The sequence below is a fragment of the Nesoenas mayeri genome (assembly GCF_963082525.1).
Source record: "Nesoenas mayeri genome assembly, chromosome: 14".
NCBI classification, from domain to species: Eukaryota; Metazoa; Chordata; class Aves; order Columbiformes; family Columbidae; genus Nesoenas; species Nesoenas mayeri.
In genome coordinates this window covers 2,759,723-2,830,330 of record NC_137556.1, presented here as the reverse complement: position 1 = coordinate 2,830,330, position 70,608 = coordinate 2,759,723, and the positions used below count along the sequence as shown (strand labels likewise).

At 45.3% G+C, this 70,608-nt stretch overlaps 4 protein-coding genes across 7 annotated transcripts; all 4 read right to left on the bottom strand.

Annotated features, from left to right (window-relative positions):
• Positions 1–19,261: 19,261 nt before the first annotated feature.
• BNIP1 (BCL2 interacting protein 1) lies at positions 19,262–24,772 on the bottom strand. Its single transcript, XM_080353499.1, has 6 exons — positions 24,679–24,772; positions 24,502–24,594; positions 24,263–24,354; positions 23,384–23,485; positions 22,545–22,663; positions 19,262–20,483 (listed from the first exon to the last, which is right to left on the bottom strand). The coding sequence occupies exons 1-6, from the start codon at positions 24,757–24,759 to the stop codon at positions 20,287–20,289; spliced, it is 684 nt and encodes a 227-aa protein (XP_080209625.1). The 5' UTR covers positions 24,760–24,772; the 3' UTR covers positions 19,262–20,286.
• A 1,321-nt stretch (positions 24,773–26,093) lies between these two features.
• On the bottom strand, positions 26,094–51,275 carry CREBRF (CREB3 regulatory factor). Of its 3 annotated transcripts, none has more exons than XM_080352945.1 (10): positions 51,182–51,275; positions 42,510–42,687; positions 41,503–41,628; positions 39,595–40,678; positions 38,987–39,088; positions 35,211–35,405; positions 33,206–33,395; positions 32,694–32,767; positions 32,167–32,289; positions 26,094–31,940 (listed from the first exon to the last, which is right to left on the bottom strand). In XM_080352945.1, the coding sequence occupies exons 2-10, from the start codon at positions 42,516–42,518 to the stop codon at positions 31,825–31,827; spliced, it is 2,019 nt and encodes a 672-aa protein (XP_080209071.1). In that variant the 5' UTR covers positions 42,519–42,687; positions 51,182–51,275; the 3' UTR covers positions 26,094–31,824. The 3 variants fall into 3 exon arrangements, with proteins under 3 accessions (XP_080209071.1, XP_080209072.1, XP_080209073.1); XM_080352946.1 differs by having other exon boundaries at positions 38,987–39,085; XM_080352947.1 differs by lacking the exon at positions 38,987–39,088.
• Positions 51,276–52,536: 1,261 nt separating this feature from the next.
• ATP6V0E1 (ATPase H+ transporting V0 subunit e1) lies at positions 52,537–62,791 on the bottom strand. 2 transcript variants are annotated; one of them, XR_013922840.1, is made up of 5 exons: positions 62,609–62,791; positions 60,577–60,624; positions 55,432–55,560; positions 54,338–54,622; positions 52,537–53,026 (listed from the first exon to the last, which is right to left on the bottom strand). XR_013922840.1 is itself a non-coding variant. In XM_080353570.1 (4 exons), exons 1-3 carry the CDS (start codon positions 62,710–62,712, stop codon positions 55,467–55,469), a joined length of 246 nt encoding a protein of 81 aa, XP_080209696.1. In that variant the 5' UTR covers positions 62,713–62,791; the 3' UTR covers positions 52,537–53,026; positions 55,432–55,466. The 2 variants fall into 2 exon arrangements, 1 of the variants encoding a protein (XP_080209696.1); XM_080353570.1 differs by lacking the exon at positions 54,338–54,622.
• A 1,287-nt stretch (positions 62,792–64,078) lies between these two features.
• RPL26L1 (ribosomal protein L26 like 1) lies at positions 64,079–68,632 on the bottom strand. The gene is made up of 4 exons (XM_080353440.1): positions 68,543–68,632; positions 66,926–67,098; positions 66,100–66,240; positions 64,079–64,250 (listed from the first exon to the last, which is right to left on the bottom strand). Exons 2-4 carry the CDS (start codon positions 67,091–67,093, stop codon positions 64,122–64,124), a joined length of 438 nt encoding a protein of 145 aa, XP_080209566.1. The 5' UTR covers positions 67,094–67,098; positions 68,543–68,632; the 3' UTR covers positions 64,079–64,121.
• Positions 68,633–70,608: the final 1,976 nt, after the last annotated feature.

The window sequence follows — 70,608 nt, the reverse complement described above, 5'->3', positions numbered from 1 at the left end:
AGCAGGGACACAGGACTGCCTGCCCACAAGTGCACAGGAGCTGGGACCAGCCCCACAGCTGTGCAGCCCAGAAAGAAGCAGAGGCTACTTCTCCTCTTCATTGAAACCTCTTCAATCCTAGGATCCTCTTCCCTTACAGGCTTTGGATTGGAAAGACTCGCAGACTCCAACAGGTGGTAGAGAGGCATCAAGTTAGCCAGAAAATACTTTGGTCTAAGAGGGCCAACGATGTAAGATTTAGCTAAAACATGAACAACTACTTTTGAAAGCTCCTCCTGAGTAGGGTCCTTTATTAAGCGGTCTACCAAGATGGACTGCACTGAGATTCTAACAAAAGCCATGGGAGAAACTTGCCTTGGCACATCAGCACAGCACTCCGCTCACTTCCACATATGTTGAACATCCTTTCCATTCCTCAGATCCCTTAATTTCTTCAAATCTGTTTATTTTCCTCCTATAATATCTCAGAGCTGCAGCTATCAAGGAATCCGACTGTCTGGTGGGATTTGGCCTGCTGTTGTTCTGTAGAGGCTGTTCCGGGCACTGGCTTTGGGTCCAATTTCCAGGACTGCACTGTGCCTAATTCTCAAAAGGGATGGATGTACTACAGCCCCTGCCCACACTGCTGCTTGCATGCTCCCCTCCTCCCTGCTTTTCCCCACTCCTGTGGGAATTGCATCACGAGCAGATGCACGGCAGGATAAGACAGGGGCTTGGAACAGCAGCTGGAGCCTTGGAGCCGGTTCAGAAAGCGATTCAGGCAGAGGACACAACCGCAGCTGGCTGAGGCCAAGCACAGCGTGGCCGCCCAGCTCTGGCAGCAGCACCAGCAGCCCAGCGAGGCACAGGGTAAAGATCTTTCATTAGATGGATTATGGGGAAGTGTAAGAGAGATATACAGTAGTAATTAACCCCCAGTACACCGATTTTGGCCGAGGGGGGCTCTCTGCTTTCACATGCACAGACACCCCATTGGCACCAGTCCTGCTCTTCCAGGTCTGCCTCACCTGCAGCTCCGCAGCTGGAACAGCCTCTGCGGCCAGTGCAGCCAACAGGGTCAGGGGATGGTAAAAGGTCTCCCCGGGACTTCCGAAGGCACCGAGGCTGCCGGCACACACCGCATTACATCTATGGGCTTTCCCAAGTCCTGTCCTCTCACAGGCTTTGAAAAACTGAATGCATCCAACTTGACGTTTCTCTGCCTGAGCCTGAAGTGTTTTGTATCTACAGAGCAATGTGAAAAGCTTGTGCTTAGAAAACATGATTGTAGAGGAAACTGCAAGATACTGGCATTTCCCCAGGGAACCCAAAATCAGAGATCCTGTCCATGTTTGGGGCAGGCTAAGGGGTGTAGGAGAGAGGTTTTAATAAGATTTGTGTTTTGATTTGATCTCACTGTCCTTTCTTCAGGTTGGGTTTTGTTTTGGGTCTGTTGGGACTTTTTGTGGGTTTGTTTTGCTGTTTATTTTTTTTAATCACACAGCCTGACACTGACATTCATTTCCCCATTTTGGACCATTTTTTAGAATGATCCAGCACCCCAGCTCTTCCTGAAGGTAACAACAGGGCAAGTGCAGCTCAGCACTTGTCTTCTTGAGACAAACTGCATCTGGTAGGTTTATACAAACTATTTGGAATCCACATTTGTACAGGAACAAGTTGTCAGCTGCAAGGGACTGATACCAAATCCCTCACCTTCAGTGGTTTTCTAGGAACTGAAGTAATTGTTTTTCCCAAGTAACTCCCCTGCAGTTCCTGAAGTGCATCTGTGGCCAGAATTTTATTCCTTAACTTCAAGGAGTTTTCACATATAAAACTATCAGAAACCAAGGAGATACGGTCCTGGCAGGAACTGGCCAAATGTTTCAATGTTCCCAAGAAGCCCAGCAGGAAAACAACAGATCAACAGCCCCCTCTCCCTACTCCCTGCTCCTAATTCATCTCACTGACAACAGTTTAGATCACTATCAGCAGTAAGTGATTTCTTGTTAATGGGGATTATTAAGAAGAATCAACACCTTTAAGGTGCCACTGTGCAGTTGTCTCCAAAGCAAAAAAACCGGATAGGCTTTCAGGCTGGAGTCTGATTTTTAATTCTTGGGTGCTTAGTTAATGACTACAACAAGAACTCGATGCTACATTCTGATGCAGAAATACAGGGAAGTGGAGATTTCTCTTAACAGAAGATCAAGCACAGGCGGTACATCTCTGAGGGTTAATCAATAAACGTTTAGCAACGTGACATGGAATAAGTGACTCGAAATTCACTACCTGTCTCCTGCGGTCATTTTAAACCCTGCCACTCCAGAGCATCAGTCAGTACGAAAACCCCATTTAGCGACAAGATGATCCTCGGAACAGCCCTTTCCGAACCTCTCCTCAGTTCTCTTCGACACTGAAGGGGATTCCAGTGGGTTTTTTTCCAGCAGATTTTCCTCAAAACAGCTTGCTTTATTATTTTAGTGCAGACTCCAATCCAGCCTCAACAGACACCTCACCCTTTCTGCTTCCTGCACCTCACTGATCCACACAGATTTTATTCCTTCTAGGTACCAACAAGGGATCGTTAAGGATCTCAAAGCCTCCTCACTTCCCACTGCAGCCCTCAGCAAACACAGAGTGAAAGCACCAGATTATTTCTGCTGCCTCCAGCCACAGTGAAGGTTGTGCTGTTGTGCCTTAGCTCATCGACCAGTTTTAAAGCATCTCTACCATTTCCATCATGGTACTGCATGGACTTGCCCCAGACTGATGCTTGAAACAGCTACTGGGCCCTTTTCCCAGCTCTGTTAGAGAGGCGCATCGTGTTTGCAATTGGGTCAGCACAGACAGACCCTCAATCCCATACAAGTGTGAGCAGGGGCTGTGCAAGTGCAGGGGTTCACCAATACCATTGGCACAAGTCACTTAATATTTGCTTAGTTTGATGTGCTGGAAAAAAAGCTACCTAAAGAAAAAGCTTGCAAAAGGGGAGAATATCTTAGCTGCCAAAATGATCTTATTTCTCTGGGTAAATTAATTGGTCTTGGGGAGACATCCTGGAGCTAAATTACTATTTGTGGAAATGGGTAAACTGAAGGAGAAATAAGCATGAATGACTCTGCTGTACAGTGGGCAAGGTCAAGAGTTAACAGGCTCAAATAGGAAAAGAAAGGCAAGTTTGTCAAGTATTTCAAATTCTGTGAACTGTCCTAACTACTACTTAGTAAGAAACATAATAAACATGATTTAGAAAGGCATTTTAGAGTTTTAGTCCTAGAACCAACAAATCTGGTGGTTGAACAAATTATGAACTCCCGTAGTTAAAAACACCTACTCTCAGAAGCATTTTTCAAGGAGTTCTGTGTATTTGGAATAGGATTTGGTGCAGCCTGTTGCCACAAGAATACACCAGAGTTAATTTTAGCACAGCAGACATTTCTTAAATAGATTGAATTGTCCTCCAGCATAAGCTTTGAATAAGTGACAGTATCAGCTCCTAGAAATTGCCCCCAAATCCCATCTTCCCGGCCAGGATTCTTTTTATTGTCATTATCTATGAGAAATAAAAGCTGCTTTCAGAGCGGTGGCCACAGCCAGTGGAGATGCAGCCTGCAGACACACACAGAGCTGTCAGCGGGAGGAGCTGTCAAAGAACATGCCACAAAGAAAACCCAAAACCATTTAAGTCAAAGAAGTATATATTTTTAAGTACCAAAAAATTAGAATGAAGTTCTACTGCCTAGTTTTTGCAAGTCACTTCTAATGATATCAAGGAGATCATTTATGCTATTTCAGGGAAGGAAGAGAGAAATCTTGGCTGAGTTGAGGTTCTGTGTGTTGCTTTATGCACCATGCAGGGTCAGCTGCGTTTCCCTCCCCGCTGGGCACCCACAGAGACGGGTCCAGATCCACCCTGCACTTCCACACACTTCACTTTACGGACATGGTTAATCCCACTGAAGATTCTCATTCCAACATGGGCAGCGGATGAGGGCTCAGAGGGGAAGCAGATGGACACGCTGACACCTGGCCACATTTCTGGCATCCTCCCATGCCGAGTCTTTGGTATCCTTATGCTATTTATTTCTGCTTATGAGGGTTAGAAAAGCTTTTGTATTTGTTCTGGGTTATGTGGTATATCTGAGTTTTCCTTTCTAATTACATGCCCAGAGAGCAATCCATACCTCATACATCCACAGGTATTGCAAGAGTCCCCATCCTATAGGCACTAAACATCCAGATGCCACGCATACAGCCCTGCTCAGAATGCGGGTTTCTCACTGCCGTGTTTCTAGACAGCCCTTTTCAAGCAAGGCCAAAAAAACTGCTTTACTTAACCTCAGTTCTGAAGACAGGAAAGTGGAATTGCTGCTATAAAAAGAGTCGTTCTGCCATATCTCTGATCCAACACTCGCAGGCATCCCGTGTGCCCGGCTGGGACCTCGGGCTGATTTCTCCTTTTAGGTGAAAAAGGAAAACATCAGTGAGAGCTGCTGGTCATTGGCATCTCTGGGAGCCAGGCCTGAGGTGACTACCTTTGGCTGGTTAGACACCAATTTAGAGCCCATAGTATTTCACCTTGAAAATATAAACTTACGTGATTTCTTAAGCAATGAGGTATTAGAATTGGAAAGCGAATTTCCCTTTTCAGTCCTTGGTGCTAACGCTACCTGTAGCATTTCGTTTTTATACAAGCAAATATTATTTCCCATGTAACAAAATGAAACTAAAAACTTGATGATTTTTTTTTGGGGGGGAAGAGTAAGAACAGCTGAGAGAAGCAGCCCTAGTGCAGCACAATGGAACGACAGGGACAGTTGTAGGTTCATTTCCAAATGTCCTCTTTGCTTTTCTTTCTTTTCTAACCACATTTCCAGTCCTGATGGTTTCAATATTCGGGTTGTGAAAACACCGTGCTCTGCCCCTTTGATCAGCTCATGAAAAGCCCTCTCATGTCTCGCTGTCTTCATTAACTCAGGTTTTAATTGCTGGCCTTGCGTGGGCCAGACAGGTGGCCCGAGGTCACACCAGGAGATGACAGATGGCTTTGGGCAGGGTGTCCAGTACACCCAGTAAAACCAACCTGTGCGGCGGCAGCACCGCGTCCTGCATTGGAGACCAATGGGGCACGCTCAGCCACAGTCGCTAAATACATGGTTTATATCCTATCGAAAATAACAACTAACTACACTTCTTCATTGATGAAACGGCACATCCAGAGACAGGGATTTAACTCAAGTTACTTAGATCAGGGAGCGTTAGAGGGGAAACCCCAAAGTTTCACATCAAAGCTCCTGCACCAATGGCTGAGCCCTGGTGAAGTTTTCCGAATGAAAGAATCAATTTCAGATTCCAATCTTATTTTAAATCCCATAAAAATAACCAGGGAAATGGTTTTCCTTGTACACACCCAGAGTTTCCCTTATTTTTCCCCCTAACAGATAACAGCTGAGTGCTTTGGACTCCTATTATACATTTTTACCCTCTCTGTCTGTATCTACTTACACTTAGCAAATACATATAGCCATAATTAATGTGACATCAGAACTTTCTTCTCCAGTACTTTTGACTCGCTGGACTTCTTGGTCACAGCAAGAGTTGCACAAGGTTTGCTGCAAGAAGAGCTGTACTGGACAGTAGGTACCATGCTGCTATTTTATATACTCAAACAGAGAAAGGCAAGGAGAATGTAAGGAGAAAGACACTTTGGACTGTATCATCAAAGATATCAGACAAGACCACCTTACTTATCCTTTTTGGCCTTAAAGAACTTGAGACAGAGCAAGGGAGCTCCCAAAGCAAAGGTTGGTAAAAATATGTTTCTTAGTGGCATATAATACAGACTCAATCTTAAATCCAAGGCTCTTTTTTCCAGCTTTACAGCACAGAGAACCCACGATCTCAGTTCTGATGACACAGGGTGTTCTTCTGGTGAACATCAATACCACTATGCTCAACTTGTCTGACGTAGAAAGGTATTTTGGGGATAAATCCATTCAAATTGCAGCGTATGACCAAAACGGAACAGAGAGGGTATTTTGCCAAAGTCAGACGTTTATTTGCTCCCAACAGTAAAATGCATCCTTGCTACAAATTCAAAAGTAATGTGTTTAAAGATTCTTCTCCAGGAAAGCTAAGTTGAACCTCCAAGATTTACCTTGGAAGACAGACAGACTAACTGCAGAACAGAAGGAAATGTCTCCTATTTTCTCCTCCTCCCCATACCTCCCACACAGCCATTCCTTTTGTTTTCCAGGCAGGTTCCTTCCCTCCACACACCTGCTCCCAACTGCAGCTGAAATCAAGACATTGAGACCCATTAGCTCTACTTGCTCCTTTCATCCAGAAGTCAATGTGACATGTTTGGAGACCGTAAGTGACAGGAGTCAAGTTCAGATCAAGGCACAGGTGTCTAAGACAGTAGAGGCCATTCAAGCAATTAGTTCCCACTTACACCACCTTGTTCATTCTTTTTTAGGAGAAATAACATCACGCAAGTTTTGCGGATTTTGGTGTGTGCCATTGAAGAGCATCATCCTCTTCAAAATGCATCAGACAGACGCTCTCAGATCAAAAGTCTCCTTTGAGACCATTCCTGTTGTATCAACCAGGAGAGCAGCATCCCATCCACCTTCTGAGGGAAATGGAAACGTTTTTCTGAACTGATTTTGCATTTCTTCTAGATAGTGCAGGCCACAGGACTTCATTCTATATGTTTTTATTTTGCTTAAAACCAGAACTGATGATTTGGGAATTGAGTTTCTAACATTTTGTGGAAAACTTTTTTGGGAAAAAACATGAAAATCACCCTCTGAAAATACAGCCTTACTGTAATTAGCTATAATGAAGAGTGCTCTTATGTGTATTAGTGCTGCTGCTTGCACTGCTTACTGCTTTGCTTTATTCAGTAAACTCAGAGTTGGCAAGACCTTAGAATTGGGAAGACCCTATTTTAATCCTAACCCTGCCATTCATTTGATGGGGAATCTTGTGATGGTCGTTTAACCTCATGCGTTGTGCTATGGAGACAGAGTTCAGGTGCAGAACAGGGTCCTCCATCACCTGCTGGGCTGCAAAGACACAGACAAATCCCTGCTTTGGAGAACTGGACAGCGGGTGAGTGCAGGGAAGCCGTTGCATGGAGAGGAACTGACTTTTCAAAACAGAAAACAGGTTCTGATGACCTGAGCTAAAGATAGGATGAGCGCAACCAGAGGCTTTTTAAAGCAGTGCATCCCGCCTTATCAGAAGTCCCCGCGGAGGTAACGGTGCTGTCACCCAACACAGCGTTTTACAGAGCTCGTCCCCCAGACACCAGTGTCACCCTCAGGGACCCAGCTGTTCCCCAAAAAACTGGGACCTTTCCCCAGCTGCTCCCCCAGCGTTCTGCCTTTATCATTTTGACTTTTGACCTTGAGATGGATGGGGCTCTATGCAGCCACCATCGCTGTTTCCATCCAGCCCAAACCCTCTTCACTCTCCATGATGGGGATGCTTTAAAAAAAGGGCATCGTGGTGATAGATTTGTCAAGACCAAGGGTCAAGTTTATGTTGATCTACAGGTGTCAGAAGCGTATTGATCCAATGATGAAGGTCCCCAAGAGGTCACCATAAATCCTCAGGGGGGATGAAAATACCACATAACTTGCTTGCAGATGTTGCAGAAGTAACCAGATAAGGTAAAGCAACCACCCAGCAAGTGTTAACAGACACCATTAGAGCAACAGGTGATGCCACAATGTTATTTTGCCGTAAGCCGGGGTGGCCAAACCTATAAAAAGGTGAAAACATCAAGCAATTCAGGCCCTTGACAGGACAAAATAAGGACACTTGTTTCAAGTTAAATTGTGGTGCTTTTGGCTCGCACCAGATGAGACCCAGCCTTTAGTACAAATACTTTGCCCTTTTTGATCAGCACTTTCCATGCACTTCCCTGACAGTTGTGAACTACCCCCAACACAAAAAACACCTTGTGAACCTCACTATTATAGAATAGTTCAGCTGGAAGGGACCTACAACCATCATCTAGTCCCGTTGCTTCATTTTGGAGATCGAAAACAAATTACATTAGATACAGCCACAGCAGCTACAGGAAAAGCATCTCCTTGGCCTGGTTTCCAGCTCCTCAGCTGATGCTGAATTTCTCCAAAGGATTTAACAACGACCAGTGCGCACTGGGACCCCTTAACAACGACCAGTGCGCACTGGGACCCTCGTGCAGGGACAACAGGGACATTTCCGGCAGCTCCGTGTTTCTGTAACTCGAGCGTTTAAGCCCGGCAGTTATTGCAGAGCGTGATGCTCAATCCCTTTATCGCGTCTCCTCTCCCCGCGGCAGCCGGAGCGAGGTCTAATTTTAAAAAGCAGCGATATGGTGCTGGTGCAGTCACACACGTTACCGTTAGCTGCTGGGTATTTAAATATAAACATGCAGAAGCTGCTCCACAGTTCAGCTGTTTTACGGTTGATTATAGAGTTGAGTTCAACAAAATGCAGAATGTTAACTTAGTGATGTGTCGAAGCTCAAAACTTAAAATACACGCCTTGCTAGTTTTATTTTTAGAATCATTCCAGCATTAATGATGCAAAATATTTATCTGACCTGGCTGAAGTAAATTTAATGAAAACAAGTTAACAATCAAATCCCATTTTTTACCTGACTTTGTTCAGTCAGAAGAATAACCCTTAATGGAATAAACCAAGGCAACACCTTTTCCTTTGTGGTATATTCCAATGAAAATTAGAAATATAATAGAACTCATAGGAATTCATAAATCTCATTGAGATTAAACTCGGTTTCAAAGAAAATGTTGAGTATCAAACTGAAAAATAATACAAGAGTCAGTTCCCAATTTCTCTATAAAATCATGAAACTATATTGCAATAAGACATTTTCTCATGAGAGCAAAACGCTTATTATGAGAATAATGTGTCATTAATCTGAGTAGAGTACATCTTGGCATTAACATGCAGCTGTCGCCAAAGCACAAAGATTCATCATTTTGGCAAAGTCTGTAGCATCTGTGTTGCAGAGTTTTGGTGCCAACAGTCATTTCTAAGCACAATAAAACATAACACGTAATTCTCAACCTGGCCTTTCAGCTTTGAGAGCCCCCGGTTCGCTTCATCACCTCAGGTGGGCAGCTCACACGCCTAACGTAGCGATGTGGCATCCAAAACATTTACGGGCATATAGTGTAATATTTGTATCAAGGCTGTTTTATGCCATGTGTGACTGTGGACCCGACACTGGAGAACATTTAAAACCCACCCTTGTGGTCTTTGCAGACTCCAAGATGTTCAACACACGTGTTGTCTCAGTTCTGTTGAGCCCAATCGTGTAGGGGAGTGCGAAACAGCGCGGGGCTCAGCAGAACTTTATTTCACAGTGCTACCTAGTGGCTTCTGGAATAAATGATCAGCCAAAATGCATTGGCCATACAGAAGAACCTCGGTGAAAAATAAATAGCAATGTGTATAGAATCTAAACGTCTGCCTGAGAAGGTTACGAACTATGTATTTACACTGCAGGGGAATAAAGAAGGAGGAAAAAAAACCCCACATATAAGATCACTTGTGAACTAATCCCAAGCATTTCTGGCTGGATATTCATACACACAGGCACATCAACAGCCCCATCTGAACCTCCCACACTCTATCGGATGCCAGGACGGGCAGCGCCTTTATTTGCCAACCAGGATTTTTCCTCCCTCGCTGCTGGGGATCAGCACAGAAACACGGAGCTCATGGCATTCATGGCCCTCCAGAGACTGTCTCTCCCCTCTTCATCCTCTCTCACAGCAGCAAGAGGTTGGTGCCAGACACTGGGTCAGATTTTCCCAGGTTTCCTGCCAGCATGGGGACACAGAAAGAGCCACAAACCTCCTCCTCTCTGGAGCCATTTCCTCACTCCTCTCAAACTTTCCTTTGCTCTGCAACCACTGTCACTGTCTTCTACACAGCCCAGTATCCCCTCCTCCCTGCCTCACATCTATCTACATTGATCTATATATCAAGACGTACATTTTCCAGCATCGCTGTTGCCCAGTGTTTCCCCACACAGAAGGTGACACTTCCAGGATGGAAGGGGACAAGGTTTAGGTGCTACAGCAGCACAAGTAAAACTCCTGTTATAAACCCTCAGGGTCGAGTAGGAGCCAAGCCTGGCAGGATTCAGTGGAAGATCTTAAACCCAAGTATGAGACACGGTCACTGGTCCTGACAGTTTTCCCATATTTAGAAAGGGGAGAAAGGTACTTGCTTCCCTGGGCAATGCTTATGATCACCAGATGAAAGGAGTCGTGTAAGTACTAAGTAGTATTAATAGTCACAGGCGTAATATATACATATGAGAATAATATAGTCAAGCAATACTTAACAGTTATTTCCAATAGCAACATTTGTATAATGCCATTGACACTCAACTGCTGATAAGTTGGACACACTTAAGGAATTTTAATAAGCCTTTGAAAAGGTTTAACTGATTTGAATTAAGCCCTGAGATAATTTAGACGCAGGGCTATCATTCTTCAGTTAAAAATAATCGATCTTGAATTCAAACATCACATCTTACGCCCTGGTGTACAAAGAAAATGTCATTTGTCACCGGCAGCGTCTGGGGCTGATGAACACGTTTCTGGAGAAGCTGCAGCAACTCCGAGCTGCGTCTGGACTGAGCGAGGGACTCGCGGCCCCGCTCGCCCCGGGGAACGTGGTCTCCTCTGGGCCACTGACGAGGCTCCCCACCAGAATAAGGTTCAGACATGTTAATTAATACTTATTATTAACAGATATGTTAATTAATACTTAGTAATAACATAGTTATTACTATGATGACACCAAACCCAATGCCCCAGATGTTGTGGGGCAGTGCAGAAAGAACTAACATCTTCTGGCTTTGATCCACAAAAGCAGCTCTGTTGCAGCTTCCCACTGGCAGAGGCAGAAGGAAAGCCTTCATCTAGACTTTAGTACTGAACATAAGTGTTTTTTCTTTTGGAGAGGAGTATTCTATATTTACTGCTTGTTGATCCAGGCATTTCACTTGCCTGACTTGCAATTTTCCTCCCAAAGCTCTCTATCCTTTCTGGAACGCTCTGATAGACACATAATGCAACGTCTTTTTGACAAGATGAGAAGACCAGAAGCTCTTGTTGAAATCTGCTCATCTAAACATCCACCCACATCTTCATAGAAATTAATTAACTTGCAGTAATGAGAACGTAAATTCTCACTTGCTGTCTTTCAGCATGAATATTACCCTATTGCCTACAAAGTTATTTACCATTAAGTCCCTGGAAGATCAGGAACTAATTTTGGGTCAAAGTCTGCAATTACCAAAGACACCGATGCAAAGACAAAAGTATTTTAAACAAATCACAGTTGAAAGTCTGAAGATAAAGAGAATTATATACGTGTTTTTCTCCCTCCTCCTTTTTTTGGCTGGTTGGTTTGCATAAGCAGACAGATTACTGGCACAAACCAGGCACTGAAAGCTGGGAGCTGCTGGCATTCAGCTACTTGCATTTTTGCTTTAGCTATTTTCAAATATCATCTCTGACATTTAAACAAATGGGAATAACATTATGATCCTTAGCAGCGTTTGCGGTTCTCTATCCAAATTAAAAGGCAGCAAAGCATCATGCTTTTAAGAACACAGCTCAGAAAGGAATTATTCATTTTTAAATCCAAAATATACAGCACTGATATACATATATTATATATTGTTTATGTATATACTTTATATATAACAATATACACAACAGGGGAGGGCTTGCTTCTCTTGGAAACATCAAGTATTTACTATTATCAGACACAGGACAGGAGGCCAACTGGATCAATAGACTTGCTCAATATAGTAAAGTCTTATCTTCATTTCGGACTAGCTGCCCATAATGTCAGCACCTAGATGCCAATGACAGAGTTATCTCCCATCAGCAGCAGAAATAACTGGTAGTGGAGTGACACCTACAAAAAGCCAATAACTCAAACAGAAAAAAATTGTCCCACCGTCCATTTTGAAGATAAAAGGAAACCAGCCCACCGCTCTTCGGTCTTTGTGCATTTATTTGGGCTGCAAAAATAACACTTCATAGCCCATGCGGGCTTTGGTTTCAAATCTCCATTCCTGTTGGGACAATGCAAACTGCAGAACTTGTGGGCACAACGAGACCAGACCCCTGGAAGGGTCAGGTCCGAAAGCGTCCCTGGATGTGATACTCAGCCATCGTGCTGTTGAAAAGAAGAAAGCAAAAAGCTTTCATGTTGTTCTATATATATGTGGTTCTATCTATAGGGCCTGGTGTGTGCTGATCCCCGAGGAGACGTTCTCCCTGCCTGCCCTTTGGGCGCTTATCGCGGGACCAGAGGGACACACGCAGCATTATCACCAGGCCAGGCTCAGAGCAGCCGAGTGGCATTTTCCTTTCATGCAGCCACCGACACCAACCGCGGGACAGGACGGTCCCCAGCGCCGCGGCGCAGCCCGTGACCCCGCCTGGCAGCCTCTAAAAGCAGGAGATAAGTGGGATACGCAAGTCAGCTCTGATGTTGCAGCAGGAGACAAAGGTCAGGAGCGATAACATCTGATCAGCCTCACATTGCGAGGTTAAAAATAAAAGGAAGCCCAAGTGGAAGCGGGAGGCCATGGTGGTCCCAGGTATGGCGGGATGTCACAGCACCCCAGGGGGACACCTGCACCAGATTTGCCTCTCACAGCTCCTACCAAATTATTTTTAATGACTTTGCACAGCTGCGTCACCCTTACAATTCATCCAGCATTTTAGCACCCAAGACATCACTCAGAGGCACGGCAGTGATTACCACAACTCTCGCCCTACAGAGGCAATCACCAGTGCTCCAAGGTTATGATTTAGGCACTCAACACTTACACAATAGGCTTAAAATCACAACATTAATAGCAAACCCCAAATCAGAAGCAAATAAAAGCTGCTTTTTATGAAGCATTCTTATGAGGAGCTGTTGAGGGAACTGGGGCTGTGCAGCCTGGAGAACAGGAGCTGAGGGGAGAACTTATCACTGACTGCAACTGCCTGAAAGGAGGTTGGAGCATAGAGAGGGTTGGTGTCTTCCCCCAAATTGCAAGTGATAGGACAAGAGGAAATGGCCTCAAGTTGCACCAGGGGAGGTTTAGATTGGATATCAGGAAAAGATTCTTCCCAGAAAGAGCTGTGGGGCATTGGAACAGGCTGCCCAGGGCAGTGCTGGAGTCACCATCCCTGGAGGGGTTTAAAAGGCATTTAGACGAGGTTCTTAGGGCCATGGTTTAGTGCCAGAGTGAGGTTATGGTTGGACTCGATGATCCTGAGGGTCTCTTCCAGCTGAAATGATTCTGTGATTCCATAGGGTTCATATTTAATGCATGTGTTTGCTTCTGTGAAGACCATATACCTGCTTAATACTTTTCCTGATCACATGGTGGCAGAAGCTCAGTGCTGCCTCCACTGCCCTTAACCACGCGCATCTATAGACACACATGGACACAGCTAGGTGGCATTTTCCAGTGGACTTGCAGAAGCATAAATAATTATAGACAGTAAAGGACTTGAAAATGGACCCTCTCTGTGGTTACCTGCTGCTTGTCAGAGTTTGGCCTCAGCCCAGGCAGAACAAGGATCTGTCTGCTGAAATCATTCAAATGCAGTATCAGAATTAACATGTTAATGGAGGAGTCTATCAAGAGATGCAGCATCACTGAAGTCATAATTGAGGTGTAAGAATATGCATCCTCTCAAAATCCTCAGTAAATTACTTAAGAAGAAACAAAAAGAACAGAAGGAAAAAAATTAGGTCCTTGTGGATGTGCCCTTATTAACCAGTCTATCTGTAGATTTAGCGATATTCAGAACATAATTTATGAATGAAGCCTGATCTTTGTTATTCAGACCTTCACTATCCACTTTAATTAAACTACTGCTCATTTTACAGATCTATTTTGACATAATTGGACATCTGACATGATCAAACTGTTCCATACTTTGATAAAACATCAGCATGGAAAGGGAGCTGCTTTAGTGTTTGCTTTCTGCTCCTGGCTCCTATTTTAGTCTTTGTATTTTAAGAGAAAGAAGCTAAAGGTTTTGCAGGCAGTTTCTGAAGACAGATGTGCAAAGGAAGCAGCAGATTGTGGGTCGTGCTCCCCTGTGAACGCAGTCCTGCCAGCCCCTGCGAGCCCTCGAGGCTCCTCCAGCGCGGCCACGGCCGGAGGCGACTCCGACAGCTCTGACGGCAATTCCAGAGCCTCCAGTCAACGCCTAAAGATCCAGCCCATCTTTTGGAAAGAAGCAGAGAAGATACCGCCACGCGCTCCGTTCCTGTATTCGTAATTCCCTCCTTAGTCCCCACACGGAAAGAGATGAGCTGTCCCTACCAAAGTGTCACATCAAACCAAGACTTTGAAGCTCAGATTTGGATTCCTGAAATAAGAAGCACATGGCAAAAGGGAACAAAAATTTCAAGAATGGAGGGATTGCCCGGGAGAAAACAATCACAGCTACCGCTGTAGCTGGTTATATTGCTTACACAACATGGATGTAAATGATGCGATTTCAGATTTGTTCTCCTGCCAAGCTTTGGGCAATGCAGCGCACAGCAGAGAAAGCTGAGAAGTCGGACTTCTCCACCTGTGAACAGTTTTGGTTCAATTCACCCTCTTATTTCCTTATCTATAAGTGACAAGCCCTGCATCCATCAAATCTTGGAAAGATTACATCATCATCAATCGATATCATTATTGCTTAACAAGCAGACCTTAAGATGTGCATGACTGAGAAATATTCAATAACCTCATCAACTGTTACATTGGAAGAGAGAACCAAATGTACTACAATTTAAAATATGCATACAAGCTCTTTCCACCTCTTACATTAGTTGAGAAATAATTTCAACTTTAAAAAGTACAAATAAGGTTTGAATGGGGGGGTCAAGAGAGCTGAGGTTGCTCAGCCCAGAGAAGAGAAGCTTCTTATCAAAGCAAAAGGGATCTTACCATCTATATAGAACAAATACCTGGCGGGAGGATGCACAGCACAGGGAGCCAGGCTCTTTCCAATGGTGGCCAGTGGCAGAACCAGAGGCCACAGACACAAACTGAAAGAGAAGAGGTTCCCTCTGAACATCAGGACAAGTTTTTCCTGTGAGGGCAACCAAGCACTGGAGCAGGTTTCCTACTGGGGCTGCAGAGTTTCCATCCTCTGAGACGTTCAAAAGCCACCTGGGCAAAGTTCTGGGTGGCACAGGGATGTGGACCAGGCGATCTCCATCAGACCCGGCCAACCTCACCTGGCTTGCAACTCCAAGAAACAGGCAACCAAACAACACCAGAGGAAACTTCCAGCCCCATTAAGCAGCACCAGGTTTTGAAGCAAGGTTCCTGTTCTCCCCAGCTGCCCTCAGAGAAAGAACTGCATCAGTCTTTCAGCAATTAGGAAAAGCTACTCGGCGGATAGTTGGTGTTGGTACCCAGAGCATCATGAGCAGCCCACGCTGTGGCTGCCACTTTGCTCCAGCGGCACCGAGCGCATCTGGTTGTGGTCCAGAGCACCTGCCACCTGTTTGGACAACACTGATCTCACCTGTAAGGGCCAGACACCCAGCAAGCACACAGGCACCAGCTATGTGAAGGGCTTGTGGCTCTTTGCAGCAACGTACTATCACAAAGGCACAATATCTCACTAAAATGTTTGCTTAAGATGCCTCTTCTGGTGGAATCACAGCATTACAAATAGGGAGGCAAAGCAATGGTAAGCTAATTTCCACCCCCCCCGCCACTTCCAAAGAAGAGCCTCACATATTTGCAGACAAGTATGCACATGCCCCCTGGATATTCTCAGCCCCCATAGATTCCAGCCTGGCTTGCTCTGGACCACTCGGCATGCGATAGCAGCCGCGCACATTTGGCAGAGACATTTTTAGAAACTTCCAAGCTATGAATTCACCGTTCCATTTTGGTAAAGCCAGTTATGTGGAAAGCATTTCAAAAGCAGGATTTCAGATACACATTTCATTTCCCCTTCAATTCTTAGAGCGTAAAAAAACCCCAAACATCATCACACTCTTATTTTCTCACAGATAATGATTCTATAATATTGCTGTATTCGCTGATGCTATCACCAATAATCAAATTATTATAAATCGAATCTAATAATTTTTTCCAGCACAGTTACACCACAGGTTAAAACTACATCCAACTATTTCCCTCGGGTCCGTGTTTTATGGCAAAATCACTAAAAGGTGACTTTCCTTGAATGCATACATGTGTTTAAATGCTTAGAAGTGACCTTCATGCCACACACTTCAGAGATGAACTGGGGACCTGCCCACAGCTCCAGCTACAACAACACGACACCCAACAGGCGGCTGCTCCTGCCCACGGTGGTCACATAGGAACGGAGACCAGGGTCATCTCTGCACCCACAACCCACGAGCCACGTGCTGGAACACGGCTCAACACGCGACAGCGCTGCCTGGCTCCCGACACGCTGAGCCTTCTCACCCTTTTCCACTGGTGTTCAGAAAAAGCAACTGGATCTCGGCAGGTTGGGCTCCATAGGCAGGACCTGACGTGGACTCTCACAAACCCACCAACTCTAAACCTTTGAATGCACCGAGGCCTCAGAACCGCCCCATCCTCATCCCTCAGCAGCTCCAGCTGCACAGAACAGCCCCAGCCCTTTCCACGGCTTCAGCCCCCTTTGCTGGGAGGACACAGGTGATTAACCACCATCCAGCTGATGAGCGGGAGTTCATTAAACTACCCTTCCTTGATTGCTACCAGCTGCCTGTCTCAGTCCCTGAACCTCAGAGCAAGAAGATTCCGGGCCCCTTTTAAGCTCATAGTAGTTGCTTGTTCATTTTAAAAGAATGTTATTCATTGAAGGAAAAAAGATTTCACCAAAGCTTTTTTGTGGCAGTGAATCCCGCTACCAGCTTGCAGTGACCACATCTGATACCTGCTGCCTGTGGGGAGGAACGGTCCAGGGAACAACAACAGCTCTCCTGTTTGCATTCAAACCCTCCAGCACAGCCCCCAGCACTTCTCCAGAGCCCTCTGTCCTCCTTTGAAGCTCCCCAAACACCTTCTGCTTCTGCAGCCCTTGGCCTCCAAGATGTGCCCAAGCCCAAATGTGCGGAAGGAGGAGAAGCCACCCCCTTCTCACCACCCCTGACGGCTCTGCTGCATTTGTGAGGGCAAACTGGAACAGCAAAACACCTAAGAAAACACTACTCCCTTTCAAATAAATCGGTGCGATACCAGTTTTTACCCTTTAAAACACAACCTCAGCCACACAGCAAAAGCAGAACCTTGAGATACACCATCCTGCATGATTTGAACCCCGCGTTCAGAGGTGGCCACAGAGACCAACAGGCTGCCCAAAAGGCAGGAGATGCACATATAAGTTCCCCCTGTAGACACAGAAGAACCACACAAGCCCAACTTTCCACACTTCCCAGATGAACACAAGTATCAGACAACAAAAACGAGACACAACCACCTCTTTTTCCCACCATACTGCTCACTTATTCGAAAGATCAGAAACAGAGCCCTACCTTCAAGCCAGGAGCAGGGTCCACGGGTGAGGAGGCAGCAGGACATGGTGCCACAGCCCAGACTGCTGGTGTTTGAGCCCCTGCACTGAGCCAGCCCCAGCTGTGGAAAGTTATGGGCTGATTGCACCGTGGACCCTGCCCAGGTGGGCTCCAAAGCACTCACCACCCAGCTGGGGTGGTTAGATACAGCTCTTCACCAAATCACCCTTCTTACCCCAGAGAGGAAATCACAACTATTTCACTGTCTCCACTGATTATTTTATTTATTTCAGGAGGCTGAACGCATTCTGGCTGCCCAGGGAAGGACGTGGTTCACATACCAAGAGCATCCCGGGGATGGTTTCTACTCTTCCCCTTTCCCAAAACATCCAGTTGTCCTTGATCTTTTTTCACTTGTTTCCGTGTCTCTAAGGAGTGTAACGTGACAGTCAGTTTATACAGAGCAGGTAGGTATGTTTACAAAGGACTAGATCTTTTTTTTAATTAAATCCGATGCAACAGAAAGCAAACATCAGAAGGAAGGTTCTTCTTGTCCTCAGATTGCTCCCGCAGGTCAAGGTCTGAAAGCTAAAATTTCAGTAACAAGATGAGAACACAGCAAAACCAGAAACATTCACCAACAGACCTTTTATTTTCCCCAAAACTGCTACATCACCATCTCCATCCAAAAAAGATCACCCCTTTAAAACAAACCTTGCTGAAACCCTCAGCAACGTGAGGAAGCTGCTGCTTTTAAGTTTGATCTTTGTCCTGACAGGAGAATTTTATTGACTGCCCTGAAGTTGCATAAACCACCATTGTATGGTTGATTTGGAAAATAGGAACTGCTGCACAGCAATTCATTTAAAATGTATTTATAATCTAAATATCTTTGTACACACCTGCGCAGAGGGATGAGGGACACTAGAGACAATATGTGTGAGCCCGACACTAGAGACAATACGTGTGAATCCAAGAGCCAGGACCGCTGAGCTGGGTGGAACTTGCTCCATCGTGGCCCCAACTTGCAGAGTCCACAACACTCTCCTCGGTTAGTATGTGCTCATCAGCAGAGCCCTTCCAAAGCAAGGCTCGCATTTTAAAGGCATGCATGCACCAACTTTGTGCAATGTGTCTTCTTTAAGCCAAGTAATTTCTTACTCAAAGCAGAAAGTTCGCATTCTCCATTTATTACAATCTTTGTGTAATTCTCTACCTCAGGAAAGGCTATTAGCAAAGCTGCACTGAAAGAGGATAACAAACATCCATTCTGTCTGCTCTGAGCATTACAGGACTTGAGGGCAAGAAGCGGCTCGGGATGCGCAGGCAGTGGTGCCCTCTGCGGACAGACCGACCCCGGTGCAGAGGTTTCCAAATCCCACCTCGGAACAGTCGCTCAGGTACCAACGTCTCAGGCAGAGCCCTGAACTCGGTTCTGAACTCGGTTACCAGTTCCAGCTTCTGTTGTGTACGCCCAGAGCCTCACACACCAGTCTGGATCCCCGCAACCTGCAGCCACTGCTGTATTGAGCCAGGCGGTGGCAGCTGCCAGCAAAAGGGGTGGTTGGGATTACTGACAGGATCTAGTAAATGAATATTACAACGGCAAGGTAACCAGTCGCTTCTTCTCTCTAAACTTACTATTGAGAACTAACTACAAAGGTGAAGTCGCCTTAAATGTCGCAAAAAACACACACTGCAGTTCGCTTGACGTTGTATTTCTCAAGGTATACATAGCATTGCCTTTTAAAGTTCACAGCTACTAACTTAAGGCAGTATTTAACCATTGTGTGAGAATTTCCTGACCAGAATATCAATTTTACCAGTCAGCCTGAAAAAGCAACGAAACAATTTCCAGAAGGGAAAGCAACATCAGTTTTAGGCACATTGCAGCGCGGTTCTTGGTACTTCAGGGTATTACATGGAACATGGCAGGTTGGTGTCTATGTTATCAAAGCAAATCAACTCTCATTACTGAAGTGCAAACATTGTAAAAGATTTTACTGAGAAAAGAAATGAGCAAGAAAAGCTTTCCAATGTACAACTTGGCAGTATCTTGCAAATATAAAACATTAAGTGGAATTTTACAAAGAAAAGAAGCAAAAAGGCTTTTGATGTCAACAGACTGGCATTGTCGTTCTCAAATATATTGTGTGAATTAACAGCAACAAAGGGGGCTCCCATTTTTGCTTTGGTCAGAGCCCTCCAAGGGCCAGAGGAACAGAGCCAGACCGCACGTGTGCTGCACTCCCAGGAGGAACAATCCACTGCTGTTCAGTAGAATTCTTACACTGGAAGTTATTCAGGCTCTTTCAATCCATTAGACTTTGTTTTTAAACAAAACTCAAGTTTACATGGATACAACAAACAGTTTATTAACGGAATGTACGTGAGTTTCTCTCCTCCATTCTTCCTCTAAGCACCTTACAAAGCAGCTTCCAGTTCAAGCCAAGGACAGGAGTTAATTTCAAGGCAAAACAAAGAGAGGTTCAAAGTCAAGACTAACACCTCTGAGTGCCCAGTTCCTCAAGTGCTTGTCTGGTTCACTCCCTTGATCTACCTGCTTCTTCCCAACTCATGGTCATCCAAGCTCTTCTTAGGCAGGTTGCAAGCTCCACGGGAACAGTATAAAGTCACGCTTGCTCTAACACTCTCCCAGCTATTGCAATATCCCTTTATTATTTTACTTAAAAGCCTTATCGTTATTACGCCATCTCTTCCTGATCTTTTGTAATAGTTCAGTTTAGCTTTGGAATTTTATAAAAACGGGAAGAGTCTTTTTTTCAAGATATAGAGCACCGTGGCCAGGAATAAGGCAAGAGCCAGGAAGATGAGCAGCTTGTCCGTCAGCTCCCTGCGGTTGTACTTTGTTATCAGCTTGCGCCCCAACTGAATCGTCCCAGACATGGACTTGAATTCTTCATTTGCTTCCAGGATGGTTCGTGAAGAATTGGCTGAAATTAAGAGGAAAGAAAAAAAAATCATTGTGCTTCAAAAATACATGATAAAGGACATAAGGATGTGCTATTTGGCAACAGAGATAGTGCCTGTGAGATCCTTCTGGGTCAGACTGACTTATGGGCAAGACAAATGCCGACTGTGTTCTTGCAGCAGCTTTCCCAGCTCAGCAGTCCTGATGTGCTCAGGAACAATGCAAACCAAAATAAGAATACCGAACAGCTCTACAGCCCTACATCTTGCTCCTCAACTTTTAGGTTAACTGATGAAATCTAGTTCACTTTTTTAATGAACAAAGTCAGTGCCACCTGAGAGCTCCCTTGAAACAGAGGGAAATAAGAGCAGTGCTATAAACACCAATTTAAGAGAGAGGAATCACCATCCCTACTGTTCTACACATCAGTTCCAGCAGCAGCAGCATAAGTGCTTATTTGCATGTATCAATTGCACAGCTGAAACTTCCCCCAGGCCAGAGCAGTAAGTCACTGAGATTCAGATGCAGTTGCACAAAGTGAAAAAGTAGCACGCAGCAGCAAGACATCCTTAATTATTCAGCTCAAACAATTTAAACAGGTATTTTAGTTAATTTTTTACAAACATGTACATATTTCCCATAATGAAAAAGAGAAAATCAACTAGAGGAAAAAGTGTGTTCATTGGTCTCAAATAAAGATGGAATCTGAGAATGTCCCAAACCAGCAAAATGGAACATCAGTCCCTTTCAACTTCTCTTCCCCTGTGAGAACAAACTCACACTCCAAGCTCCTCGGCATTCCTCCCTTCAAACTCCTAAATGAAAGCAGAAGTCCATGAGTCCCCTTTTTCTTGTATTACAGAATGCACACCCTGTACAACAGTGAGTGCTGGTATATCCCTCTATACTGAAATGATTGATTAAACAAAGTTCAAACTCCAAGTATATTGTCTGGTTGACAAAAACAAGCGCAGCAGGAGTCTGTAATATTTTGCAAACCATTATGTCCCATCTTAAAGAGACAGAGTGAAAATATAAAACTTGTTTCCCATCATTAATGACAGAGCAGAGCTTCCCTGCCTCACAGCCACATATATTCACTGCATACTAAGGAAGGACTTGCTCAGAAAAAAAGGGAAATGTTAACGACTGATGCTGAATTTGCAGCTGGGTTTTGCAAATGACCTTTGGTAGTTTTTCCCTTGATGAACTCCAAGTGCTGTTCAGTCAGAAACAGGGTGACAAAGTGTCTGCCAAACTGTCTTTTTAAAGGGAGAAGAAACATGCTACTTGTGCATGAACAAAGCGTGCCCAGTTGCCATCCTCCGACGCGGGCAGAAAACAAGGAGGGCAAAAGTTGCGTTATTTATCTTCATCTTTAGAACTGTTCTCCCTCCTGCCCAAAAGCACGGCCAGTAAGAGGCCCAGGCAACACAGATCCAACTTCCAAATGCTTCATGAATCACCAGTTCTGACAGGTCGCTTGATTTATTGTCTTAGGAGCCGAAGCCAAAGAAGCGGGTGAAATCTTGGTTTCACAGTCCCTGATGCGCTGCTGACAGAGCAAGTGACCTCGGGTTCATGTCACTTGATCTCCCCGTCTCCTAGTCATCCCAGCTGGAGACGGGGCGAAAAGAGCCCTCTGGCCGCACTAACTTTCCTCTGTGTACAGACTTGTACCTACTTTTATTTTCTGTATTACCACACGTACGCCAGGACAGCAGCGCAGAGCGACACCAAACGTGCTTCCAGCACTGCATGAACTCACGCTGCTTTTACGATTGCTCTCATAAAAAACTAGAACATGAGCTCTGCAGCCTGCGCCCTTCTCCTTGTTTATTCGTAATCATGAAACAGAAACTCCAGCAAACGATTCCACAAAACATACGTTATTATTTTCTGTTTATGCCAAACTGTGAGAGGAGTGCTGCTGGACGGTCCTTTGATTATCATCGTGGTAAAAGCAAAGCAGGTTTCCACCACGCTAAACACCGTGTCGGTTTGCCTCTCCACAACCAAAAAGAACTGGCGAAAAGTGCTTCAATCATCCAACCCACAACCAAACACCCAAAATCATCTGTACCTAAGGTCTGCACCGTCTCCTCACTCTGCTGGACTTGCTGTGACATCATCCTGCTGATGCTCATCAGACTCTCCGTGATGTTACTTGCACTCTCTGCCAGACTTGCCTTTGTGCTCTTCCTGAAATAGGGAAACAATAAAGCAGGAAGGGATAAAATCGCAGCTCTGGGTTCTGCGGGGAAGATGCTGCTGGCAGGGAGCTTAGACCAGAGCTTGGCCCCAAACACCTCTGCCAATATACAAAACACACAACCACTTTTTACTGCATGAGAAATTCAGGTTATCTTCACTGAACTATTAAAAAAAAAATCACAAAATATTAAAGTCGTGAGGCAAACCAACTGCCAGTGGCGCAGATGTGGGCCCCTGTTGTTCACCCACGACTGTACAATTTCATGGGCTGGCATGGAAGCACTGATACAAACTACCTTGGGTATCCCATTTGTTGCCTGACAATACTAAACAGGCCAGCTTTTCAATACAGAAATTATACAAGCTTACATCCAGTTTTGCACATAAAACGAGCTTATATAATGATCAATTACCTGTTTATGATGCTGTCAGGAATTAATGTAAGAAATACACTGTAAAACTATGAAGCCTATCTTATCCCATTTTCCACTTGGATATGTCAATGCCAAGAAAACGTAAAATTAACACAATCCTTAACACTTTAAATCTCCACAAAAGATCAATGCACTCACAAAAGAAAAGCTACAAGACACAATTAAGCTCCAGATACAATTAAGTAACTTAAAAACATTATGTCACTTCCATTTAAAGCTAGTGAATACAGTATTGTGTTTAAATCTCAGCTCATGCAGTGTGATGGTCCAATACCTTTGTCTGAAGGAGTCTCTTCCCTGCAGCAGCTGATCCTTCTCAGAGTTGTCGATAGCAATTTTACAAGCCAGATTTGCCTTTCTCCAAGCGGCCTGATTGCTGAAAGCACAACAGGACAATGTTGTAGGACGATGGCAACACCTTGCAAGTTAAAACAATTTCCACAAAGCAAACACCACTGTAACTGAGCACCCCAGACATGTGCATGGACTTCATATAGAATCATTTCGGGTGGAAAAGACCCTCAGGATCATCGAGTCCAACCATAACCTCACTCCGGCACTAAACCATGTCGCTAAGAACCCCGTCTAAACGCCTTTTAAACCCCTGCAGGGATGGTGACTCCAGCACTGCCCTGGGCAGCCTGTTCCAATGCCCCACAGCCCTTGCTGGGAAGAATCTTTTCCTGATATCCAATCTGAACCTCCCCTGGTGCAACTTGAGGCCGTTTCCCCTTGTTCTGTCACTTGCTACTTGGGAGAAGACACCAACCCCCTCCATGCTCCAACCTTCTTTCAGGCAGTTGTAGAGAGTAATGAGGTCTCCCCTCAGCCACCTTATTACACAACAAAATAACAACATGCTGTCCTGTCATTTCTTCTTGTAGGTGTATCATTTACGGAGCGAGGGGAGCAGAATACTGTGCCAGCCGCCAAATGTCACCCTCAAGTCACCTCCTGACATGATCAGCGGCTCAAAGCGTCAGACCACAGCTACGGAGACAGGACAGGAGAGGAGAGAAGAAAGGACTCCTGCCCTTTCCATCCTGATCCACTCTTGGTCCTGAGCAAAGCAGCATCATGTCAGCAACAGCATTTCCAAACCTGCAGCCGCCGTTCGGGATCTCTGGTCACAGGGACCCGCTGCCCGGCCCACCTGAGCATTTGTTTCTTGTGATTTTCCACTTCCCGCAGTAACGCTTGTTTCTCCGACTCTTTATCTTGCTCCTTCGCCATCTGTTCGAGCTCCTGGGCGGCAAGAGAAACACGGAAACCTGACAGAACCCGATCAACACCTGCTGCACCTGCAACCGCAGCCCGCGCCGCGTTCACGGCGGATCCACCCGCTCACCGGGACCCCGCGGCCTGCCCGCCGCCTCCGGCCGGGCCCCTCACCTGGATGCGGCCGCGGAGGTGGCGGAATTTCTCCTTCACGGCGGCGTTGAGCTCGGTGAGGGCGCTGAGCGGCCCCGGGCAGTCCCGGATGTCCTGGAACACAACGGCCCGCTGAGCGCGGCCGGAGCTCCGCGCCCCGCAGGCAGGGGGAGGGGGGGAGTCCCGCCGCGGTGGTACCTGCACGGCCGCCTTGATCTCCAGGTCGAAGCGGACGATCTCCTGGTTGCAGACCCGAACGGGAACGGCGGCCGCCGCCATCTTGGCGGGGGAGAGGGCGCGTTCCGGCTTGCGGGCGCCCCCTGCGGGCTCCGGGAGCGCACGGGCCGCAGCCGCGGGGCCCGGGGCGCTGAGGGCCCGGGGCGCTGAGGGGCCGATGGCGCTGAGGGGTCCGGGGCGCTGAGGGCCCGGGGCGCTGAGGGGCCGATGGCGCTGAGGGGTCCGGGGCGCTGAGGGCCCGGGGCGCTGAGGGGTCCGGGGCGCTGAGGGCCCGGGGCGCTGAGGGGCCGATGGCGCTGAGGGACCGGTGGCGCTGAGGGGTCCGGGGCGCTGGGGGGCCCGAGGCGGCAACCGGCTGCTCCTCAGCGGTGACACCGCTGGCCCAGGCTGCCCAGGGGGGTTGTGGAGTCTCCTTCTGTGCAGACATTCCAACCCGCCTGGACACCTTCCTGTGTAACCTCCTCTGGGTGTTCCTGCTCCATGGGGGGATTGCACTGGGTGAGCTTTCCAGGGCCCTCCAACCCCTGACATTCTGGGATCCTGTGAAAAAGCCCCTGCTTGTATCACCCTAATCCCGGCGCAGATTCCCTCCCCTGCTCCCCATCGGCTGGCTCTGCAGGGTTCACAGACCACCCGGCCCTGCCTCAGTTTACCTGTCTCATTCATCCAATTCTAACACCCCCCTCCCCTTATTGATACATTTACGATACAGATTCCTGGCTCTTTCGCTACCCTTCCCCCTAGATTAACATTTTAAATACAGGAATCAGTTTGCATTCCTGGGTTAGTTCAAAGAGACTTTGTTTTACATTAAGGATTCACAGCCTGGTGTCTTTCAGTCCTTCCCTGCACTGGGGTCAGGCGCCGGGTCCCCAGTTTGTACAAACAACGTTCCTCCTTCAGTGGGTCCTCACGGTCTCATACCCAACAGACCTGCCGAGGGTTCTGGGGGGACAGACCTGGGCGATGGGGCTATTGACCCCCAGCAGCTGGAGGATGCATCAGTGCGAGGGGCTGGGGGACAACGGGAGGGACCTGAGGGACCTTCCCAACCTGAGAGGCAACACCATGGCTCTTGGGCTTCCCCAGGAGCTGATGCCACGTCCTCCTGCTCACACCAACCCCGGCTGGACGAAGCCAGCGGGTGCTGGAGCCCATTTCCATGGCCGCTGCACAAAGGCGAAGCACCTGCCGGGTCACAGCCCAGGTTCTCCTGCTGGTCACCCCATGCACAGTGGGAACAAGTTGTCCCCTCCGCGAGCTCTGAGCCCTTCCAAAGGACACTTGCCAGCGATACCAGGAGACCGAGGGTGTTTACGTGCAGGGAGCACACACCATTCTCCATCACTCCACACATACAATGATTAGAGACGGTCTTTCCTCCACAATTTTTATTTTAAATTACAAAGGATGTTGCATACATTGATGAATTTGTATCTGGACAGAAGTGCTAGAGATCAAGGGTGACAGAGTAAACAAAGTCAATAGTTTAATTGTGCCTCTTTTTGAAAAAAAAATAAAAACTGCACAACTATTAACCAACATTAAACATCGCAACTCTTAACACATCATGCTTGTAACAAGGTACATTTTCTAACAGAGACGAGACTTTCAGTAAGTTTTTCTGAGCTCCAGTTGGAAGTTGATTACAGAGTATCCAGGACAGCGTTACAATGGTGACCCCAAGCGCGGGCAGCACACGATGCCACGTTTGCTTTAAAATGCCTTTTGAATATACGTTCTCCACCACCTACACCGGCATGTGCCATCAGCCTGAAGAGTTCACTCAACCACAAGTACCGAGCATTCAGTTTGATTTCACACAATATTCTGGGAGATGATCCAAATCAGAATGTAAGAATATCCATAAGAAAGATTAATAAAATTAAGTGCAACTACTAGATCTGTTTCTTCATCAGAACTATTGACAGGGTGGAGTGTGCTTTTGCCACGACCAAATCTGAGCCATTTTCCTTAGCCAGTTCTCACCCAAATTTGACTTAAGAGATGCACGACTACAAAATATTCTTAAGAAAAACTCTCAACACTGATGTCATCTAAAAAATCTGGAGTTTTTAATTTTTAAATGGAGTGGGGGCGGGGGGGGGGAAAGCGTGGCTTAAAATAGCTCTGGCTCTGCTTTTAGCTCCAGAGCTCATTAGAAAGACAATAAATGCATAGTCATTATTTGCTCTTGTGGAAGTTCATGAGTGTCTAAGAGGCTGAGGATTACAATTCAGTGCACACACATCTTGTCATGCTAGAAGCATCGAGGGGAAAAACACGGCATATTGTGAAATGGAAACTGTAGCAAGATAGAGACGTTTTTGTATGCTGCAAAGAATATAACCTAGAAGTGCCGTTTTTCGTTAATGACATTTAAGAATCCCAATTTGTATTGGGAGATACTCACGAGTGGTGTTTTCTCAACAGACTAATGCCCTTAATACAGTTACAAGAAGAAGCGGCCACGGCAGCTGTAACTGTTTGAAATGTACTTCACACGATCCCTGGGTAAAGAGACTGAAGGAGCCAAGAGCACATCTAGCAGCACACTCGACCAGATGATTCCAACTGAAGCCTCCGACTTAGAGAGAAAATAAACCCATGATTAGGCATACGCTTGAAATCCAGGTCGCAAGGCCAAACACAGATCCTGACATTCACGGTACATAATCAGGTTCTGCCTCCACAGAATTTCAGGAAGACTTGCAAGCACGTTTGAGGAACAGAATCGCATTTGCTACTTCTGCTGAAGGCAACTTGTATACAACCCTCTGAAATTCTCCTGAAGAAGCCTTTCGGAGCTTTAAAAAAATAGCTTTGTTTAAATGATTTATGGAAAAGCACATCCAGTCTTTGTATTTTGAGAACAACAAACTGCTTTATTAATGAAGGCAAATATCAGATGAATACCGGGGGAGGGATCTTTTTTAAAAAATAAAACTGACAGCATTGTATTTCGGAAGTGTTTGGTTGCTCTTGGGTTGGTTAAAAGACCCTTCATCCATTTTAGGGGTTGGTTGATTTAACAAAAACCCCCAACTTTATCCTGGCCCTCTTAGTATGGAAAGAAGTCTGTCTATAAAGCATTAGAACTGACCACAGCTGAGCCCGACTCTCACATCAGCTTTACAGCAACGCAACTTCATCAAATCACAATGATTTCAACTGGTGTAGTAAGAAAATCCAGCCTATCCACACATAAACGCAGCTTTAGGAGTAAGTCTCATCCAAAAAAAAAAAGTACTCACCAAGTATCAGTAAATGTGTTCAATAAACCATAAAAGGAAGCGTTAGCAAAAGGGGTCGAGGGCTAAAAAATACCCTTCACGAGCACCCCCACATTTTGCAAGGCCATTCGAAAACTGGTCTTCCGTATAAATACAAAAGGACTATTGAGAGAAACTGAAATCAGACCTATCCAGAACTTCCTTCAGGATGCTTTTATCAGCTCCGATTCCATTTCAGGGGGGTTGGGTTTGAAGAGCGGAGAGGGAACGAGAAACATTGAGTTCTAGATGTACAAGTAAGGCACAATATAAAGCCACATCATCATCATCATCATCTGTCATGAGGGAAGGAGGAGAGGACGAGAATCATACATGGTACAGGAGAACGAGCAGCCCATCGATTCCAAGGTGGCGCCTACGGTCAGACTGACGAGATCTCGACAAGAGCAGGTACGACAGCACGAGTTTAATGTGGAACAAACCCCGGAGAATCCAGTGTATCAGAAAAAGGAAGAGCTTGCGTTCGGATTAAATCAAAACCATGTAGAATTGTTTTTGGATATAGGATTAAAAAGTGAATATTCACAATGCCTACACTCAAAAACAAACCAACAAAAAAATCCAGGACTTCAGTAAGATCCACATACCATGTATGAACACTGAAAATCTTTAGAAAATGCTCTTCTCTAAAGATCCTCCAAAAACGCATGCCACAAATGCCAAAAAACAGAACATGTACATTTGTTGGTTTTATATCCTTATAAGATTTTTGTTTGTGATAAGTATACACTAAATGTATATATTTTAATGACACTAGAGGAAGCAGATTGTTACTGGCATTAAAGTACAACCATTTCTAGACGGTTTAAATGCCACAGAGTCCCCTGGTTAAAATGTAAAGCTGCACAGCTTGCCTATGTCACCTTTATGATAAAGTTAAACCAGCAAAAGGTCTTATCTTTACTCTACATTTTACTGCCAGGTTTTATTTATCTCAAGTATCGCTGCAGCATTCTGACCAGCCCAGAGTTAGCAGCAAGTGGCAGGAATCATATAAAACGCAGTTGTTTTTTTTTCTTTTCTTTTTAAACAAAGTGCTTTTCTAAGATATACATACATATAAATAGGTACAAAATAAAGTGTCAACATTAAAAAGCTCAACTATTTAAAAGCTTTAACTTAATACATAGAAAACACTGAAATGCAAGGGTACGGAATTCACTAGAGAGTCAAAGGCTACTTTGAAATGCTAGACCAAAATCATATTCTGGTTTTCAGACAAAAATAAAGAGCTATAAAGTTACATTTGCCCGGCATTTCTGAGCAGTAAAAAAGGGGCATTTTTAATACCTTGTCAGTTTCATTTGTCACAAAGGTCTCTACCTGATTGCGAAACTGCTCTCTTAAGGTTTAGGAAACGCTGCCCCGGATCCAGCGGAAAGAGCTTTCGGACCTGAGCAGCGTGTTGACATCGGAAAGGAACAACGAGCATTGAAATCTGGGTACAGACACGAGCTCCGCATCACGAGAGACATTCTCTGTCGGGGTCTTACGGGCCAGATGCACCTCCCGTGCAACTGCGGCACGGTCAGCAATTCCAGCAGGAACACATCTGCGCCAGCGCGGAAAGCAGCAAACTCTCACCTCACCCTAACCACACCACCTGCAACAGAACACCCGCATTCCACTCAGATTTTTGCAAGTCTTAAGTGGATTTGCGAAGTTTCGCCTAAGTTGCCCTGGGTATTTGTTCAGTCTCCTGGAGGAAACACTTTCTGCTCAGCTCAGTAGTGGTATTTGGGCTTCCTCCTCCTCCCCTTTGCGTCTTCCAAAATCTGGGTGAGTTGTGCACCCCGTGGGCGGCAGGGACACCCCCGCTCTCACCGACTTTATTCCTAGTACAGGCTTGGATATAAAAATAAGCTACTTATAAACAAAAAGGAATCACAGTACAAACGAACTCAGACAAACTAGAAATGGAGAGATTTCCCCAAAGGGAGCGGGGAGAAAAGCCTTCATGGACTTTTGCATTTGTTTTTCAGCAGCTACATTTGAAAATATTTGGTATTTCTATTTTCAGTAAACAGTGTTTTGTCATCTTTAAATAGGGAGAGAAAGAACAGGGGGGGAAAACGGGGGGGTCCATGAAACCAGAGAATGATCTTGCCTTGAGATAAAGGACTTTCTCATCAAAGGCTAAAGCTTTTCATCTGTAGGTTACACTGACTACAAAGCCAACTCTTATTAGCAGAAGAGCAAATAAGAACTGTGTGTTAATATTCCTCAATCATAGAAACTACTGAATTAGCAAGAATAAGTCACGTATAAGTCTGAAGAAGCTAGTTTCCAAATACCTGTACAAAAATATAAAAGTCTATAAACTTTTTTTGTTGTTTTGTTTGAAGCCTGTGCTGATCCTCGGAAACATCACATGCATAATAATACATCGACTGGAAAAGTGGCAACTAAGGAATTAGATATCTGTAGCTCTTTTTTTTCTCTTTACATATATACACATTACAATAAAAATAACTTTATTTTGGTTGTTTGGTGGAAGTATACTACAACAAGCTAAATATCTGCTTCTTTTTAAATTCTCAAAGTTGAAAACTATTTTACCAATAGCTTACTAAAATCCAAATATATTAAAATCTCCTACAGTAAGTGCAGAGGAAAAAGATTCAGAGACGCCGAGACGGCCACCAACTTATCTACCATGGAAGCGAACTACGAGAACAGCAAAACAATATCGTTAGGTATGAATGCTCCTTCTGTAGATAATTGGACCCAAACAAAAAGATTCACAGTTCAGTAAGATCCCTAACCCTGACCTTTAGTTTTTTTTCCTTGTTTTTTTTTCATTTGTTTTTACATTCAGTACAGTATCATATAAGCTGTGCAAAACTTTACTTAGACTGGCAGTTCGCCATATCAGTTGCATTTGTCTTTGGTACAAAAATAAACAATCGCATTAATGTGCAAGTATTTGTTTTCTTCCGGCCAAAGTACCGAAATTGAGTTTTCTAGAGCCATCTTTTATACAATACATAGACTCTGTGGCATATATCTACATTTTCAACATATTCCTATATACATTCAAAAGTTTTAAGAGCTGGAACAAATACATTAAAACCTATAATCTTACCGTCTATACATCTTGTTTTTTCCCCTCAGGGTTTTCTTCATACAAACGTTACCAGCTTGCACTGATAGCTCTCCTCCCAAAATACAAGGCACAAAGAATAGACTTGTTTTTTTCTCTTGCTTGCACAGACATTTAAATACTATATTAAGCTCAGAAAAATTAAAGTCTTATATGGCACACTAGCTCTAGTGCCACGTGTGCTATGTACAAGTTAACGGTTGCAAAGAAAGATTACTGGTTTTTAGGAACAGAAGAAATCCAATTATTTATATATATATTTATATATATATAAAACAAAAAAAAAAGAACAAAAAACTCCCTAAATTGACAGCTTTACAAAAAAAATGCTTCCTCTTATTTTACCTGGAGCATAAACCTCTCACAATGTCTGGCATATGCTAAAATGTTTTACTAGCAGAAATGTGGTTTTGCTTCTAAACCAAAAGTGATATATTCTGGTCCTACACAACTTAATTTCACAAAGAATCCTCATCTCTGTATTTCACTTCAAGCAGCTTTGAAACTACCTGCTTTATGCTCCGAAAAATGCTAGTAAGCATTTTAGATCATCATGCTTTGTTTGGTTTTACTACATTATTATTGAAAAGCAATGGAACCTAGTTGTGTTTCCATAATGCTAAACTGACATGCAGACCAGAATGCAATTTACAATGAAGTACTTGACAACACAGGTAGAATCGGAGCGACGAGAAGAGCTGGAGTCGCGGCTTAAACTTTGGCGGCGGGGACTCGCAGCCCCACGAGGCCGCCGGTGGCGTCTCCCTCTGCAGTCTTCTCTAGAACTTGATTCACAAACTCTGATGTCTGTCCAGCTACAGGTGGCCCTAAGAACGGTAAGAAAACGTGCTGAAAGTTACTATTCATCGCAGGGGTTTGGACATTCATATGAGCCGTTCAAAGCAAACGAACTAAACAAGCTAAAAGGCACAAAGAACTGAAATCATGAAGCGTTTCTTCCGTTTCTCTATTCCAGAAACTCTTTGCAATCTAAGGTATCATAGATTACGTGTCTCTCCACAGATATGCAAATACATTGAGATTACTGCTTACCCAGAGTGTCTTTAATAAGTACGTTTAACTTTTGCTCCATGTTGCCTCCTCTATCATCTTTAGGTACCTGCACCCGGTTAACTATTTCTTGTTTAATGGAGTTGATGACAAAGAGTAAATTATCTGCAGAGAAAAAAAGCCGGATTAGATTTACAGCACAATGGCCCTGGAGCAAGAGAGATCCACAGTTGCGCACACACAGTTATCTGTGAGCATCAAAGGTGTCACATCACACTCACTGTAAAATTAAGATGTAATAGTTTACATCTCTAAACATATTTTCAAACATATTTACATCACACGCATACATGTATATAATTTACATCTGTAGAATAGCTCAACACTGCAGGTAACCCAATTTACACACACTTTACGGAGCGGACTGGTTTTGGACCAACAAAATTGTTGGGTTTGGACCAACCCTGTTATCTCTATGAGGTGCCAGGTGTGACCCAGGTTACATGATGGTGCAAAACACAGACTTGTCTGAACAAAAGGAAAATTAAGACGTGAAGAGTTGTATTTACCATATTCCGTGTTGAGACCCCAGAGTTTTACTTTATTGGCTTCATACTGGGCTTTCTTTTTTAGTCTACAAGCCCTATAGTAAGAAGAGGGGAAGAATTAGAACACTAATAAAAAATTCCAGAATACTAAGAGCATCTGTCTGTTTGCCACATGAACTTATCAACTAACACTCCCAGAGCTGTGATGTACAAAATCACCTGTCTGCTCGCTTGCCCTCACCGACAGCACCCTGCTACCTACCTTTGCTTACATATCACACTTGTGGGCTTGATCACTGTCTAAATCATTCGCCCTGCAACTAAGGGAGCCGGTGTCCAGTGGAAATACATTGTTATCTGGGGAACAGGCCGACTACCCCTCCAAAGAGCCAGCTGTCCTGCTTTTTGATAAACTGCTAATTGGCCTGTTGCAAGAACAGCCGCAAAGAAGCAGGATCTCTCAAGGCAAAAATGAGTTATGTCTTAATTGCAATCCAAATTTCCTCACCCATGTGGCGTTACCTCACACGTACCTGGAAGCCAACTTGTTCTTTTCTTTCCTTGACCGGGGTCTGGCAGTTAAGGGCAGTTCACTGACTGGCGTGAGGTCACTGATCACCTTATTCAGCTTCCTCAGTTCGTTACCGATCTGGAGAAGCTTTCTGGGGTTGGGGGTCAGGTCTTCTACATCGGTCCTCCGCGATTTCTTGGCTGCGTATTTTCCTGGTTTAAATACGTAAAAAATTCGGAAGTTACACAATACGTACACAAACCTGCCAAACCCATTCTTAAATACGTATTTTTTTGGGTGCAGTTTAAGTTCCTTTGTTCATTACAAGAGAATGGACTGGAATCATGTGATCCCTACAGCCTTTCACAATAGAAAGAACGTTTCCAGACAAACTGCTTTGGACAATTCATATTATATCCAGATCAGATAAGAGCAAATACTGCTGGCCGGGCTACTGGGTGCAACAGACAGTACACACACAACGGTGCTGAAAAATGTATGTCACAAGTCCAAACCCTGTGGTTTTGTCCCAACTGCAACTTGCCACCCCATATGTTCAGCCAATATATCCTCCTGCACACTCGAGTTGATTCAATTCTTAATTATCTTATTGCTAAAGTTGTGTTTTACGGAGCGTCGAGTGCTGGTATTGAAATGATCTTCAGTGATACTGAGCTTAAATGATCCACATAAAGGCCGGCTGACTTCTTTGCTATGTATTCCAAGCTATTTGAGGCCTCATTTTCCTGAGGAAATACACACATTCAAGACAAAACCTTTATTCCTTAAGATCCTCTGCCACTGCTACGTATCTTTTTCCAGATTTCTATTAAAAACTCCGGTTATTACAGACACTTGCATGAAAATGTTAATAAAACTAACAAAACCTGCTCTAGAAATATTTAATAGAGAGCTGATCACTTGGCATGATTTACCTGCTGTAGGAGATGACCTTGGTATGTGTATGTACATGAAAATCATAGAATCTATAGCTTCTGGACGTTCTGTAGCATTTGATCCCAGAAATCCCTTGTGTACCTGCCTGACTTAGAGGTCACTTGCTCCTCCAAGTGTCTGGTGGGACTGAGTCCTCCAGGCACGTTTGGTTATTTGGTGTTTAACAACAAGTATAGATAAAAGCCTTTGTAAGAAGGAGCAGTGATAGGGATTTTAGGTACTGCTGTCTCACTACAAGATACATAAGTACATCAAAACTAAGGAGATTTCAAAAAAAAAAGAAGTTTTCTTCCCTGATTACAAGCACAACAAAATATTTTGGTTTAACAGAAGGCGAACTGCCGTGTTAAAGACAGTAATTTTCAACGGTAAGGGAACGTTAACGTTATAAGCAGGGAAGATTGTTTCATTTTCTCCTTCAAAGCCAAACTCAAAAGGATCAGTCTACCAAAGTGGTCCTGTGATAACACAAACATTGCTTGTAAGAGCGGTTTGTTCTGGGTGATGTTAGTCATGCGTGTGGCACAGCAAATTGCCCACCACAAACACGGTTTAGACCAATTGGTTTAAGTTTCTGAGAGGGTATTTAGAAATAAGTAGTTTATTTACAGAGAAGTAAATGCTTCACTGTGCTGCATTCATGTAAGCGGGAAAAACAAAGAGACAGTTAGGCCTTATTGCTTGTCCTTGTGCTGTGGTTACCCAGACCTTGGCATCTCAGCTTACTCCTACCCTGAGACTGAACCAACCGCTCTGCGGAGCAAGTATCAGACACGCGACCCATCCCTTATGGTCACGGTAAAACACCAAGAAAATGTCAAGCTCTTGGGGTTTCCACTGAAAGCCCTTGGAACTTAAAATTCTCAATTCATCCACCTTCCTCTGGCAGAAACCACACGGTGGTCACTGTGCAGAACTCTGCTAAGCGAGCAACAGACTCCCAGTGTTTTAATAACTTGTTTTCATGGCCAAAACACAACTTCTCGGCACTTGCACGTACAGGAGTTTGGCTGCTGAAGGTGTCAGAAAGAAAGAAAGACATTCACTTGTGACTAGGAGTCTGTTCTTACCGTGATGGAGACCGTTCTTCTGATACATGTTACTTGGTAACGTGTCTCGACTCCACTCGGACGGCCTCAGCATCCTTTCCTGTTGCGACGGTGTGAGCTGCTCGCTGTACTCCCAGAAGTATCTTCGCTTGCCTCTTTTCCGAGAGGATATCGCGGTCATTTCTTTCAAATCCTCCACTGAATCATTTTCATACCCTAAAAGGATGCATTGCATTGTTTATATAATATTGGCAAAACCGTTTCTAGCCCTTTAATGGTGGACTGAGTGTTCGAGTTAAGAGCGAAACTCCAGACAAGGCCTGTGTTACATTATCTAACAGAACTGGCTTTCAACCACTACTGCGTACTTGCGTTAAATCCAGGGACAGACACTGAGCAGTAAAGGTGCTTCATTAGTTGAAAAGAGACAAATTATTTATGCATTGAAAGCCCCTTTATATTCCCTGACCCCTTAAACCCCCTTGCTCTGCCCCCATCCCACCACTGCAGAGCAGACAGCGGGGGGAGCGTGTTCTTCCATCCTTTGTGGGAACAAAATCCTAACTCACTCCCACATTTTAGTTCATCTCTAATCAAAAAGCACGGAAAGAGAAGCAAATAATAGATGCATCAGCAGAAGCAAAATTATTCAATCATAGACTATTTGGAAGGGACCCAATTAGGATCGCCGAGTTCAACTCCTGCTCTTCCTTAAGTCTGAATACCCTTGGGAAATAAATCAAACCGCCTGTGCCCGTTAAACTGAAGGAAGGGGGCTCTGTTATCAGGACAATGACCTGAAGTCCATAAGAAAAGACCATCCAAACACAAAGGACCTGGACACGAGCTGTTCAATCTCCTCCTCACCTCTTCAGTGGGATGAAGAGAAACCATCTCCAGTAAAGCTACACGATATTTTAGAGGTATATTATGGTGCACTCGATGTGATGAACTGTTTGTGAAGTGCACGGAAACTGTAATGCCACTATCCACATCGCAGAAATATTTATACCATCATTATGTAAATACAAACCACAGGTTTCAACATCCTACACAGGCTTTAGAAAACAAAGACAACCTATACAAAGGTTAAAAATCCCAAACCACTGCATTGCCTTTCGTACTAAAATTCTATATCCCAACTTATATTTACTTAAAAAAATAACGCATTTCAAAACATCACGTACACTAATGAAGCGTAAAGAAAAGCCAAACACTGAAGGGACTATAAGCTTAACAAGCCCCGACCCCATATGCTTGAGCTCTGCTTCGTCTTTTAACAGTAGCACAAAGAACACTTTCTTATTTTTAGAAGAGCTATTCAATTAGTCTGTTTGCACTTGAAAACACAGTTGAAAGAATTAAAACAAACCTTGTTGCTTTCGTCTGACTCTCAGCTCAGAACCCAAAGCATGAACAGAAGGCAGGTGCACAGGGGGATGAAACCAGTTCTAACGTTCTGTTTCTAATCATTTAGTCAACTCATTTACTTTGATTATCTAGTTTATTAAAAAGACAGTATTTAAAAGCTAAATCAAACAACGAAATGGGCTTTATCAAATATTTTTTCTTGTATAGCCAAAATTATTATGACAATTCACATTAAATATTGTTTCAATTACCATAAATATTTTTAACCGTACTTCCATTTTACCCAAACGTTGTTTGACAGAATTATCAAAATATTCTTAAAAACCTCACTTACTTTCCACTTGAAAAAAACACGTCAAACTACGCAACTCGTTATATAGATACATATAAATTTAGACCAACTTCATGCTAACACAGACTGAAGCCAGCCGACCAAAACAAATCTCTGTAAGAGCTGATGTGGACAGAGGTAAAACAAGGTTAAAATCAAGACTTCCTGTTTGCTTATTTAAACTGTAATTGAGTTAGCAACTTAAATTACGTTGATTTAGTGCATCCTGCCTTGCGACTCTACCCCTGAGCCGCTATTGCTTTGGAGTTACACAGAATAATCCAGCGCACAATGTTCTAACCTGGTCTGTAACACACAGGAGCACGACAAATCGGTTCAGCTTTTCTGTACTGGATTCATCCGCCTTCAATTCTCCTCTCAGCAAATACCACCCAGCGGTCTCACTTTCTTTGGGCCCCTCAGAAACCGGACAGGGTTCTTGCATTCACCTTTCAAGTCCCTCCCAACAATCTTAGTTCACATTCCTTACTACAGTTTTAGGTCTAAATTTGCCAGGGTTAAATGATGTAAAACAGAGAAGAGGATGGACATGACTTGGGCACCTTAGCACATTAGAAACAAAAACAGCCGCAGCAAAACAGAATCAGAGAACCCCTTCTCTTCACCGTTTAATGACACTGACTTCTGTCAAACTCTTTCTGGGTCTTTTTCCCCCAAGTCATGGTCCAGGTGCTCAGAAGAGATAAAATGCAGCTTCTTCAAATGATCTCCATGTCTCTACAAGCACTTTCCCCTTTCAGCTATTTCTTCCCCAGCGCTACTGCAAACTGAACCAGTTGTTGCATCTCCCGTTTCTGGAACTTCTTGATTACTTGCTGGGAGAGGCGATTGGTTACAACTATTTCTATCAAATGAGATATGTAAAAATACACCAGTAACAGGCAAAAAAGGCTTAAGTGCTAGAAAAAGCTTGGGCTGATAATTCCCATGATAAGTTACCTTTGCAGGGGACCGAAATTGCTAAATCCGTATGGTGGTGCTAACAAGAACATTGTTCTTTCTCCAAGTTCCTGAAGTTCACAAGCATTTCCTCAGACAATACTAATGCTTTAAGGAAGCATTTAACACATTCCAAAACCAGACATCAAGAGCAGTAAACAGAAGCAAATTGTGTATAAAACACATGAATGGGTCAGCAATAACTAACAATTTTTTGTCCTTTCAGCAAGTTACGTCTTCACTATCAATTTATCAACTGATCTGGGTTTCAGTCCCATGGGATGTTACATCCTCCTGCACGCTGCCTGTTTTTAGAGCCTTTATCCACAGTATTTACCTTCACTCTAAAGGCAAAAAACCAACACAAAGCACACGAGTGACATAATTAAAATACCTGGAGACACGACCCTCTAATATAATCAAAACGTGTGGTGAAACTTTTAATATCACCATACTCGAGGTGAATGGCTTCACTCGCTTTAAGTTCCAGCAAGCGCATGAGCCAGGTTCCTCAGCTCCTGCACAGTGCAGTTGCATTTAGAAGGTGAGAGCGATTGCCTGGCAGTAAAATTGGAACTAACAGCAAACAGTTAATGTAATTTCACCCCCTGAAGCCTCAGCATCTTAATACGACATCTCTTTGCGAAGGTTCCCAGGCTTTCTGTGCAGGTCTCCGTGGGCTGCACAGCCCTGTGCACTGCGGCAATCGGCAGAGCTGTCATTGCTGCTCAGAGCCCCAGAAAACAGAGGGAGCTCCATTCAGGAGGAGGAAGAGGTTTTAAAATGCTAATGGCAACGTGTTGTGTACACGCAAAAGTAACATAAAGGGCACAATGTTGAACAAGTTCAATGCCAACTCAGGAAATCCATAATTAAATCAGGGAGTTCATTATGACAAACACTGACAAGCTTCGGGGAAGCTGCTGTTTCTAAAAAGGCAAAATTTCAGCTGCTTTCTCCCCTGAAGTTCCATATTGCAAATATCTGAATAGCTTAATTCTTATACTCTACTACAAAGCATTTATGAAATGCGAATATTAGAACACTTTCTACAATGAAACTAATATATGGTTACAGTACTGTGCCTTTCCCTTCAGATGTCTGTTATTTTTACACAATGTTACCACTTTGTTACCTTCCAGGTGAAGGTTAGTTCTTATTTCTGTTGTTAAGGCTCCGTTTCTACATGCAGAAGAGAAGAACTCAGTATCCTTTGAAGACCCACTAAGTGTTACTGCTGAAAACCACCAAGAAATGGTTCTATTAGTTTCAATGGTAGGTTCTGTACCTACAGCAGGACTTAAGTAATTATGACATTATTTCACTCAGGCTACGATTTCATAGCAGCTATCGAGAGACACAACTCTGCATAAATTCAAAGCAGCAACCTATGCAAGCACTAGAAAGCTCTGCACATCCCATCATCAAGCTACAAGAAAAGAAGGCAACAATTGCAGGCAGTTGCTCTACGACCTTAGGCTACCAGCTTGGTTTCCGGTATTCTCTATTATTATTTTTCTTGCATGATCACTGTTTACGTAGCTTTTCTCGAAACGGAGCAAGAGACTTTGCATAGTTTTCCATAAATACATTTTGCAAAGCACTTAAAAGAATCTGGGATGAAAGTTCATCATTTAAGATCAGTGTTGTCATTACGAACCATAAAGCATTCAAAGCATTCCTCCCCACTTGGCGGACAAATCTGTTAAACTCCAAGTTAACAAACCCCTACGCTGCTGGTACCTGGTTCTGAGAACGTATCGCTGATGTCGTCATCTTTATCATCCTCATAATCTTCTTCCTCATCGTCGTTTTCAGACAGCTCGTGCTCGCTGCCGAATCCTTCGTCGTGGTCCTCGTCTTCAATGTCGTCCTCATCATCCTCATCTTCCTCCGGGTCTCCTTTGGCTGACTGTTCAGCCACACTGTCTGTTACAAAGAGAGAATAGTTGTGCTCTTCTTTCTTCTGGGAAGAATCTGACGCGGAGGTGCTGGCAGACAGGCTGCTCTCGCCCACCACAAGCGCGGGGGCTTCCTGGGGCGGACTGAGGAGCAGCTCTTGAGACTCTTTAAAAGGCAGAGCAGGAGTTGTACTGTGACTGTGCGGGGACTCCATTCCTTTTCTTTCTTGCCTCTTTGCTACCGCACCACAATAACAGGTGTTTTCCTTTGCTGCATCAGCGTGCGTCTGGCTCAGCACCGGTCTGCTCTGCGGTAAAGGATTGATCTTTACTTTCGCCTTTTTAACGTAGTCTTTACATTCAACATGAATGTTCACCTTTTCGTTATTGTACACGTTGGTCTTCACCACGATTTGTGTACTGGAAGCAGGCTGAGCTGCGAGTCTGCTCGCCTTCTGAACATAGTCCGACAAAGGTGCCTCCGCCTGAACGTTCTTGGAGGAACAGACCGGGGCTGCTGCTCTGGTTGCGATTTTTTTGCCAGGTAACAAAGAATTTAAAGGGTTTTGTTTTACACTGAAGAGCAAATCAGGGTAATAGAGTGAATCAGAAACAGGCTGGGAATCCTCACTGTTAAGCTGAGCCAGTGTTGGTGTTTTGCTTATGACCTCTTCATCTTGGTACGGGCTTGAAAAGTCATCGAGGCCCAGATAATCCACCTCTTTTGTTCCCCAGATGTCACAGCTGGTTAGTTTAGTGTACTTAGTTAAGTCTTCACAGTAGGTGTCCCACTGCTCCCACTTGGAGGTGAGCGCAGCTTCTTTGTCCAGGATGTCCGTAAAAGACTCTAAGTTCTCAAGGTCTTTGCAGTCCTCCATTGAAAGTAAGTTGTCTCTGGAGCTTTGCTGATAGTCCATTTCTCTGTCCTGTGCATGAGAAGACAAGTTAAAAGTTAATACAAAAAAAACCCCAAACAAACTATCAATCACCTCTGTCCTCTACTTAATCTAGTACAGTGAGCTTAATTCCAGTGAAGCTGTAACATAGAGATACACCTCAACTTCCAACTACAGCATCTTTTGAGGGTCAGACTGAAGTCCAGCTTCTGTGCTTTACCAGCAGATCCTTCTGCTAAAGATACAAGTCAAATGCTGCTGGATTCTTTTTCTCCTATTGCAAATTCGCCTGGTCCCCAGGAACTAGACTAGTACCAACACACATGTATCTAAAATATGAAAGACATCCCTGGCAAGCTGTTCCAGTCTCTGTGAAGCTAGGTCAATCTCTGCCCTGTGCTTAACAGAACATCCTCAAGTTTACCAGTCCCTGGAATACCTCATTTTAACACAATTGATCAACAACTATGAGCTACCTTTCTTTTTGATACAGGGGAAAAAACAAACAAACAAACAAAGAACACTCGTATTAGTAGCTCATGAGTCAACTTTTGTTTTGCTTCCCCTGCATTCACAGCTTGGGTGAAGCAGCGTAAAGCTGCTCTTGCAGAAAACATTGTGAGGAGGAGTCTCAAGCACCATTACATAACGTCAACACAGCTCTATTTGATATCAAGCCTCTCCTGAACGCCAGCTTTAGCGAGCATCATGTTTGCTGGACAAGCATGAACGCTGAATGACATAAGGACATTCATGTTGAATGTTATGTTCTTCCTTCATGGGTAGTGATGAATAATCTTGTAGCTTTCTTGAACTCCTGAAGTTCTGCACACACACACAGAAGGATGACCTACCAGTTCATACATGAAGTCTGGATCTGAACTGCTTGCCAAGAGATCCGTGCTCATCAGAGTCTGCTCGGAAAACACATGGCTCCGAAAGGCATCCCCGAAAGGAGGGTCCATTCCACTCACACTGGGCTGTAACAAAATTGATACTCACATTTGAAGCATGCAATAAAAAGGCGCACGATTTTCTTCAACAAAACATAAAGACTACTGCCATTTCATCCAATTGATGAATTCATCAATTCATTTCTCCAAGCAAGAGAATGCTGTAAGAGCAGCTAACAACATGCAGGTCCTTAATCAAAGGACACATTTGTATTCATCATATAGCTGCAAGAGCATTGCTCATTTGTTCTTTTTTGTTGGTTTGAAATTCTCATGTGTTTGCCAAGTTTAGGGATATGTCAGCATTTGTACAAGAGGAGAGGGAGCACTGGCAAGATCAGTATCAACAGGCACCACATGCTGGCAGGGCCTTCACCTTGACACAAACCGCTTGTACTAAAGCAGCACTGACTGCCTTTAGAACCATTAGAACTCCTAAAACTTCCACCTGAGATTTTAACAAGTGCAAAATTTGTTACCACTAACTCAAAAGTGTCATATCCCTCGAGAGTGAAATGAAACTTTGCAAAAAAACATGATGCAGGACAACTGGGTGTGAAGGGAATGGGCAGCAAGGCTTTCTGCTACATTACCTTCCAGAGCTCTATTTCTCTTCTGGACACACTTGCCCCGAGGGCTGGGAAGGGAGAAACACTGTGCTGTGTGAATCACTGCAGTAATAAAAGGCTGCTCTCCAGTATCCACCCTCAGCAACTCTGCTGTGTGAACAAATCCAGTACCAAGAGCAGCAGCACAGCTTCTACCGCACTGCTGGGGCCCTAAAAATACACATCACTTCATCTTTGCTACATTCTTCCTGTGATGCTAATCAAATTGGCTCTTAAACTTCCTTTTTTCTTTTTAGATAAGGAAACAAAATTATTCACAGAAGCAAATGAAAGGCTTACCTGAGGCATTTCCAAGCCCAGATTACCCAAATCCAACTCCAAACTTCTTTTTTTATTCACTTGTAGATTCCTTTCCAGCTTTACTTCAGTCTCAGGGAGTTTACACAATCCATGCAATTAAATTGTTCCTTAGGACAGCTTCAGTTCACCCTGCTATAGCTCTTCTGTTCGTAGACTTCTGTGTAGAATAAACACAGCAAATCCCCAAGGAGGTAAGTCATCCTTCATCAGAAAGGTAGCGCTTAAAAAACAGCCAAAGAGAAGCAAAGGCAAAAATTTCCCCTGAGAAATGATTATTCCTCATGCTGGAATGTACAGTAATTTTCTTCCTCTGCCGTCTTTTGTCGGATGAAAAGCCACAGATGCTACAGAACAGAGTTCCTGCAAAAACCTCTCCAGCTGAGCTACATTTTGCTGCCTTTTTTCCTCACTACCAAGACCACGAGCTCTACAGACATATGAAAAGCCGGCCTAATTGGAAATAATTACCAGCATACTGCCGGGTACACAAGAGAGAAACAGTCTTTATGACTAATAAAACAGAGCCAATAAATTCTAAAAATGTCTCAGGCAAATGTCTCAAAATACTCCTTTTGGAACAGGCAGCGGTGCAGATTCAGCGGTATCTCCTCCTTTTCTTAAGAGTTTAATCTATCCAGCTTCAGATCAGATTATATCCATCACTCATATAGCAGCATCTAGTGGCAGTGGGATCACCACACGCGGGCTCAGCCGTCCCCATCAGAACTCCTTAAAAACTGGGCCAAACTCGGAGTTGCCTGATCAAATATCCTCTCTATTAATGGCGAGTAAGGAACACATAGGAATTGGTCCAATTTAACCACTAGCAATTTTACCAGTTTAGTAGTTTCTATAGACCCACTGCTATTTCATACCTGTACCTAAAGACTTTTCCAAGTCTCATATCCCGCTTAATCCTGCGTTTTTAACAATGGAAGGAAAAGCACCTCAGCACAAATACTGTTAACTAAAAGTATGATAGAAGACTCATAAAATAAGTAACAGGAATTAAAACAGAAAGATTTTATATCAAAAACAAGAATAAAAATATCACCCACGGTATCAAGCCTTAGTATCTGATGTAACTCCATGGTGTTCAAGGATGCTGCTTTCCTACAAGATCCCTGCCCTTAAATAAAAAGTGGCTTTAACAAAGCAGCAGCATGAGAGAAGCATATTAAAAACCCCCAAGTTAAAATGCATTTGTTTCTTTGAGCAGAGCTCTTCACTCAAGCATTGCTAAGTCAGACTTTGGTGCAATCTGCTCAGACTATGTTTATTCTCTTGTTTTGAACAACAAATGGTGAAGTAAAGTGTTCTCCTTCAGCACGGGACAGCAGTCCTGCCATTATTCCTACTTTCAGATGCTGTCTTAGTTATTTTGTTGTACTCGGCATACAAACTATCACACTCTGGCAAAAACAGCCACTACGCCAAAAAAAAGTCTTTAGTTATCAAAACATATTGCTTTTCAACTACTGGCCAGAACAGAAAGAACAACAATGCCTCAAGTTCTCAGTACAAACCTCTCCCTGCCAAGGCGAGCGGTGCCTCCTGGGGCCCTGGGACCAACACCACAAGGTTCCTTCTGGAGAAGTTTCTTCCTGCTCTACAGCTTCCAGGGAACTCTTTTTACTCATCTCTAAGCGATGTTTAGTTGGTGTCTCACAGCCACACGGGCCGCCCTGCCCATGGCACAAATGAATAATTCACTTTTCAACCTGGCCCAACAGATGAGGAGAAAGGGCCTGTTCTTGAACAGAAAAAAAGGATGTTCTCATACGTGGAGAAAGAGGTGAGAACGCTAGCACCTCTAATACCAACCTACACCTGAGTAGTACCTGACGTTCTTTCCATACAGAGTGGCACAGCCTGGTGTCTTTTTTAACAGAACATCAGATTAATACCTTGATGGCAGCACCAGAACACCAGCTGTGTTCACGGGGAGACCATCAGCATCGGGCCTCTGCATGATATCAGGGCGAGAGGAAGGAGATATTCACGTTTACTGCTTATTGACCGGGTATTCTTTGTTATGTTTTTGTTAGAACACGTATGTCAAGCCATTCCACCACGTTTCATACTCAACTAGAAAGGGAAAAGGTGAAACTCCATCTGTGCTGACCCTGATTTCAGTAACGACTGATGCTTCCAAGGGTCAGGAGCTTTTGGATCATTTACAAATCCTCGAAACAGCATTAAATGTTCAAAATACTTTCACTATCTCAAAGACCAGAGCGATCTTTAAGCTATAAACTTACAGCACGGTTTAAGAACAACAGTGTCTGTCCTCCCAAGTCATGGCAGTATATCAGCTAATCTGATTGTTCCTGTAATTCTCTTTATATTTCACTCTTGACGTTTTATAATATTAAGATCTAAATGTGATTTGAATTCCATTAGGATCTATTCAAGCTGTCTGAGGGAGCTGCACGCTCCCAACAAAGCAGACCCACTGCCAACGGCTTTCGGAATTTCGCAGAATCATCAAGATCTTCATTAAAAGACTCCTGGTGTTGACAACGAACTATTGATACCTTTCATGAACTATTCCATTAAGATGTATAGGAGAATTCAGCAACGCATATGGAAGCGGAGATATAAAATCTGCAATCATTGTAAATCAAAGTATCTCAATAGACCACAGCTGAAGTCCCGTTTGTGCAGAATTGATCGTTATTGGCACTTTCAGCCCAAGACTGCATTGGAATAGAATAGTCCAGTTGTTACCTATAAAGAACACAGATTTGAGATCTGTGGCAGAGCACAATTGCAGCAGTGTAAGAACTACCAAAAGATAAATACAGCAGGAATTTCCATGTCAGGACAACTTTCATTAATGCCTTAACATCAGCCCTTCCCAACCGCAGAGACACGGAGCGGAAATCCCGCGTTTGCTCCAGAGCAGCTCGAGCGACCGCGGAATCCAGAGCCCGTGGCCCCGGGCAGGGTGACACCACCGCTCCTTTTGGCACAGCCCGCGGTTAAATCAGATTAAGGTGATTAAGGAGCTGGTCCCTGAGCTGGTTCTGTGTCTGCAGGTTCTTGAGTCGCATCAGTGCTCCCGGGAGAAGGTTCGCTCGTTCCTCTGGGCAGGAGGAATGGAAATACATCTCAGGAACTTTTGTGTTCATCTGATGTTTAAGAAATTGGGGTATTGATGGAGGCGTGCATATGTATACAGGTTAAATTTCCCACCCGTCATCAATAAGTAACCAAAATCTGTTGAGTTAATAATTCATTAATCTAATGTCAGATCCTAATAAAAATCCTCTGCATTTATATGTACTTCTTGAAAATGCACATTTATAATAGATCAATAGTGGTCCCAAGACACCCAGGACAACTGAACTTCAACCAGTCTCATGGCAGGCTTATTCCACGACACTTATTCCATGACATTACTGATGCAGCAGCACTTTGAAACCGGCAGTCAGCAGGACCTAAACTCAAAACATGTAGCACTAGAGAGATATCTGGCAGTTACCAGGCACCTGCCACATCCCTGAAGCAGTCAAACACCCTTCTGCAACAACATATTACCTCCAAAGAAGCCCTCGTAACAAAATAAACCTGAACCACCAGCTTCAGCTTGATAAGTCTGCAAGTCTTCCTCAGGCACCTGGGTGAATCACTGGCACTGCAGCTCTAGCTAAAGTCGCTATTTCTGTCTTGGTTCAGATGTGTGTTTTGTACCATTTGAAAAGCAGGCAGAGTTGCTACACCGCGGTGCTGATCGTACGGTGCTTATTAGCACAGCAGCTGAACGCCCGGTAGAAACACATTACACGAACAATTACACTTTTCACGCTGCTGACTGCATCATAGGGCGGTTTGTCCAAGTTAGCTTTGATGCAGATAAAAAAAATAGCACGTCACAAGAGCCTGTAAATACTAAACTTACAAACTCAGGCTAAAACACGCAAAATGCCGAGCTCTGAATTTCAGAGAAAGCACAAAACCGATGCCACGTATTTTAAAAGAACCATTATGTGCTGAGCAGCTTTTGCTGTATCTGGACATTTTATGAAGTACGACTGTTAGAGATGAAAGAAGTTCTTCCGCGCTTCTCTTAAAACTTTTTTCCTTCCACAGTTCGTGCCAATTTGCTTCTCATACCAGAACTTACTCTGCTCACTGTGATCTTCAAGAGCAGAACATATTTTTCTGGTTTGTTTCTCAATGTAGTGGGGGTTTGTTGTTGTTTTGGTTTGGTTTACTTCCTATGTGATTCTTCACTTACTAGCCAGACTTCAAATAATTGTTTTACTTTCCTCCATCAACACAAAGACACAACGTTTTCTCTTCTGTTTTTGTGTTCTTTTCTTCGCAGCGGGTGAGCAAAAACACTCTTGTAAAAGGTCTCGGTGTTCTCCCATCCACCGCAGCCTCATTCACCTGCTCATCCCAAACAGCCAAGTCCCTCTGCTGTCTCTGCGATGTATTTGTATTCAAATGCCAGCACAAGCATTTAAGACATGACGCCCTTCACTTTATCCTGGAAAGCAAAGAGCAGCTCCTAAGACACCCAGATCCTCCGTTTGATGGAGCTTTGCCATTTTAAAGAACTAAAGACACAAAGACTGTTTCCACTTCTTTTAAGCCTCTTCCCATCAGCAGACGAAAGCTGATGTTTCACCGTCTTGGTTCCTTTTCCCCTGCTGACCTTCCCTTCCTAATATTATTCTTCTAACCCCGCGTGCCCACAGCGGACAGACCTCACGTTCTGGAAGCGGCAGCACTGAACAGCAGCTCTGGTCACACACGCAGCAGCCCAGGTGAAAGAGCTGATGAACCACCAAAAAGAACACGGCGCCACATTCTTTGAGTGAATATCCCCCATGTTAACGTCAGACACCCAACTTCGGAGCGGAATTTCACTTCAGCAGGAGCAAATACAGAGATGCCAGTAACTGATCATAGCGCAAGAGGCAGAAAATAAGTGGTTTAACTAACAACGTATTGCATCTACGTACTATATAGCAGCTATGACCAGAGTAATATATTTATACAAGATGCGCTAGCTTTTCTGTACATTTTGGAACAAAGACTTAGATGTTATTATTATTTTAGCACAAAGAGCGGGACGTGCAGCATGTTAAACTTATTAGAACTGTATTAACACACTTTGATTCATTTAAAAAAGTTTTTATAGCTAAAATATGAATTGCATAAACCTTTATTAAAATACCACTGCGGAGCCAGGAGAGTTGTTTACACAAGAGACTCAGCACTAAGACTAACACTCATTTCTTTTTCAGCCCGGAGCCAAGCGTGGCCAAAGCAAAGACACAAAACAAAAGCAAAACTAGACAACAATTTCGCTCACAATCTCCAGCAACATTCTACATCCCTACATGACAGTTCATTTTGTAGATTCTTTTTTTCTGACAGCACAAAATCTTCCAGGACAAGAAAAAAAACTGTATAGTTCCCTGAAAAACCCTCTTCTGATGAAAGGAATGGTACAATCTAGTCTGCTCTTCATACTGAAGAATTATGTTTTGTTATACTTTGGTTACAAATAGGTTATCAGTATAGCACACTTCAAATCCAACAACAAGTCAGAAAGACACATTAGTCAAAACAGTCCAAAAAATAACAAAACGCGCAAACAAAACCAAAAAGAATTTTAAAAATATATAATACTATAATCAAGGAGATAATTATAGCAACGTCTAAACTTTAAAATCTACGATTTCCAGACAACTTTTGGCTTGACTTTCAATTCAATGCCATCTTTCAGGCACTTCATAAGTGCCAAAAATCCTTATCAAACTTCTATTTTAAAACATCATTTAATTAAGCTCCACGAACCACATAGCACGGACATGCAAGCCATGGAAATCTAAACTATCGTGTTCCCTTGTTTGTACCCCACGACCAGTCTATTAGTCAGACAAAAACTTCTACTTACTCCAAATTAATTCCTGCTAACACTTAAGGGACTTCAAACAGCTCTTTTGCCTCTCTCATTAAAAAATGAAACAAACTATGGTAAGGATGTGCAATGGTTTGATGCCTCTGCTGCAGATTTCTCAGTTAACACTCGCATCAAACACAGAATAATTCTTCCTTTGCTCGGGTAAACTACTGGCTGCAAAGGTCTCTGAGATATTATATCTCACCTCTAAGAAGTAACATCACTGAGCATTGATAATTCTACAAGAAACCTTTCCTGATAAAACATTCACTCAAAACATTTGTTACAGAAATTCTGACTTCGCATTTAAGTTGCCAACATGAAAAATCAATCAAGTTTCTAAAACACCTGTTTCAGTCCCTCTATAATTCTTATGAAAACATGTGTGTAATAATAATGATAATAATAATAAACCTTCCCCACAAGGATGCTTAGAAGTACTTGGTTAAGCAACCTTAAGCCAAGGGGTAACCAGCCTTTTTATCAACATCTTTAAAACATTTTAAAGTGTTTGAAAGCCAATATCAGAATCTGATTCCATTCTGCAGGTTATATATTGCATTATTTCAACAAGCTACCCTCAAGTGGCAACGACATATATATAACGCTTACTTTAAACGAGAAGTTAACATTTCAGCTGGCACAGCTGAGTGATTGAAAACTGTTGAGCCTGTTGCTTAGAGAAACCTGAAAAAAAGAGCGTGTGTTTTATACCGGAGCGTGACACAGTGAATTCTGTTCATTAGATTATCTCTGGTATCGGAGCAGCTGCGTGAGGCGATGCCCTGAGCAGCCCTGGCCTGGCCGGGCTGTGGGGTTCAGATAAACCCCGGCCGAACCCCGGGGACGCCGCGGGCATCCATACGGAACAGAGCGCCCAAGGCCTCGGGACGGAGCGGGATGACAGTTCGGGCTTCGGGCCTCAGTAACGTGAGGGGCCAACGGCCGCCGCGCCAGCGCTGCCACCCCACACCCGCGGAGGAGCCGCCGAACGCCAGAGACGCGCCCGGGGCAGCTCCTGAGGCGGCCCGGGGGAGTTTTATAAGAGAAGTCTGTGGGAACTGGCTGACGGGGAGAGGCGGGAACGCGCCCCGTCCCCTCCTCGGAGCGGGAACACCTGTGTGCGGGCAGCGCCTGCCCCCCGGCTGTGCCCGGGCTGACGGGCGGGTAGCGAGGGACGCCCCGAGGCAAAGCGCTCTGGAGGGCCGGGGCCGCGGGCGCCCCCCGCAGCCAGCGGCGCTGCTGCAGCCCCCGGCCCTCCCGGCGGAGCAGCCCCGGCCCCCGCCGCGCCCCCGCCCCTGACCCACTAACACACCTCCCAGCCAACATGGCCGCCCCGCCAGCCAGCGCGGAGCGCAGCCTAGCCCGGCCGCCACCGCTCCGCCCCGCCCTCCCCGCCCGCTCACTGGCTCGCTCCTCAGCCACGCACGCTGCCATTGGCCGACGCCCACGCCGCTCACCCGCCCAGCGGCCCTTTCAGCTAGGGTGAGGCGACATGTAAACAAACCCCCTTCCGCCGCTCCGGAGGGGACCGGCCGCGTCCCCGGGGCCCCCCGACCGGACTCGAGCCGTGTCCGCCCGCCCGCGGGACACCGGGAGCCCGCGCCAGCCCCCCCCCAGGCCCCGGTGTGGCCGAAAGGGCGCGGAGGGCTCCCCTGCCCCCCGGGAGGCAGCCCCCGCCCTGCGGCCCCCGCGAGGGCTGGGGGCGGCCGGCGCGGCCTCCCCGGAGCGCACACCCCGCGCTGCCCGGGACAAGCCCGTTCCCAAGCAGCCGGGGCCGCCTCTCGCTGTTCACCGGTGAAGCCCACATCCCCCCGCCTCAGTTACATAAAACGCCGTGCCGGAGCGCGGGAGGTCCCTCCCGCCGCCCTGCCCCGCCACACACAGACCGCCCGCCTGCCCGGGACCCCTCTCCGCCTCCCCCGGCCCCGCAGCCTTCCCTACGGACCGGAGCCGCCCGGCCGGACACCGGCACGCCCCAGGCAGAGAAATCCCACACCCCAAGGGGCACCCCCGACCGTCCCGAGCGTTCCAACAGGTCGAAGGCGGAGGAGGCGGCTACGAGCCTAAAAAGCAACAGACAGCAGAACCGCCGAGCCCTTCTGCACCGGAGCGCACCGGCGCCGCGGACCCGGGCAGCCCCTCCGCCCGAACAACCAGCACGACCGGGTTTCCCCGGCAGGACGGCACTTTCGTTTCCCCAGCGCTCGCTGCGAGACTCACTCTCCCTGTAAAAGCCCGGGCCGCTCCCGCCGGGTGGAGGTTGGAAGGGACGCTGACAACTCGCTGCCGAGCCCCCGCTCGGTCACCCGCGCAGCCCCTCTCACCGCGCCCTCCAGCCACAGCGCTGCTGCCCCCCCAGCCATCGCGCCCGAACCCTCTGCCCCGGGCGCCGGGCACCCCCCGCGCACAGCGGCTCTGCCCCGCAGCACCGGCAGCCACACCCCCGAGCCGAGCGAGGGGAGCGGCGTGGCGGGAGCCCTCCTGTCCGCTGGGCACCGTCCCCGTGCCCTGCTCCTCGGGAGCCGGGCAGACACACCCCTCCCCGCAGCCCCCTGCCCGCTGCGCACGCCAACACCGCCTCCTCCCCGCCGGGACGCCTGCCGATCCCCCTCCAAAGGGCGGCCCCACGGCCCCCCGCGCTGCCCTCCCGCCTCCCCGGGGGTGCAGCCACCGGCCGGGGCCGCCGCCCCGCTGTGCCGCCGCCGCCCCCGCGGGCCGCACTCACCGGGAGCCGGGGGCTCAGCAGGGGGCGCCGCCCCGCGCGGTCCGGCCCGGACCCTCCATGCGGCTTTGGGGTTTGTTTTGTTTATGTCCCTTCCTGACGGGTTCCCGGAAATCGCGTGACTCGCCCCCCTCACGTGGGAAGGGCGGGCGGGAAGGGAGGGGGGGAACCTGCGCCAGCCAATCGCCAGCCAGCGTCCCGTCGGCCAATGGGGCGCCGCCCCGGCGGGGGCGGCCCCCGTCACGTGACGGCGGAGAGGCGCGCGGGGGGTATTTAAGGCGGCGCACAGGGGGAGCGGCGGCTGTGCGGTTGGGGCGCTCGTCTGGGTCACACCGTCACTGTTCATCCCCCTGCAGCTCCGTACTCTTGCTGCTGCCTCCAAACCGCACACGCAGCCCCTGCAGTGACAGGTGGATGGCCTCCCTCATGTAAGACACAACTGGAGAAAGCAGCAGCAAAAGAAACCTAACCCAAACCCCAGCCCTTCTATCTGCAAACAGTATTTTTTCTATTGTTTAGACAACTTTTTTGCATTTCACCTCTCTGTAGGAACACAATTTCTTTCCATTGTACTTAAAACACATCGAGCTTGACAATTCAAAGAAGAAACATTATTTTGTCTCTGAGACGTTTTAATGTGTCATTCTGGAAACAGGACAAACCCACCTCTGACACCTGAAAGCCCCTTACATGAGTAAAATGCCCCCGCGATTTCCCAAAGGAAAAGCTAGCTTCCATAAACACCTCCCAACAATCCCCTGTGAGGGGCACAGATGCAGATATTCAGTTTTCCTGAACAATGTGAAAAGAAGTTAAAAGCATTTGAAATTGAAATGACAGTGCTATCCAAAAGGAAAAAAAACAACCCACTCTTATGTCCCTGCACATAACAAAACACAGTAAGGAATAATCGCCATTTATCTTGACATGATGCAAGGAGGTAAGGAAGCGCATGGGAAGGCTCCGGTGCGTTCAGCAGTATTTATATCCTTTGAATATTTATTTAGATCCTTTGAAGCTGTTCCTTAGCAAAGGACTCACTGGATCCATCGCCGACTCCACGGACTCAGCTGATGTTGAGGCACCTCAGCAAGCTCCAGCTTACACTGTTATCATGGGCTTTATCAGCTCTGCAATCCCAGTGTCGAGTCAGTATAACACAATTGCTATGTTTTCTGTTCAATTCAAGTTGCTTGTTACTGTACGTACCCTCCAAAAAGGCCAGAGAGTAAATCAAGCTCCCGTCAAAATGACTATTTACGCTTCATTCAAACTGTATCTCTGCCACAGAGTCCCCTTGAATCGGACAATCAGAAGCATCAGAGCACATCACAACAGTTAAACACGGCACAGGAACGTTCTGTATAAAGCAGAGGATTAGTTTTATTTCCAGGCATGAGAAATTCAAGACCAAATTTCCCAATAATACAACTCATCTTAAAAAATAAATGCCACCAGCACGTGGCACTGCTGTTTCTCCTCACACGGTTTAGTTGTTTTCCAAGTGCAGTCAAAGAACAGGGTGAATGGCACAGCAACCACCTCACACCTGTGGGACAACACGGTGTTCCTACAGAACTGCAAAGCTGACTCCACGACCCATAAAAGCTTTAGAAATTTTCATCGTATCCAAAGTTAACAGACAAAAATGTACAGTACCAAAGAGGAGGATCAATTTCATTAGGCACACTTCAACGGGATAGTGGGAAAAAATACAGGGCTTTGAACGAGCCATTGGAAGCACAATAGAAAAGTTAAGGCATTAATGCAGACTCAGTATCCAACCAACTATGTTAAGGGCATCTGTGTGTCAGTGGAGTTTTCATCTGGAGGAAATCTCTTCTTCACCTGCAAAGCAAGAGGCAACTCAATTATTCCTTTCCATGGAGACAATTCACTAGTTCAAGACCTGGTTGTAAACCACAACGATTTCCATTCACAAATGAACTGAGAAATGCTCAAACAACATAGATAATTAATCTATATAGAGCTTTAAGAATAATCTCCACTCCCTTGCTTTCTTAGCAGTTTCATTTGCGAAGTTACTGCAAGTAGTTTTAGTTACACTATAAGTTGGTAGAACTAATCTACTAGAACGTTTTCAACGCTGTAAAAGCATGCAGTCATTTGGATGACGGCTCTTCTTGCACGAGTGAAGTTCCTGATCTGAGAACACAGATTGTAAACTGACAAATTTCAGGAGAAAAAGCAGCGTTAGATCCGATTGCTTAAAAGAGGCTGCAGCCCACGTTACGTGTTCTTACATGCTGTCATCAAACCATGCACTTTAGAAGTTTGTATTTAATTCCCTTTGCATTGTCCGTGCTAATCTATCCAAACCTCAACTAGAAGAAGAATGCGAGGTGGAAAGAAAGCACAGTGTATGCACCACGAGTGCTGGAAAAGCACATCTTAAAAGCCAAAAATAACTGGTGAAAAAAGAAATGGTAGCTATAGTGATGGGATTCCGTGCACTGTCAGAGAGATCCAGCCCAACTCTGGCACAAAAGTAATTCAAACAGGATTGTGGAGAACGGTATGTCCTGTAATAGCGCATTTCTAGCGAGAAAGAACATAATATTTAACTATATTTGAGGATTATTATAGGCTTTTACCTTTTTAACTCATTCTTTTTCATGAAGACAAGTTCCTTCATTTTAATCCAAAAATTAAGTCAATGAAATCAGCTCTATCGAAGGTTAAAACAAGCAGCTTCTTATAGCACAACAGCATGTGCTATACAGGTCTCAAATTGTCCATTAATAAGTTTTCAAATTATAGCTCCTTACACACACTTTCTGGCCATCCCACAATGCATGAGTTCCCTCTCTTCCTTGGTACAAATGTACCTCCAGCTCTCTGGAAAACCCTTCACTGAAAGGGGGGCAGGAAGCCCCGGTTTCTTTAGGGAGCACCCGGAGTCCAGGAGTCGTTTGTCACCTCCAGCTTGTCCTTGCTGGTCACACACATCGACCAAGCAGAAAGCAGCCAAGTTTTTATATCCAAGGCATCCCCTTGTCCAGCTACATTTCAATTCCAGATCCCAGGCGACTGAATCATCCTACAGGATCCACGGATCTGTACGCCCATTGTTAGAATACACTGGTCTCTGTTTTAGCGAACTAATTATGTGTTAATACACGGGCAGTGAAAACACACCTAGGAAATTCAGCTTGACTGACTTAGCTAATTACAGGGCTCTGCTTGAAGCAGGGCCAAGTCTCCCCCTTTAGCTTCTGCTTGATGCTGCAAAGAGATCCAGACACAGGCAGCGCAGGCTGAGAGCACCGCGGGGCGGGCGAAGCTTCGCTCCGGGGAAACGCTCAGGACGCTTTACAGACAGCGGTTAACTGAGCTGTAACATCAAGTGTCATCTGTCTGCTGCTATTGGGCCTCGTTCAACAGAACTTCAAGTAAGAGCAGCAGGAGGGTGGGCAGTTAAACCTAAAAGGACAAAAAAACCCCAACCAATGATAGAAAAATAAGCATGTCTTATTATTATTCACTTACCATCATAAAAATTAAAATAATGGGTACTTCTTTCTACAGCTACCATTCATTCGAACTTTCGCCTCCAAATGCTTCTGTTCTAGAGCAACCTGAAGTCATCATGGTAGTTTTAGTGCAAGATGATGTATTTTTGGTGGTCATGTCAGAATGAACAGCATTCCAATAGCACTACCCAGACAGCAGCCACTAGGCTCACCCATAATTAAAACTGCACACAGGCAATCATTAAATGGATCAAACATTCATCTGTCAGCTCAGCATTAGTGCTGGACATGGACAGGAGATAGAGAACCATAGAACTGCCGTTCTCACTTCGGAGCTCCCGGCTGAACTGAGCAACTCCACGTTGTGTCGCCTTGGAAGTCAAGACAGGTCTTGGATGAAACAGCAATAGGCTTGAGGAGAGTTTTAACAATGGAGAAAGATTAGGAAATCCACTTACGCCAGCTATTAAAAGACACCCCAGCATGACTTTGGTTTCTTGGTAGGGAGAAATGTACAGTTCTTACAGCCCCCTGCGTACTGAACACGGCACCGCATGACATGACAGCAGAGAAAAACTGTACACGAATTCAGTCTGAGCTTTTCATGGTATCCAGTCAAGATTAACATCCTAAATATGTTTTGTTCCAGCCTATAGAAAGATTTCAGCTTGCAATTCTGAACGCACAGCTCACACTGCAGTTCAAATTTTCCTGAAGCTTTTACATACTAAATAGATTAATAAATCTGATTATACTCACCTAGGTCAATAAATTGCAGCAGAGGACAAACATCCTTAAGGCCAGTGTGCTCTAAGATACCAGATTGTTTCATTGCTTAACTGCGGCCCAAAGAGAGGGTTGAGTTGAGCCAGAATCGCAATCAGCCAACTGCAAGACAACCCCCCAACCCAAAACAGAGAACATCAGCCACGGTCATGGAAAGGCTTGTCCAGAGCACAAGTACCATCAAAGAACAGACAACTTTCAGGAAGGTCTAGTATCAAATCAATATTTTACTCAAGCTCATACACAGATACCAGCAAGGAAGATCTGGTATTGAATGATTCTGCAACTGAAACAATAAATTGTACTGTTCCATTTAAAGCAACACAAACCCACCCGACAGCGTTTCTCTAGTGCTTTTCCTTTGATGGTAAAGTGCTTTGAGACATACAAAATGCACATATTTGTGGCCTCAGAAGATAGAAGCATAAGAGAGACAGACCTCTTCTCACTGCCTTTGAAGCATCCTTTAAACTAAAACCTCTGAGAAACATCTCCTTTTTCTCATCTGCTCTTATTTTCAGCGTACAACAACCTACCCTTTCAGATACGGTATATTTATCATCAGAGATTGAATAAAAGGTGAATTTAAACCTGGCAGAGAGGTGAGGAAATGGGGACTTGAAGCAAAAGGGCACGATGCTACAGGAGCACGAGTGAGAACAAAACCAACAGGACACCAGAGCAGCTCACAAACCAAACTGCAGGAGCCGTGGCCAGAACCGAGAGCAAGACGAATGTAGCTTGTGGAAAACATCCAGGAAAGCTAAACAGAAATAAATATTCCACTGTTAAAAGATACATTTGCTTTGTAAATATTACAAGTTCCAGGAAAAGCGATTGGTCCTTCCATGGATTTAAATCTATGTTAAATACTAACTATATAAACACATTTAGTGAACACACTGGCTCATCTGTCTGCTATTTCCAGAATGCTTTGTAAGGAGGAGAAAAAGCAGAGCAGCTTTGTAATGGGAGCTGCCACAAATGTATCAGAGAGCTCGGCAGTCATGGAAAATTCCACACAAACCTTGATGCTGTGACCAGCAAACCAAGTGCAGCTCTGCCGAGAAGCGGCGACAACAGCCAGAAGCAAAAGATGCAGGGCGGACTCACAGAAAACACATAAATCCTCTTCAAATTCACCAATACGTGTTTTCAATGGCACTTTCAGTTTGGCACAAAGTGGGGCTCTAGTGAAACCGATGCACCGATCCGGTCATGCAAGCCCTGGAATCCAGGTCGGGTTCTACAAAGCCATTAAAACATCAGCCAGACATCACCAAGAAGAGCCCATAACCTTGAAGTTGACATGTTTCCACTTTGCTATCCAAAGCTACAACAGTGTCTTTTGAAACCATGTTCATAATTGTTAAATTTACTTAAGGGGAAAAGCAAATTGGTTCTTAAAAATACCACGGTATTTATTTTGCCAGGGTTAATTTTCAGATACAAAAGGCAGATAGAAGGGGTGCCAAAGCGCCGTGCCATCTGCCTTCAGCATCCTGAGTAACACCCGTGGGAGGGCAGGAACACCAAAAGCCTGGTAAAGCACGTTATTCCCCTTCTCGCTGCACAGAAGGGAGGAAACTGTGCACAAATCTCTCACCTCTCTCTGCTTCTCGAGTTCAGCCCCAGCGTGGCTGTGAATTAAATGAGCTGGAAGAACATTTGGAATATCGATGCGTCCCAGTGGTACAACTGCGTGGTTTTCAAAAGCTGTTTGTTGGGACCACGCTGGAAACCGAAGCTCCGAGCCCAGGGGTGTTACAGGTCGGCTGCACATTCCCCTCCCTGCCCTGGTGGGGCCTAATAATTGGAACCGAAACTCCACGACTCCTCTGCGTTCAAGGTGAGAAATGGAAAAGCTTCTCCCACGTTTCGCTCGAGCGATGCTGCTTTACACAATAATCACGACAACGCAAAACAAAACGCGGCATTCACAGCAAAACAAAGCGAGTCTCTGCGTCCAATGTGTAACGTTCTGCAGTTGCTAAAATCAGGTACAGCATTCAAGCCACCCACAGGTCCTTAAATTCTACCAATACTACTTACAACAGTTAATTACCCGGCTCAGACAAGGAAATTAAAGTCCCTTATGTTCTACCAGGAAGATTTTTTTAAAAGGTCTTTGTACCACAATTGCCATCTGTCTGTGCTATGTATTACAAATGAAGGTCCTGCTATCTCTGCTTAAATGTCAATTTGAACAACCAGATTTTAATCCATTTCGAATCAGCAGCAAAAAATACCATCTTTGAAGGGCCCTGTGCTCTGTTAGGGCAATATCATGGTACCGCTTCAGGAACTGCTTTGTAAACAGCAAAATAGATTTAGACTTAGTTCCTTACAACAAGGTATAAACCATAATTTCTGCAGCAGTAACTCCTTATAGTCTTCTCAGGTTCCTGACACTCGTGTATTCTCCCTCAAAGGGCTACTGGGTACAGTCTCTGTACGCAAATTATGCACTTACACAGGCAAAACTTTTCCATAGAACAACCAAATGAACGCCATGTGATCAAGGTGGTTATTCAAAATGATTGCTCTTCAACCTAAACAGAAGAAACAGCTTGAAGTTGAAATTTAATTGACTTTAAATATAGTTAGCACAAACTCGGTTTGATGCAAATCAATTTGTCAACCAAGTGGTGCCCAATGAAGACAGGAAATTGGTTTTGCCCTATTTTCAACAGGAAAGGTAACTCAAGAGTATGAAAGAAGATCTAGCAGAGCTCTAAACAGAAGTAGATAACAGCAGCAGGCACCTACTAAGGACACTGAAATACAGCAGAACATACCTAAGACAACACAACAAGATATTTTAACCCTAACATATCCAATGAAGAATCCACAGCAATAATTCTTCTGGGCTTCCTTGGAGGCTGATACGCCAAATAAGTCTCTTTATTTAGTCACCAAAATTAAGGTCTGAAATTGTTTGCAACGCTTCCCTCAAAAAAGGAAGAGGATATTGCAAGAACAAACGTGTTTAAATAAAGCAGGAAAGAAAGCCTGGACAAGGTGACCTTTCAAGGTCCTTTCCAACCAGGGCTGGTTTATGATTCTATACCAAATTCATAGAAAAAATAGACGAGGTGATGAGACAAGTTCAATCTTGGAACGTGAGGAGAAAAGTCTGGTTTTTGTTGCTTTCTGGGAAGCAGACACTAAGTATGAAATTAATGTGGTTGGGTATAATTACTGATGGTTTAAGACACAGTAAGACTCTGCTGCTTCTACTTTTTCAAGGTGTAACTGGAGAAAATCAAAGGTGATACAGAAAACAAGTTGGAGCCCACAAGATTATGGAAGAACCCCCTCACAGGACATGCAAGAATAGGTTATAAATCACGTTAATAACACCAGACTTAGAACAGGTCTGTTTAGGTACAAAAAAAGACCCCAAACAAACAAAACCCACCCCCACACTCACTGAACTTACAAGTGAAATACCACTGTACATTTGAATACTTCACAGCATTCAGTGCAAGTTAAATTCGACAACAATTACATTACACATCATAACCCAAAGGATTCTGCAGATGCCACATGGCCTCGACTTCAAGGAAACTGTCCTTGGAACAAGAAAGAAAAAGCCTAATGTCAAGGATTTTAGAGTAGAGCATTTCTGTTAAAATACAGAGTAGGAAGAACTTCTGAACTTCAAAACTAAAGCCAAAACAAACCCAAAACCACTGTGGCTTCCCCCACAATTTACTATAACCTCCTAAAAATGAGCACCCAGTTAGTTGCCCTTTCTTAGCCAAACATTTAGGACCTACCACATGCTCAGTGAATGGGCAAGAAGGCCTCCACAGCACCGGAATTCCCAAATTTCAAGCCCAAAATCAAGTTGTTGGCATTACAAAGCTCTTCCCAAGTTTCTACATCTGCTCAGCAAAATGTCTTAAAACTGTCATGGATAAAAAACACAGAACCAAGTCGGCTGTACTTTTACAATTATCCAGAAGAATGAACTCTTGGGGCTTCACATGTCGAATACTCTGAATACAAAAAAGATGCTCACCTGTATCAAACCTGAATATTAAACTACATCAAACCTGCATGTGCCACAGGCCAACCCAACATGGAACCCAAGAGGCCTCTTCAGAAATGTGCCAACACTGATAAAATGGCTTTTGGCTGCCACTTCTTCAGATGAGTCTTGAGATTAGAGATTAATTTCTCTAAATATTCACGTTAAGGTCCTTAGAGTAGCATAAATAATGCCTAAATACTTCAGGAATGTAAAAATACTACTTGGGTTCAAGCAGAACTCTGAATAATGATTTTATTACAAGTTAGCCCTAAAGATCTAACCAGATTTTTACCAGTTTACTCTCCATAACAAATGCTTCCCAAACACATTTCAAAGTTATTTCTGCATAGCACCCTCCTCAACAGGATCAGTCTCTACAGTCTTAGAAAAAGAAAAGACAGAGAAAACAGCACCTATGGTTTCTCTTGAGGACTCCAGCTAAAGCTCGACAAACAGAAAACACTGAACAGGGGATGAGAAGCTCCTCAATGAGTCTTTTTGCTATTTCTACTACTTCTGTTACAGAAAAAGCCTTCAAAATATAACACACATTTAAAAAGAAACAGCCTCAATATATCAAAGCAAAACAAGTGTGTTACAAAAATTATTTGTGAGCTACCAAAAACCCCCCATGTAGAAGGTTTTCCGCCCACTGCCCCACCACATTTTGGGAATATGTTCAACCAAACTAAGCAAAACTAATCAGTAGGTCTAAATCAGTTTCATTTTAGAAAGAAATGAATTCTAGAATTGACAAATTGCCATTATACTTGTGAGTGAATAAGCCAGTGAACTAAGGAGGAGTGGTATCAAGAGCACTATTCAATGGTGACCTGTCAGAAGACAACAAGAGGAATCCAGGTTTTAATTCCATATTCACCAACAGGCAAATGTTTTTTTCAGCAGGTTGGTCTTTCAAACTAAGAACTCTAAGAACTGTCTATATGCCTAAATCTCTGATGCATTTTAAAAGCTACTTCCTACATGTCTTGAAGATTTAAAACAAAGAACTTTTGATTACTTTTTGATTACATCGGAACTGTGCCTGGATTGAGACGCAAGACATTATTTATACTTACAACAAGTAGCAGCAAACAGCACATGTCACCAGCATTGTGTTGATAACACTGCAAAAAGGAAGGAGAAAAACAGCTGATGAGGTGTCACGTTGTGACCGGCCACAAGATCCCTAGGAAAAACCACCCCAGCAAACAAGTTTAACTTTGATCATATGGGAGGTGACTCAACACGAACATTCTAACTTCTTCCATATGAGTAAATGGCAGCTGAGACTCTGCAGAACCGACGGACTCCGGCAGACAGAGGTTATACAGATGTGCTTAACAAACATCACTGTGAAGAGGAGCACAATCAATGGAGCGTCCTGGCTCCACTTCACAGGCACTTCCCCCATTAAGATAGTAAACTACCAAAGCTGGGTATTCTAATGCTAACAGCAAACAAACAACATTTTCTACATTCACAAAATCCTGCTTACAGAAAACTTCAGTATCAAAATAAACCTTTTAATTTTATGTCATGAATGAGGGGTTTGCAAATTGAATACAAAAGGAAATCTCAAAGCCACTTGAAATTTGGTGTAGGGTAAGGTTTTCCTTTCTTGCCAAAAGGAAACTGTGACAGACACCAAAGTTCAGCTGAAACGAAGCAAGAACAAAGCAGCTTTTGAAATGGAAAATGGTTAAAACTGTAGCTAGACACACATATGATTTTGAAAATGGTGGAAGGAAATGAGATTTTCTAACAGTGAGTGATTTGTGCAGCTCATTAAACTTGGTAGCAAAGTGGAGGTTTATTTCCTTTTCCAATCATAAAAAAAGAATTTGTATCTATGTATTTCCCCCCACTCAACAGAGTAACACAAACTCATGCTAGGTCAGTAATTTCCAACCCTTGTGTGACTTGGATAACACTAAATATTTTTCATCTATCAGTACACATTCACCTTGTCAACTTTCAAACAAATGCCACAAGCTAATGCAGCTTTGGGAATCCCTCGTTTCCAAGGAGTTCCAGAGTCATTGCTTGGGAGTTTTAAGGATGGGTGTAGAAGATGATGTATTTCTAAGCTATTTTTAAGGACAGGCAAGTTTTGAGGCACAAAACACACTTAAGGTTTGAAATTAAAGGAGTAAAATATCAGACTTGAACAGAAGAACTTGGGGAAAATTCCTCCAAGTTCAGATAAACATCTAACAGAAAACACAGTTAGTACCTGTGGAGCAGAGGGGATGTCAGAGAGAGGAAGAGAGATTTAGTGGTCATTATCTCCTAGGGAAAAGAGAAAGACAAAAACTCGTCTACTTTTTAATCCAAGCAGCTACAATCACTGCAGGAAAAAACCCCTCTGCCCAGATGCCTCATGTGTGTCCTGGGGCAGCACAGCTACGAGGCCACTGGTGGGGATTTGAGCACAGAACTGAGGTTGTTACAGCCACATTTTCAGTCTTATCCAGCGTGAAACTAGAGGGTGGTGGAGCAAGTTAGACGAGGTCAAGGAAAAAAAAGAGAAGGAAAAGAAGGAAGTTGTTGCTTGAACACCATCTAACCGACAACACATCTTGCCACAGGACGCTGTGTAGGTTTACAGGATTTGAGTGAAAAACTTAGAAGGGGGAGGGATTTTTAGGGCGCGGAGACACCGCTCCCGGCCCTGCGCTCCGGGGGCCTCACAGCTCTGCGCTCCGGGGGCCTCACAGCTCTGCGCTCCGGGGGCCTCACAGCTCTGCGCTCCGGGGGCCTCACAGCTCTGCGCTCCGGGGGCCTCACAGGTTCGCGCTCCCGCCGCTCGCCGGTCTCGCCCGGGCCTCGGGCCCCCCCGCCCTCCGCGCTGCGCCAGAGCGGCCGAGGGGCCCGCAGAACCACTGCGGCAGGAGGCGGCGGCCCCGGGCCTGGCGGAGCGGCCAGCGCGGCCCACACAGCGGCGGGGGAACTCGGAACTCGGGAGGGCCGGAGCCGCAAGGCCGCTGCTGCCCGCGAGGGCACAGCCCATCACGGCCAGGCCGCCGGGCCCCCCTCACACACTGCCCCGCTTCTCCTGAGGGGAAAAGGAAGGGGCCCCCAACCTGCCGCCGCCCCCCGGCCACTCACCCGCGGTTGGGCCCCTTGGGTATGAGCCACGGCAGGACGCCGCCGACCAGTCCCCAGAAAACGCTCATGACGATGATGGGCACCGTCAGGCCACCGTACGCCATGGCGGGGGCGGCGGAGAGAAGCGGCCCGGCCTGGCGCGGCGCCTCCCGCTGCCCTCAACCGGCCGCAGCGCCCCGCCCCGCCTCCGCGCCTGCCAATCAGCGCCCGCTACGTAGCCGGAGCTCGCAGCGCGCCTGTGCGTGAGCGCTTGGCCCCGCCTCCATTCTTAGCTCCCCCCCCGCGCTCGACCACGCCCCCTCTTAGCTCCGCCCCCCGTGCTCGGCGGCTGCTCCGCCGGGTGACCCGACCTGGGGCACCGAGGAAAAGGGGGAGAAGCAGCTTTGGGGTGAAGGTGCGGCTTCTGTTGGGTCAAGAGCTGGTTCTGAGCTCAGCTACAAACTGCGCAGATGGAGCCCTGCCCTTGCGTTGGCTCAACAGCCGAGAAGCTCCCTGGAAAATAGCCAAAGCGACGCAAATGAACCCCAGGGACCCTGCAGCACCCTGGCTGCAGGTGAAGAAAAACCTTAATGTGTGGATGCATCAACTGCCAGGGATAAAACTTCTGAGCCTACATAAAAGCAGCGACATTCAAAGCCCACCTTCCAAAGCTGCCTTTGTATTAACGCCTATAAACGATCCCAGAAATGCAAATACAATTCTCAATTCTCAGCATCCTGCAGAGCTTTCCAGGCAAGAGCTGAATTTCCTCCTCTCTACATCAGCAATTAGAGGGGCCATTCACCAAGTCAGGAAATTAACTGCAGCGCTGTTCTCAATGCGCTGCAGCAGCCCTCAATTATAGATGTACAAAGCTCTAAAACAACTAATTTCCACTCAAAGAAAAGTTCATCCAAAATAGCGTTAGCAGCTCTGAGTCTGCCTTCCCTCCCACCCTTTTTGAACTGGTGAGGTGAACCCCCCATCACAACCTCTAGCACCAATGTGAGACCCCTGAGGCACCACATGGCACTGCACACATGCCTGGTGAGCCTCTAAAACATCATCCTTTACTGCCAAATTCACAAGGTGATTGAAAATAAACGTAATTTAAGAGGATTGCAGAAAGAGATTCATGGCCAGAAATAGCTTACTTCAAATGTCTGGGGAAACATTACAACTATACGGTTTACAGAATCAATATGTTCATTTAAAACTGTGGACATGTTTAAGACTTAATTATCAGTGGAAGAGACAGAGGAGCAATGGTCATTTGATGTGTGTTTTCAGGATTGTGCTGCTCTTCCCATTCCTTTATGGGGAAAAGAGTCCTTGGTTTTCTTAAAAGTGAAAAAAAACAAGTGTGAAAAGCTTTTTAATTTAGTGGAGGTATTTTTTACATAGCAAATATCAAAACATGAGAACGAGTATTTAAATGCTAACCAGATGCACCATATCAAGACATTCTAAAGGAGAAGACACGACAAGAAGTTTAATTTTAGCAGTTCTTTAATGGTGTCATATAGAAAACCATCTATTCTTGCATCTTTTCGATTGTTTCTTCCTTGTATTTGCCCTTCTCCTTTCCAACCTGGCGAGATTTGGCTTTACGTTCCAAGATCTTTTTGCGATCTTTGTCCAGTTTTAGCCTAGTGATCACCACCTAGAGAAAGGACAAATAATTTAGTGTCTCTTCAATGTTAAAATACAGCAAGTGGACAGAACTGTGGTAACAGCACGGCCCAGAACGATCGCTGCTGACTGACTGCGCCAACGCACCCGAGTTTATTGCCACAGACCATCTAATTCGGTTTGAGTAGAACAGAGGTTGTGAATTGCCTTCTGTGTTTCAAAACACCGAGCTATGTTAATTTTTCTGAATAAATCCAGGGATCAGAACATACAGGCAGTTTTTTCAATGCACAACCATAACATTTGGCCAAACTGCAGAGCAGCCAAATTTCTATCCATCTGCACAATAAAAGAATTACTTTGAAGGAAATCTAATTTCCATTACGCTGCCCAAACATGATGGATACCACCTCCACCTAAACACAGAGCACAGCTGAGTCTTCTTTCCAGTACCATAAAGGCAAGTAATAGATAACGATTTTAATTTCTCCATGTTTTAAGCAATGCCACCTAAATTTCGGAACACTGAAAAGCCGTGCTGCTGCTAGTCACGATCATACCACTTGCAACAGCCAATACATCTGCATAAACTACAGGCAACATGCATCATAGTGACTCATGTAAGGACAATTTAAAGAACACATCTGTTATGAACAGTTGCGAGGCAGCCGGGCAGTTGTCAGGTGTTATTAACACAGACACATAAAGATAATTTGCTATCAGAGCTTCAATGGTATTTCGCAACAAAGCAGAAGGAAGCTGAAGCTCTGGTTTTCAGCCTTCAGTGCTCTCTGTGTCCCGCAAAATGGCAAAGAAATAAACGCTTTGATATTACTAAAAGGAGTACTTAAAAAACACAACTAACAATCAAATCCTAGAAAAAACAAAGGCTGCAGTGGCTCAGTTCCACTGTGCATTCAGGTCTCTCTTAATTGTAATTAATTCCTCCCTCTTTACCAAGGAGAGGCAGAAAACGGTCACCCATCTGACTGCAAATTTGCAACAAACAAAACATACTTCTGTTCCTTTTGCCTTAACTAGAATCTTTATCAAATTAGAAAAAAACTTTCATGGGAGGACCAGCATAAACCTCAATTTCTTCCACTGCTTTTTACCGCACAGGTAACATGTGCACGAGTTCCACTGCAATGTCACCTTGTCCCCCAAATATTATTACTGCATACAAGTCATTATGTTGTTTTGGAATAATTCTGCTCTCCCTCTGCTGAACACACCAACTACTTACATCAGAAAACCTGTTACAACTGGATTTCTTCCACCAACACTTCGGCGTGCGTGCCCACACGGCAAGGCTGAAGCAGACTCACTTCATCTGCTTCAAACCAGATTTTGGCCAGTTATTCTGTTTAGTTTGAACTGTTCTCCTGTTATGATCTACACAGGCTTTGCCTGGTTTTTACAAACTAGAAACACTGTAAATCACTTGAGGCTCAAAGCAGATTCAGACAAGCTTAGCTCACAACCGTCCACAAGAACAAATCACAGTTCTGAGCATCTATCTGAACATTCCTAGGGCCTCCATCAGTGCAAACACCACACAGCAAAGAAGGATTGTTCTGAACCATCTATATTGTGCTTTAAAAACACCAAGCTCTTAAAAAAAGTACATTAGAAGACCAGTCTCTAGCAGCTTCTCCACCAAATAAGCCCTAGAAATACGGAAGAGCTCTTGGGTTGCACTGTTCCTTCTCTCCCATCATGACACCACAACATTTCCTTATTTATCACCCCCCTATGCTGTACTATTTCAACCCATTATTCCACACGCCTTAGCAAGGTTCTGCTCATGTCAGTAGCAGCATCTTCATTTGCCAAAAACCAGGTCTCCCACACGTCAGATCTCCCGTTATGCGCCGTACCTTGCTGGGATGGATCCCCACGTGGACAGTTGTGCCGTTGGCCTTCTCACGCTGCACGCGTTCAATGTAGATGACGTACTTTTTCCTGTACACCTGGACCACCTTGCCGATCTGCTGGCCTTTGTAGTGTCCCCGGACAACCTAAACAGGACCATGAGATGCAGAGCGTCCCATACTTCAAAACTGCCCCTTAAACAATTAGCAGACCTTGAGAAACACTGTCTAATTATCCCAGAAGAAAACCAGAACCGCACGGGTTGAAATCACAACTCAGCTCTTTGTACACACGTGCTACAAAGCCACCAATTACTTGGCAATTTCAGCAATCACTAAAACGGCAAATACAATGGATCAGAACTGTACTTTTATCTAATTTTCTCCACAATAAACCCCAACAAAGGAACTCTGTATATTTTCAAACTGAAGGACAATAGTCAACCTTAACAGCTTAACTTTGGATTCACTTCTAAACTGATCTTTTTAAAATATCACGGGTATCCAACAGTCTATAAAAAAGAAAAGAAACAATCCTTTGTTTTGTGCTTTATTGTTAATGCAGCATGATAATCAATGCATGTACCTAAAGTTGCCAGCACACTTATGTTCCTTGTGTTTTCCTTCTCACTGTTGTGATCTCAAGAAACACTCGATAGGCCAAGTCTATGACTAAATTAACTTGTATTATTTCTGCCAGACTCAGTAAAGCTGTAGCATCAATTTGAAGTTGTCTGGCTCTTCCTTTTTGTACAGGCTGTACATGAAAACCAAAACCCAGACAGAAGTTCACATGGGACAGTACAACTTGAAAGACAGACAGTGCAGCTACCTGGACCTCATCGTCCTTTCGGATGGGCATAGAGCGGACGTTGTATTTCTGCCGCAGCTCCTTGGAGAGTGGGGAGGACATGATTTTTCTTCGAATGTGAGAAGGCGCATTGAAGTGGCGTTTGCGGTTCTTGCTGCGGTCTGAGGTCACAAACGGATTGAACTTCATTTTGGCTGCATAAAGAAAAACAACAGTTTGAGAGATGCTTGTAACTCACACACACACTGTGCTTCATCACCTACCCACACAAAGTACGCTAGGACATACAAAAGCAATTTTAACTACTTTTAATCCCACCCCCGGTTCATGTACCTTTAAAATCCAGACTTCAAATAAGGTTTAAGCCTCTTCCTTGAACAACAATGACCCTGTGACTGACAGATCTGCTACCTACATACATCAGGCCATTCTTTCTAATCCAAATTCTCAGTAGTCAGGACACCCAATTGACGAGTGCTCATTTTTCGCTGTACTATACACTGCCCTTGTGTATAAAGCAAATATATATTTCGGACTCACAGAGACGGGGAGCTCATGCTGCACAGGTATCTCAAACAAAATATAATGCCTGACTCAGGAACACATTTTGTAAATCCATTATACCTTTGGTCTTCCCTGAATCTTAACAGCCACGCTACAGTTGTCTGTTATCACACAGAATCGCAGGATGGTTGGGGTTGGAGATCACTCAGTCCCATCCACCTGCTAGAGCAGGGTCACCAGAGATCACACAGGGTCATGTTCATGCAGGTTTGAATGTCTCCAGAGGAGACTCCACAACCTCTCTGCGCAGCCTGTTCCAGGGCTGTCACCCTCAAAGTAAACAAGTTTCTCCTCATGTTCACATGGAACCTCCTGTTTCAGTCTGTGCCTGCTGCCCCTCACCCTGTCACTGAGCACCACTGAACACTCTGGTCCATCCTCGAGAAACTTATAGACATTGATGAGATGCCCTCTCAGCTCCTCTTCAGCTCAACAGCCCCAGCTCTTTCAGTGTCTCCTCATCAGAAAGATGCTTCAGACTCCTCAGCATCTTTGTGTCCCTTCGCTGACTCTCCAGCAATTCCTTGTGCTTCTGGGTTATGTTATGGTTATGCCACCACTGGTCCTGACTGACAAAGCCAGGTCCATTCCATGATGTTTATTCTCAGCTCCACAACACTCATGTTCTATGCACTTGCCCCTCCTGCGCACACCACCCCGGGCACACCGTGCAGCAGCAAAACACACGCTGCCTGAGCTGCATTAACCCAAAAACCACTACCAAACACCAGACCGCAGGAGCGCGGGCTCCCTCCCGGGTCTGAGCTCCCTCCGAGCGCCAGGGCGGGCCTGTCCCACCGGCCACCCCTGCGGCCCACACCGGCTCCCCCGCCGCCCCTGCCTGACCCTGGGGGCCAGCCCCGCTCCCCTCCCCAGTCAGCGAAAAGAGCCCGGGCCACCCCAGCAAGGCCCGAGGGGACCGACCCCCTTCCCGCCCCGCTCCTGCTTCCCCGAACAGGCCCCGCCGGGGCCGCCGCAGGAGCCCCGTCCCGCCGCGGCCAGCGGGGCCCAGCGCGGGGCCGCCCCGCGCAGGATGGCGGCGGATGGAGCCGGGCCGGGCCGGGCCGCCCTTACCCCGCTGCTGCCGCCGCGATGGCCGCCCGGAAAGAGGAACGCGATACGCTTCCGGTTCCGCAAGCGGCCAACGGGATGTCGCGAGATCCTGCACCCGGAGCTGGGGTCACCTGCGCCCCCTGGCGGCCGGCGGGCGCAGGTGCGGCAGGGAGGGCACTCGGTACCCGCCCGGGCATCACCCCCCGGTAACCGCCTGAGCATCATCCCCCGGTACCAGCCCGGGCATCATCCCCTGGTAACCGCCTGAGCATCATCCCCCGGTACCGGCCTGAGCATCATCCCTCGGTACCGGCCTGAGCATCATCCCCCGGTACCGGCCTGAGCATCATCCCCTGGTACCAGCCCGGGCATCATTCCCTGGTAACCGCCTGAGCATCATCCCCCGGTACCAGCCTGAGCATCATCCCCCGGTATCTGCCCAGGTATCAACCCCTGGTATCCAGCCGAGCGTCATCCCCTGGTACCCGCCCAGGCGTCACTGTCTCCAGTACCAGCCCCAGCCTATTCTGTCAAGCTCCAATTCCCCTGCCCAGGCGCTGTGCCCGTGGGCACCATCACCTGCCTCCATAAACCAACTCACCTGCACAAACTGCTCGCACTTCAGATAGATTTGGTGCTATTACTTTTTTCTTTTCAGGAACAGATTAATTTATTCTCAAGGAAAATCATTTATGGCAGAATGTGATGCTGGTAGAAATGAACCGATGGCTCAGGTGAAGCAGCACACCCCCTCGTTTGGGTTCTGGTTTATAAAGATCAGATGGAAAAGCTTCTGGCTTGCTGAGAGTTGTACAAATGCCTTTCCCAGGGCCTTTGCTCATCTTTTATGCAAAGTAAAGGACCTTTGGTACCTGTTGCTTCTGGAAGCCCGAGTTCCAATCTGTACGTGATGCTAATTGGAAGATCTCTTCCTTCATTAAGACGCTGTACAGCAGTGTTGCGGTTTAAGCTGAGCTGGCGATCACAACGACAGCTGGTTGCTCCCCAAACAGGGGAGAGAATCGAAAGGGAGAAACTCATGGATTGAGATAAACACAGTTTAATCAAATAACACTACTATACCTTCCCAGCCACCCCACACCCGTGGGCAGAGCCTCAGGAAGACCTTGGCTCCCAGACAACAGCTACGGTAACAATAAACTCTTACATTCGCATTGTTCCAACTCAAAGACAATGGAAAGAAGAACATTAACTCTGTCCTGGGGTGTCACCTGCTTGTTCTCAAACTAACGACTGTGCTAGCTGCAAAAAAGACAAGTTTCTAACTGCGTAAAGAAAATTAACTCACTTTCAGTCAAACCAGCACAAGTGGGCACCAACACAAGTCAGCAATACCACAGCTTAAAGGAATTTCTTTCTTAATGCAGTGCAGATATATAGTGTCCAAATTCACTGTGTGGCAACCCTTTACTATTCAATCGTTAATAATTTCCTCAGATGCTTATTTCTAAATACTTAGTGAAGCAAGGCTGAAAGGAAATTAGAGGAGGAGGGGAACAACATACGGGTTATTTTATATACCAAGTGGCACGGTGACTAAAGCCAAACCCAGCAAGTTCCAAGCACAGGCCACACACCTCTCATAAAAAGGAGGTTAGAACACTTGGTACTGTTCAAAACCAGGCACTGAACGTCCAGACGTGACTCAGATCCCATTACAAAAGAGCCCCGTGTTAACCTTCTACGCAGTGACCTGGCTTACAGCGGTTTCATCGTGTGATAGCGCTTAGTTCATGGAAAGAATAATTCTGAACGTTCCTTTAGGTTGATTTTGCAATAGGAGTGCAACAAGAAGCCAATCAAAACATGAGTTTTATTTTTAATGGTAGAACTAAAAAGGCTAATATTTTATTAACATAAGGTTGCAAATTGAGAGAAATGCCAGAACTCCACTGTAAAAATGCAAACGGTTTGTGCTTTAACCATTGCGGTGACATACGACAGGACGACGTCCTCCCCCCGGCCCTCTCAAAGACTGTTGAGAAAACACCCCACTGACATATTCCATCTGAAGCTTCAAACAACCTCTCTAAAGCAGATCCCCACCACAGTCATTTTCAGCCCTA

Coding starts and splice junctions, on each gene's coding strand:
- CREBRF (XM_080352945.1), bottom strand. Junction 33,396..35,210: donor GAAGAACGGTCTCCATCACG/GTAAGAACAGAC, acceptor TATTTAAACCAG/GAAAATACGCAGCCAAGAAA. Junction 32,768..33,205: donor AAGAACAAGTTGGCTTCCAG/GTACGTGTGAGG, acceptor TTCTTACTATAG/GGCTTGTAGACTAAAAAAGA.
- BNIP1 (XM_080353499.1), bottom strand. CDS start 24,759: ATGGCGGCGGCCGCCGTTCCCGTTCGGGTCTGCAACCAGGAGATCGTC. Junction 24,595..24,678: donor AGATCAAGGCGGCCGTGCAG/GTACCACCGCGG, acceptor GTTGTGTTCCAG/GACATCCGGGACTGCCCGGG. Junction 20,484..22,544: donor GGAGACGGTGCAGACCTTAG/GTACAGATGATT, acceptor TCTTAATTTCAG/CCAATTCTTCACGAACCATC.
- RPL26L1 (XM_080353440.1), bottom strand. CDS start 67,093: ATGAAGTTCAATCCGTTTGTGACCTCAGACCGCAGCAAGAACCGCAAA. Junction 66,241..66,925: donor GAAAGGACGATGAGGTCCAG/GTAGCTGCACTG, acceptor GGTCCTGTTTAG/GTTGTCCGGGGACACTACAA. Junction 64,251..66,099: donor TGGGGATCCATCCCAGCAAG/GTACGGCGCATA, acceptor TCCTTTCTCTAG/GTGGTGATCACTAGGCTAAA.
- ATP6V0E1 (XM_080353570.1), bottom strand. CDS start 62,712: ATGGCGTACGGTGGCCTGACGGTGCCCATCATCGTCATGAGCGTTTTC. Junction 60,625..62,608: donor CCCAAGGGGCCCAACCGCGG/GTGAGTGGCCGG, acceptor TCCTTTTTGCAG/TGTTATCAACACAATGCTGG. Junction 55,561..60,576: donor GCTGTTTGCTGCTACTTGTT/GTAAGTATAAAT, acceptor GTTGTCTTGCAG/TTGGCTGATTGCGATTCTGG.